This window comes from Emys orbicularis, chromosome 4, assembly GCF_028017835.1.
Source record: "Emys orbicularis isolate rEmyOrb1 chromosome 4, rEmyOrb1.hap1, whole genome shotgun sequence".
In the NCBI taxonomy this organism is placed as follows: domain Eukaryota; kingdom Metazoa; phylum Chordata; order Testudines; family Emydidae; genus Emys; species Emys orbicularis.
The window spans coordinates 42,841,731-42,913,444 of record NC_088686.1 but is presented as its reverse complement, the minus strand read 5'-3'; the positions used below and the strand labels follow the sequence as shown (position 1 = coordinate 42,913,444).

Below are 71,714 nucleotides of genomic sequence, written 5' to 3'. Positions count from 1 at the left end.
CCATGATCCTTGCACAGCTAACACCCTACCCTACCCAACCCCTCTTCCACACAGCTAGCTAACAAAATCTCATGGTCCAACAAAGTGTAACCAGGCCCCTCAGGAGCCCCAGCAGCCACTTTTACATGCATTTTTTCTGAAATTATAAAATTTTATTTTTCAAGTAAGATGTTTAAGAAAATAAGAATTAAAACACTGAAACCTCTCCAATGCATTATTCAAAACAATCCAGTTAAAGTTATTTCAAGCTTCTCACCCTCCTTCCCCCAGAAAACCTGGCTAAGACAGTCTCAGCCCCAGAAGGGGAGTTTAAGGGTGGAGAACTCTTCTGCTAACATTCTTCTCATAACTCATTGATAAACACTGAGCACCAACAGTCAGGTCATGCTGAGGAATCAGACCTGCAGGGTCCAGCACAAAAAAACCCGCAAAAGAACTAGCAACAAGCCACTGCTGACTGGTGAATATATCAAAAACACACATGACAATAAGGCTACAATGGGATCCAAGAACTGAAGCTTTGGCTCCAAACCACAGACAGAAGAGCAGCTCCTATCAGCTCACCTCCCTTTATAGGGTAGACTCCAGAACAGGGCAATAATATGCACACACACAACAACATGTTTGGCCAGGAGGACATCTGATCTGTCTTGAGCCTTGACTACTATATTTTGCAGACCAGTGAAGTGTCTACTAAAAGGAGGAGGAAGCAGCTATTCCTCCACTTCCTCTGGCACCCTTCTCTCTTTAGCATTGTTCTGGGAGAAACTATGACCACAGCCCCTCAGCACTCTCACATTCTTATCAGTCCAGAGCTGTCCACTGTTTCTCTTGCATGAAACTCTTAGGAAGGGCCTTGGCAAATCCTTCTCTATCACATATAGGTGCCAAGGGAGGTACTAGGAACTGTTCTGAGATGGTCAGGAAGGCAGAGAGGGAGCCTTTCCAAGGATCTCAGATTTCTGCTGTGGCAATTCCAGGGCTTTCTATGATGGTTCTGAAGAACCAGGACCTCCATATCACACTGATCCTTGTGTCAGACCTTATTGGTACATTGGTCTCATAACGATAGAAAGCTCCCTACAGAAAGTTATTGAAACTTCAAACTCTCACTCTGTTGATGTGTGTGCTGGGTGCAGACCTGGGTGAACCAGATAGAAACTCTCTTTAGGTATCCCTAGGTAAAGGCTACCTCAATTCCATTTCCGAGCAATCATCAAGCCCAGTCCTGTCTTAAGTTACAGTTGGCACAAGGGATGCTTGGGTGAATCCAAGGGGAATGCATTCCCTACACTGTTGCTGGGAAATTAAAAAAAAAAAATCACCATTTTGGTGTGGTAGATGATGATGATTGGGAGCACCGCCTGCTGTTTGGCAGCAAGAAGCCAATTAAAAAAAAGCCCACACGAGTCTCAAAACTGCACCTGCTCTTTCCCAGATCACTGAGGAGCGGCACACAGAGACAAGTAAATAAGCGGAAATCATGTTGATTCCTGCAGTGTAAGAACATCACAGCTAGAATGTCTGCCAGATGTAGCAGGACCAAATAGGTAAGGAAGTTAAGTGCCCGGGTCCCTTTAAGAGCTAGTGCAGCCAGAGAACAACTGGGCATCAGCCAGTAATGGAGTCCCATGGAGTAGCAATGCAGGGAAGGGCTCAATCTCCCTGGCCCCCTCATGCTCCTGTTACATGGGGGGTGCAGGGGAAATGGAAAGGAAGTTTCCTGTGAGCCAATTGAGGCTCTGAATGCACAATTTCTCTATTCTGCATTCAGTCCAGCTCGACCCACACAATCCCCATCTCTCAGGCACTGGAGACCTCCAAGCCAAAGCTAGCCAGCAGACAGAGGTGATCAGATGAGCAAAAGGGATTAGGTAAGCCATTTGCCAACCACAGGACATCTTCGGAGAGCAGGGAGAGGCGGCCAAGCAGCTTCAGGGCTCCATCTCGATACAGCCTGCGACCTGGCAAGGGAACGGGAAGGACATGTCAGATGGAGACTGGAACTTCGTGCTCAAAACTCTTGCACAGACACAAGGCAGCTAGAATATGCTGCAGTCAGGGAAGCAAGGGTGTGTCCGCACAGACAGCCTATACAAAACAACATGTCCCTCTTCATGCCTGGATACTATAGCAACAAGCACCCTAGACTGCTACTGATATATGGATTCATGCTCTGGCACACACAGGAGCTGCAAACACACACTGCAGTCATCATGCAGCTGCTCACAGGGAAGCTCTTGCTAGTTGCACTCAAATTCCCCAAGGTGAATTTGGGCCTCTACTTGAATAGACTTGTGTACCATTGGCTATGAAACTGGTGTGCCTTAACCATGTCAGCCCAAAGAGCCACTGGCTCGGGGGAAACAAAATTTGACTTGTGAAGACTCTTCGCACTCTATTCCCATCCCCAAAGAGCCCACGCTGAGCTGATCTGGGCCTCAGAGGGAGTGGGAGCTGATGCAGTTACTTGCAGAACCTCATCAACTCAACTCCTTCTTCAAACAGTGTGACGCTTGCAGGGGGTATCACTGGGAGGCGAAGTGAGGTGCCTCCTACAGATGGACTATGCTGCCTTGAAGGATACAAACTACCAGGCCAGAGGAGCCCAGATCTCAATGCCAACTGCCTGGTGGGGCTGTTCCAGGGCATATGCTAGGTGAACTCAAGGCAAAGTGTTGGGCAACAAGAAAGTAACATTCCATTCTACTTTGATTTTGCCTTAAAAACTATGGCCAGGACAGGCAGAACTATTGTATCTCTTCAATAGCATGAAATAGAGATTGTCACCCCAGCTGGGGAGGACAGCATTTCCCCACAGTACATCACTCAGCCCCTACTGGCCACAGATCCCTGGAAATTGCATGCTGCCACACCCAGCGGCCCACTCCTGCCATGGTGGAGACACATTGCCCACCATTTTGCTGTACCACACAGCTCCCTCCTAGCACAGTGGGGATAAGCTCTCAGGAGGCCCCATGTTGCCACACTCACCCCCTTCGTTCCCATTCTCAATGGGCTCTGCCGAGTAGAAGATATAATCAACTGTAGCTCCAAGGCCCATGGGCATGGTTGTGACCTCAGGGCGACCTCTCTGGGGCAAGAAGTGGCTATAGGCAGAGGTCAGATTAAGGTCATGCCGGATAACACCTGGAGACCTGCAGAGAAGAAACAGCTCCCCCATTCCCTCACATGGGAGAGGGGATGCAAAGCTCAGTGCTGGAATCTAAGCAAACTAAGCCACCTTCCTGATGCAGCTGTTTATAGACTATTTCTACACGTATTTTTCAATATATTTTAATGCTCATATAAGTGAGGGACTATTAATACCAATTCTACTAAGACACTGAGTGGACAGGGGCTCTCTCACCACCAACATACAGTTCTGCCAACGCACTGCATTCCTGACCTGCAGCACCAACCCTAGTGCAGCCTGGTATGGATCTGGCCAGCTGTAGACAGATTTTTCTAATTCTTTCCCATCCCTGCTGTGTTCTTTTTCTAGCCTGGGAGAAGGGACCATGGAATTATTTAAACCTTGACATTAATTTAGCTTCCTGTGTCCATTTTCCAAGCACCCCACCATGGCCACTCCAAGGAGGGGTGCCACTAGTTTTACGGGGTCCAGCTGAAGTCTCCCTCCCTCCAGGTTACCTTGGGAAGAAGAACTCTGGATCAGGATCATTCACCATGGTGAGATGCTTGGGCCAATGTGCAGGACGGTCTAAAAAGAAGCAGAGAGATTCCAATTTGACATGCCACTGGGCCTGGAGCAGTTTGTTCATTTTGAGTTTGAAACTTCCTCCCAGGAAGGTCTCTTATTCCAGCCCCAAGAATTCCTCTTTATCCTAAACATGGCCGCCTGGATAGGCACCCTTAGGAGTGATAGTACATGCTGGGAAGTCAGGGCAAGGTTCCAAAGCTGAATGCAAACTGTCCTGGAGGCCTAGGTACAGCGGTGCTGAAAGAGTAACAAGGTGATACCAGGCCAAAAACAAAGCCTAACCCCTCCCTCCCCCAAAAAAGTCAGTGGGCCGATCCCGGCAACAAATTAGTATAACCAACTTATCCAGGTCAATCAGCTCCTGTGCCTAGAGCTTTGGACATTACCACTGCCCAGAGGCTGATCCCTGTGGCCCTGTACTACAACCTTTGCTGTTAGAGAAACACAGACAGTCAGCACTGGGATCATGAAATGGGTTGCCAGCCCAGAGGAGGTGGGGAATGAGGAGAACAGAACCAAACACATCAAAAGGCCCAGAGATGAGGAGAGGTTCTGCTTCTCTAGTAGCAGATCTAATGCCAGCTTGTGGTCACCCACTGATGCCAACCCACATTAGCACAGAGGCAGCTCAGGTGCCACCATGGATTTCTTCCAGTGGAGCTGGAAGCGCAGAAGGAATGGAAAAATACCTGCCCCTCTCCAAAACAAAGGGAGGACAGAAAATAGACTGACCCCTCTCTTCCATTCCTCCACACAGGGGGTAAAACACATAAATCAGCAAATCAAGACTTGCTATACAAGGAGCAGGTCCGTAGCTGAGAGCTGCTGCTGAGCCCTTATGGAATCCACTTGTGCCCACGGGAGTATGATACAATGGTGGGCTCCCACCTTCCCCAATCCTTGCCTTTTCTGGGACTCATCCAGCCAATAACAAGCCAAGACTGGTCTCCACTTGTTGGCTTCAAGTCTTGCCAAAGGCAGCTCACGCCTGCAGAAAAGATGTTGAAGTAGGGAGAACTTGCTCCAGTACCTGGTTTAACATCTGTCACACCCTTCCACAGAATCAGATGTGCAGGTCGTTCACAGGCAGCATCACAGAAACGGAACTGAAGCAGGAAGTCCCGGCTGTACTTGCGTCTGTCTGCAGAGCAGAGCCAGTTCAAAGGAAGGAAATAACAAAGAAGTCAGCTCTCTCTTTAGGTTTCCATGCCAAAAATACTACCAGAGTACATGAATGATGGGTACAATATAAGAACCTGAATATAGAATAGACATGGTGATAGAAGAGGAAGAGACAATCTAGACTGCAGCCCAGCTACTCTAATACCTATTGCTGATGCACCCATCACTCTGGTCAGGGCCGGCTCCAGCATTTCTGCCGCCCCAAGCAAAAAAACAAAAAAACAAAAAAAAGCCGCGATCGGCAGCGGCAGTTCAGCGGCAGGTCCTTCGCTCCTAGAGGGAGTGAGGGGCCTGCCGCCCCCGAATTGCCGCAGGTGCCGCCCCTCTCCCTTGACCGCCCCAAGCACCTGCTTAAGCTGGTGCCTGGAGCCGGCCCTGACTCTGGTATCTGGGGGTTCCACAAATTAAGAGCTTCCCCTTCCCAAAAAATGGTCTACAGTGGCAAGATACCAGTCAATTTCTAAGCAAGGCATTTGGGGTGTTTATGACACAGGGAAACCCCTGCTTGAAGGGGGGAAAAGAGATATGGGTTCAGCCTGATTTCTAGGGAGTTCATATCCACTGAGCTTCCACCAAGAACACCCTGGCCTGGGCTTCATATGCTGAAGCATCTCTGGAAAGCAGAGTGAGAGCCTAAGTGGGCTCTACACCACACAGCGCTTTGAAGAAAAAGACAAGGCCCTTCAAGCTTACCCCAAATATGACTATGATATGTGAAGTACTGTGGGACATTCAGCTTCCAGCAAGTGCAGGAAGATGGCAGAAACCCAGGCTGAGATGAGTTGTGGGGCATACAAGTGATACAGTTCAAATCAGGTACTCTGAGAGGAGAGAATCCTTGTCAAGGAGAGTGCCTGGTGCAGCACATTCCCCAGTTCTGCCCTGGAGGTTGTGCCAATGTCCTGCCAAGAGTGGAGACTGCAGATCAATGAGAGGGAGCAAGACCCACACAATAATCATCTTTGTTGAGCCCACGTACACACCACAGCTCACCTGATTTCTTTGGCTGGCAAAGAGAGACATATTGACAGTTTCCCGTTATACCCAGACTGCTGTGCCAGAGTGGGGTTTGCAGCTTCCGCTGGTGCAGCTGCTGGGAGAAGTCTTCCTGTCCAGAAACCTGCATAAAGGCAGCATGGTAGAGGTGAGGGGAACAAAGCACCAGGAGGAAATGGTTAAAGCGAGGCCAGCAACATGCACAGGCACAACACACTCAGAGAGAATACACAGCACCCACACAGAGCCAAGCCCCAGCACAACCACTTGCACAGAATAAGTATCATGTAAATCTGTGGTGCAGCTACTAGCTGGGGAACATGTAGTAAAAAGGAGGGGGGGGGAGAAAGAGGGAAAAAAAATCTGTTTGAAATATTTTGTTCAAACCATTTTGAAAGCCAGTGCTTGAGAGCAAGCTTGGTATGTGTGTTTGGGTGCACAGCCACAGAGAGTATGTGTAAAGGAGCAGTGCTTGCATGGGCATATATTTCAGGAACAGAACTAGCTTTAGGCCCAACATTTAGATAATATTTCCATGAATATGGATTTGCACCTCCCCCTACAGTTACTATCACCCAAGTACAACAGCGATGGATGAGTGAAGGAGAATGACGAACTGACCAGTCCAGTTTCACCATCTGAGCTAACAACACAAACAAGCAACATCAGTGGTGAAAAAGAAACAAGATTTTAAAAATTCTCTCTGCTTCGGTAACCTCCACTGTTGTTAGGAACACAGAACATGATTTACTGTATGTCTATGAATTTGATGCTGAGTGGGGCTCATTCTTTATATGAGGAAGTAGCCTTATAATAGTGATCAGAGACACAACTACATAAATACTCTACTCCCTGCAATACAAAGAGCTGCTCCATGCCATTCCCTATCTACACCTACCTTCCAGGCTGGCATCCCATGGTAGGAGAGCTGACCATTCCGGATGAACTTGTACAATGGAGAATCAGGCACAGCGTTCAGGTCTCCACACAAGATGACAGGACAGTAGATGCCATCAACAGTTTTCGCAACCTTGTCAACCTCTGCTAGGAGCAAGGCCATCTGTGCAAGTTTGATATCTCCTCGGCGGGGATTATACAGCACATGAGTGTTAGCCACACACAGGGGGCTTGTTGCTTTCTGACCTACACCCTCTGGGAGTAGAGGTTGCAGCAGCAGCACCAGACCCACATTGTCTCTGTTTAGGATGTCCAGGCCAGGCCGGAAGTATTCTACAGGGCTGGCACTGATCAGCTGGAACCTGCTGTGCTTGTAGCAAACTGCGCAGCCATCTGTCTTTTTTCCTGTTCTCCGTTTGTATAAGCACACAAAGCCTGAAAAGAAACCACCACCCATCAGGAGGGCCCAAATGACCAGAAGCCTCGGCTCCTCTGTAGTGAGATGTAGAAAAGCATAGGAAATCTGTTTTGCAGGGTTTAAATAGCACAACCTCCCACTACTCCCCTGGGTAGACTGTTCTGTAGTCCAGCAGACCTCACTGGCAGGAAGATTTTCCTAATACCCAGTTTGAATTTTCCTCTTGCTCATTTTCAGCCCATACTTCTAGTTATGCCCTCAGGGATGCTCTAATCAATCTCTCTTCCTCTGGCTCATGCCCTTGTAGGCAGTACTGTCCTGTTAGCCATCATGTACCATCAAGTGTCTTTTGTTTTCTCTATATAAACCAGGCCCCTGATGAGTTTTGTTGCTTTCATCTGCCAATCTGGGGAAGAATCAGTCACAACAGGAACAAGACAACAATTGAAGAGGTGCAGATAGCTTCAGAAATGTGGCCATCAAAACCTGGGCTGGGGACTACTTCTGTAAACAGAAGTATAGCTCTGGAGATATCAACATGGAGTTTTCTCAGCAAGTCTCAACCTAACCTATAGAAAAGAGAGGGACATACCCATCATCCTGAATGTTGGCTCCAGCTGTTCCCAGTAGTGATTCTCCTGCACTTCCTGGAGACACAGAACCTGCAAGGAAGGCAGAGATCTAGCTCACTCCACCATTGTTTGGCTTTTTTGGGGGGGAGGGAGGGAGGGGAGAGGAGTTGTGACAGTGAGGGAAGAGAGGGAAAAACAGTTTCCCACACTTAACCCCTTCACCGAGAAATGCTATCTAAGCAACTTTTCCTCCAGCTAGAGCACTGGCTCTCAACCTTTCCAGACTACTGTACCCCTTTCAGGAGTCTGATTTGTCTTGCGTACCCCAAGTTTCACGTCACATAAAAACTACTTGCTTACAAAATCAGTCATAAAAAATGCAAGTGTCACAGCACACTATTACTAAAAAATTGCTGACTTTCTCATTTTTACCATATAATTATAAAATAAATCAACTGGAATATAAATATTGTACTTACATTTCAGTGTATAGCATACAGAGCACTATAAACAAATCATTGTCTACGAAATTTTAGTTTGTACTGACTTTGCTAGTGCTTTTTATGTAGCCTGTTGTAAAACTAGGCAAATATCTAGATGAGTTAATGTACCCCCGGAAGTCCTCTGCCACCCCCAGGGGTACACTACCCTTGGTTAAGAACCACTGAGATAGAGCATGCTCTACGACTTCTGAAGCGCATACTTCTCCTTCAGTTACCCAGTGGGAAAGCAAGAGTGAAATAAAATTCACTTCTCGTCCTTAGTGGTGAGCACACTTCTTCCTCAGCATGCTAAGCTAGCCTAAGGAATACAGAAGCAAGCAAGGAACAGGAAGTCCACCCCCATGTAGGCCTCATCTCTGGGCTTGTTCCAGATTGCCCTATAGGCTCTGACTCCTCCCCACAGACTGCAGCAGGCTGTCCTAGTCCTACTTCTATTAGGAAAAGTTGAGCCCCTACAATCAAAGAATAGATCCTAGTAAGGTTATAGGAGCCAGTGGGCACATACCCAAGGACCCTAATAACCCCAGAGGCACTGGCTTCACACCCCAAAAACTCTGGTGATAGCTGACATGAAAGAGCCTGGGTAGTACTCACATCAGGGTCCCAGTGCTGGATCTCCTGCAAGAGGTTTGGGAGACGATAGCTCCAGTCCAGGATATCTGGTTGGCAATGCAGGTAGAGATCAGGGCTCTGCTCCACCAGGTCCTGGGCCAGAATGTTGTAAGACATGACTCGGAATTCAAACAGAGGCCCATTCTCTGAGCCCAGCTCTGGAACAGCAGGCTGGGTAGAGAGATCCTCCCAGTCCCTCCATAAAATCTCTATATGTAAGAGAGAGGAAGACAGGTCAGGTCAGATATATGCTGGATATCTTTCCCTGTCCTATTTCCTGGAATGCTCCTGCTAGCTGGGACATAGGGATTAGCTGTTCTCTTGTTGCCTAAATCTGGACATCTTGAACTCTAAATGGGCCCTTGGATGATTTTCTTTGATTAACTTGAATAGCTGCCACCAGGGATGGAATGGCAGGGTCCTAGTGGGGAGAAAATGTTTTGGAAAAACTCAACCATTCTTTGGAGGCCATCTCTAGTATGAAGTGGGCACCTATGTTAACTTCACAGGAATTGTGATTAGCAACACTAGTCAACCCAATAATGCCAGAAGCCTTGGCCTTTCCATCAGGAAAGATTACTTTTATCATTTTCATTACCAGATGCAATCATCCTGGCATGGAAAGATGCAGCTTATGCCTAACAAACAGCAAGTGCAGACATACTCAGCTCACCCAGGATTTAGCATCCACATGCAGGGAGATCAGAAAGTTTTGTTACACTACCTCATCCCAATCTAGCACCACACGCTCAGAATCAAACAAGGTCGTATTACTACTGACCGTGGTAAGATCTCTCTGCTGGAAAAGGCTGGAATTGTCCTGTATCATAAAAGGGCCAGGCTGTGGCCTCCACTGGCACTATCTCTGTGTCATGCGCTAAGCTCCAGCCCAGCACAGCAGTATCTTCATCCTCCCTTTCCAGGGCTGAAGGGGTGCAGCCACTAATCTGGTGATCGGTCTGTGTCCTTACAGCTGACCATGCTGCAATGCCCACCATAGCCACACTTTCCTCTTCTGGTAATTTTGCCAGTGTGACTGCAACATGTTCCTTTGGTCCTAGAGACATTAAGGTATGTAGCTCATTGTGTTGCTGATCACTGCACCATGTGACCTCTGAAGCCACATTCAGATTGCTGAGGCTGGTCATCAATAATTCCGAGCCTTCCAGCCAGTCACTAGTCAGTGTGGCTGACACCTTCCCCACTGCTGGAGCAGTCTCACTGCTGTGTAGCCCACCAGCTTCCTCCTCCAGCTGCTGCTGCAGCAGGGCTTCCTCCTCTTCTGGGACTGACCTCCTGCTGGGCACAGAAGAGATGCCCCCTACCTGGGCGGTCGGGCTCTTCGCCAGAAGCACGTTCTTTCGACACGTAAAGAAAGCATCTGTCAAAAATTCAATACAAGACAATGGTTAAAATCCATGGCTCTCTTCACTTATTCGCTCATTTAGGCTAGAGAAATCAGTTACTATTTGGTGCAACAGAACGATTTGAATGCATCAGCAGCACGGAGTAGCTTCTCAAAAAAGGTGTATAGTTATAGTGCTGAGTAATTAAGGCTGCCTCTTGGACCATATTCTGACTTTAGTTATGCCGGTACAATGCCATTGACTTCAGTGAGGTGGTGCTGGTTTAACGGACTGTAAAATTTAGGCTGGTTTTATATTATTATTTATACAGTGCTATAAGTGGTCAGCAGAGCAGCATCTAAGCTATAGTACTGGCCCTTCTTTGGCATCTTCCATACAAACACAAATACATTGAGCCACATGGGGCAGAGACATCAGGAAGAAGTTCTAGCAGCTGACCTTTGGAATAGGTGAATTTTCAGGAAATGAACAAGGGTCCTCAGCTGGCAGCATATTTAGATATCAGGAATTTCCATAATTGCAGACACCCAATATAGAAGACCCATTCCACATTGAATTATCTTTTCAAATGCATATAAGAAAAGGAGTGGAGAGACCAACACAGGAAGCACAAACACGGAAGGAGATGGAAAAGCCCCATTAGGGAAAACACTACCATGAAAGAAACCATGGTCTGAGAATAGGAAGACCATGATATTCACTCAGTGGGTGACTGACACCTGTAATAGGCCAAATACTTCAGTGCACGCTCAACACAAGAACATACTAGTTTCACTAGTATCTCCCCTTTATACACTTCAAGATGATAAAAGCATGTGTGTTTTTGCTAATATCTCTGTGCAATCATGTCCCCATTACTGATTAGCATATTGTGATCTCTGCAAATCATTCATTTTCTTCTCCTGTTCCTTGCTCACTTTGTACACCCTGTAATGGAAGGTCACCCTGGATAACAGCACGCAAGAGTCAGCAATATCACTACAGGCTTTTACTGGCATTTTCTAAGTCAAAATATTTTGTATGTGTGAGAAGCAAAGCACTGACACAAAGAGACATATTCCCCGTATCAGTATATATCAGTATTTCTAATATGCTCAACACTGTCGTATCTAGGCACACCATTAGAATTTCTAGTAATAATAAGAACTAAGTATTATTATAATGAACAAGTGTGTAAGTTTGATTACAGAAAGGTCATTACAGTCACTGCTAAGCACGTCATAATGATCATCATGAATGTTAATTCATGCTGTGAGGATCTGGAAGAGCCCATCTCTCTTAGAATACCTTCTGCAATCCTGTTTAGAAACCGAGTTATATATGTATTACCAGAGATGGATGGTAAAGAGGAGGCATCCATCTCTCCCAGAGTCTGCTTACAAACCAATCATTATCTACCAAGCAATAGCAGAGGGCTAGGGGATTTCTCTTCAAGCTGTGAGGAACCCCACCCAATATTTGTCAGTATTTCAGCAGTATCCCAACCCCACATCCTGCTCCTCTGGCCATACAGGCAGAAATGGAGCTCTCACCATGTAAGCACCATCTAACTGAGATGGTCAGAGGAGTCATTACACAGGGAAGATGGGGCCAGAAAAGATCCCTCCTCCCCACAAATCCCCCAGAAGTGGAGGATAGCCTCAGATGCCATCATGATTGCACACTGGCGCATCAGCATAGCACTGAAGTACTGGCAGCACCCAGAAAGCTACAGAGAGGCTTTACTGTAGATACATAAAGTTCTATCTGTGAACCACCTGGGGATACTTTGGGTGAAAGGTGCTACAGAAATACAGTTTTTTAATCTGATATCGATTCCCCAATCCTAGCTCAGGACTACACTGGGAGCCTTTGCATGATCTGTAGATAGGATAAACCTTGAAATCCCATTTTAAGAGGCAAAAACAGGGGATTGAGGGCTTAATGACCACTTACTCATCAAAAGAACTTGGCAGCCACTTGATTAGTAAGTATCTCAACACAAGACTATTACACAGGTGCTCTCATCTGCCTTGTCTATAAGTGTCCTATAAAATCATAAATGGCTAAAACCTTCCAACCCAAAAGACCACCTTTACCCTACGCCACACTGCTGCAATCATGTTCAGTAGAGGCACTGAAGCCCCCATATTTCACAGGTGTTAGCAGGGCATTTAGAACTTGCTCCCCTCCCACCCTTCTTTTGAAACAGTTTGACTCTTGATCTTTAGAAGAGAGGTGACAATTAAGAGGGCGATGAGTGTGTGTTTTTCATTATTAGTCTATCTTTAACCTGGATATTGCTCATTGGAGATTGAGGAGTGGGAATGGTTAAGAGAAATGAATGGAACTACAAATCAGTTTGTCTATGTATAAATGCTATTCCAAAATAAGGTAGGGTGTGAATTTAGAATGGATTAGGTATTTCAGAGTAACTGCATATGTAGACAAGCGCTTATAAAAATGTATTTTTTAAGTATTCTCAAGGTACTTTGCTTCGGATGCATCCTATTTTATTTTATTTTGATGGGGGAGGATGTATAAAGTGAAAGGAAAAAAATAATTAAAATATAATAATTTTCTAAAGACATTCCCCTTGAAATTGTTTGCTTTAAGTACATTCCCCCAAGAAGAATGTTCTACTGCAGTGGTCCCCCAACTTTTCGCCTCACGCCCCCCCTCTTACCCCTGTCCACACACCACCACTCCTGAGCGGGGAGCGAGGCTGTGGCTCTGGGAGGTGGGGGACACGGACATGTGTAAGGGGGCTGAGGCTGGAGCCACAGCTGTGGGTGGGAGTGGAGCCTCAACCAGCAGCTGTGGCCAAGAGCTGAACCCAAGACGCAGGGCTGGCAGACAGGACCCCAGTCATGGGGCCGGCAGCCGGGAGCAGATTCCCAGACATGGGGTTGAGAGCAGAGCCCCGGGTGCAGGGCTGGCAGCTGATCCCCAGGCATGGGGCCAGCAGCCAGAGCCAGGAGCGGAGCTGAGTGGCACCCTCTCCCCACCCCTTGCGGGAGCTGGCCCAGGCCCCAGCTGCAGCCCCCCAAATGTTCCTCCATGCCCCGTGCTCCACAGATTGGGGACCTCTGCTCTATTGCTAGTAGTCAGCACTAGCCTGGAGGAGCCCATCTCTCCTGTAGATACACTGCTATTTTTTTTAGCAATCAGATTTGGAGTTTCCTGAGATCTGGAGGAGCTGCTCTCCCCTATACACAATGGTCAGAGCTGGGAGGAGGACCTAGAGATGGTCTCACCTGACCACTCCACCAAGCCTCCACTCTCTTTTAAACCCTCCTCTGATTAGCTATATAATTAGATGACTGAGAATCTTTACTCCTTTAAAACAAACAGAGAGAGAAAAAGAGAGAGAGAGAAATTGAGTAACTGTTCAGCCAGCTCTAGAGCACAGCTTCAGATGCCTCTCAGCCCTGCCTCCATCTGCCTAGAGCCCAAGCTCCTCAGGGCAGGGACCTTGTCTTCTGATGTGAAAGCACTTAGATCACTGCTAAGCAGCTCTTAAATTACAGAGGGACTGGAGGGAGGGCTGGGAAGTGGGCCCCTTGCCAGTTTTAGGGGCTACCTCACTTCTATTTAATGCCCCCCTTTAGTCTCACTACTGTTTACATTAAAGCAAGATACCTGACATTCAGGGCCCCCCTACTTCCTCTCCCCCCATAATTTTAGCACTGTTGCTAGGCCTATATAAACAATAACAATCAGGCCTGGAGCTATCCAAAACGGCCTGGGAGAAGTTGGTCTCCTCGGGGTTCCTCGGTCTACCCAGAGTTCCTCGGTGAGAGCTGGGGGAGGTACCCAAGAGGGCCTGGGAGAGCTGGTCTTTCTCGGATACATTGGTGAGAGCTAGGTGTCCCTTGAGAAGGCATGTCATCCCAGGGAGAGAGGAGGCCTGTCATCCCAGGAGCTGAGGTGGGTGAGCCCCGAGGGGGTAGGGGAGGCCTATCACCCCAGGCCCGGGAGCTGAGGGGGGGGTTATCCCCAGGGGGGTAGGGGAGGCCTGTCACCCCAGGCCCGAGACCTGAGGGGGGTCACCCCAGGGGGGTAGGGGAGGCCTGTCACCTGAGGCCCAGGAGCTGAGGTGGATGAGCCCCAGGGGGGTAGGGGAGGCCTATCACCACAGGCCCAGGAGCTGAGGGGGGGGTCACCCCCAGGGAGGTAGAGGAGGCCTGTCACTCCAGGCCCGAGACCTGAGGGAGATCACCCCGGGGGGGTAGGGGAGGCCTGTCACCTGAGGCCCAGGAGCTGAGGGGGATCGCCCTGGGGGGCTGTCACCTCGGGCCCGAGGTGATCTAATTGCTCCACGACCCGCCGGTCAGGGCGGGCTGCAGGAGTGTCCGCAGGACCCGTGCTCCGAGCTGCACCCCTGGGCGCAGGCAGTAGCCTGCCGCAATCCGCACGGCGGGGCCGGGGGCGGCGCCGCACGGGCCGTGGGAGGGGCCCGAGGAGGGGGGCTGTTACCTCGGAGGGCGCGGAGGAGCCGTGCCGCGGGCAGCAGCAGGTAGCAGAGCACGGTGCAGATCATGCCGCCCGGCCCGATCCTCTCCCAGCCTCTGCCCACGCGCCAGCCCGGCTCCGCCTCAACAACAACTTTATTGGGAGCCGCCGGCGGCCCGGCCTGGCCTTGGCCCAGCGCTGCCTCGCGCCCCCCGCATGGACTCAGCCCGCCCATCCTGGGGCTGGAGGGAGAAGGGTCCCGGAGACCGAGCGCGGCGGGGAGCAGAGCTGGGGGGATGAGGCTTGTAAACTTCCCCAGGAGCTCCTGGCCGCCTGCTCTCTCAGCCCCGCAGGCCCCGCGTCCCCACCGTGTGTGTATGAGTCTGCGTTGTGAAGCTGTGCTGTGTGTGATCCCGTTTGGGTATCCGCCCATCTCACACCTAGGGTTACCACTCAAGTTCCTAAACAGAGGATGCTGCACCAGCGGGAGGGGAGGGTACAGTTGGGGGGTGCGGGAGGGGTGTGTGTACTGAGAGGGGCATTTGGGTGGCACTGGAGGGGGTGTGTGTGTACAGGGAGGGTATTTGGGGGGTGCCTATGGCCGCACTTTCAAGGTGGTGGGCAGTGTCGTGCTCCTTATCACAATGGTAGGGCGATTGGCGCAGGCCTGGGATACAGCACCAGCCTTCAGTCAGCACCTCCTTGCAGGCCTATCCCCCTCCCTGTCACTGTCACTCTGGCCCCATCACCCCTTCTAGCTGGGCTCTGAGGCCCCACGGCAGGGCAGTTAGCCCGGTGGAGAGGCCCTTGGTGGCTCTGCTTATTTGGCAGGCCAGGATCTGGCAGCTGAGGATGCAGAGGAGGGACCAATTGGGGCATGGAGATGGCTCTTTCTGAGTGGCAACATCGGATCCACAAGGAAAAATCCCAGACATTTCCTCTTATTTGAAAAATCTGCCTGGACAGAGATCGGTGGACCAAAAAAGAGGCCATGTCTGGGAAAACCTGGACGTATGGTAACCCTAATCATACCTGCTCAGAGTTGTGTGTGGTGTCCCATGGAGGAAATCAGTCAGGAGCAGCATATATTACACTCATCTGGGCTGTATTGTACACTGCCTTAATAGTGCTGGATGTTTATCAAAACTAGGCCTAAACAAGAATTCCATCAATTCCAAATGGGCCCTGAATTCACATACCTAACCACCTTTTCGACTCACATTGGCCAATGCATTACAAAAGATTGTAATATCTGCTGCATCTAATCCATCCTGTAAGGTGTGTGCAGAACAAGACATCAAGACCATGATGATGCACTAAAGAAAATCCTAGAATGCCCCCATATCAAACAGGGACAAGATCATTTTTTTTTAAATCTACTTAAAAGCCTTTGGACATGTATTTTCAAACAAGAGTCATCTCATATCCTTTGAAAGTCAAAACAAGAAAGCAAATAGTCTTACTGAACAATTGCAGATATCAAGTCATTTTTGGCATGAATAGTTATTGATGCTGCCTTCCTAACTTTGCAAGTATAATTGCTTCTCTTCAGGATCTTATAAAATATTATACAAAATCTGTGTGGACAAAAGCACAGTCTGAAGCAGGTGATGTCATCATATGTAGCCTTGAACATATGAGCATGTTGTCCTTCAACCCTTCCTTTAATAGAAGACTGACTGAAGCCCTCTAAACTCAGAGCTATATAGAATCAAACAGACCCAGCTAGTCATGATCACATTGTAGCCCATGAAAGTTGAAGCCTGTCACATATTGAAACCAGATAGTTTCATCTGGAAAGAGAAGAGTTTGAACATTTTACTACATTCATCATTATGACCATGTTAAAAATCTGAAACCAAACTGTCAGATAAAATTGAGTACCAATATGCCCTCTTACTCCAAGTATACTCTTGATGTCTTATACACAAGTAGTAATACACAGAACTGGAAAGACTAAATCTGCTGACTGTATCTCCAAACATCCCTTAAAACCAAACCCATCACCTGCTGATGAGCACATTAATCATATCTCTATCAAAAACAACTCTGAAACCTCTAGCCAAAATGGACATTGCTGACATGTTAACAGAACCTGCACTGACTGCTGCAAGATGGTTCATAAGACAAAATGATTGGTGATCTCTAGAGTATTTTCAAAATAATTTTGTTTCAAAACCACAGAGCAAAATTTACCATGCATTAATCTACCTAAGGTACTTATATGGCCCCCATTACCATCTCAACACCTCACAGTCTTTACTGTATTTATCACAACACTGCTGTGAGGAAGGGACATTACTATTATCCCTATTTTACAGGTGAGGCACAGACAAAGTGACTTGTCTAAGGTCATACAGGAAGTCTGTGACAGAGCAGGTAACTGAACTGAGGTCTCATAAGTCTTAGACTAGCGTCCTAACTACTGGACTATTCCTCTTTGTTCAGCTACAGAAATGGAAGGTGATGTTACTAATAGCCCAGAGGCAGCAGGCTATTGAAACAGCAAATGATAATTACTTGGGCATTTTTAAAACAAAGTCGATCTTTGAGAGAAGAGGTATAGTATCCAAGAACCAACCAACATTGGGACAATCACACTGAAACGTGAGGACTGTTAACTAGTGTCACAAGGAATATTAATTAGTACCACAAGCAAACAAATGTCTGAGCTACCAAAATTGTAATGCCTGCACTAGAAAAAATATTCACAAACAACAAAACATACAATGGGCCTACATTTCAAGGTCAAAACTTCCATTGGCTTACGCAACATTTTACTCTTCTGCACCAAAGTATAACCCTGTTTGAACTCTGACAACTGGAATGGTTGAGAGATTTATGTAAAATATGGGTAAACAAAACTACCAAAGTGTCTAAGATATCCAGTTCTTTGGGGCAGGGACTATATCTATGTAGCACTTAGCAATCTGTGTGTGCTATATACATTGTGAAACCTCTATGAGAAACTATCTTTATTGGGCTACCTCCTGTAGTGGAAGACTGCCCCTAAATGTACTGAGTATAGTTCTCCTCCACCTTTATCAAAAAAGCCTCCTTTGTTAAGAAAATGATTTTTGTCAACCTTTTGAGTGGTCCCCTAACACTGTAAATAAATAAATAAAAAGCACTGATCCAATTCCTTTGACAATTCAATGGAGCCTCAACTTTGGTATCAGTTAAGATTGCTTGGAGAAATAATAAATACCTGGGTTTGGGGCACTTTTAGGTGTTTATATCTTTACAGAGCACGTCTATATACAGTAGGCAAGATGCAATTACTCAAGTTGGAATCTGTTCAGGACATGGGGACTAATAAACCAACTTTTGCAAAAAAGTGCTGAGAGTTCTTTAAAGACTACAAATGGTCATGACTGAATTTCTCATCTGAAAATGTACCGGGCTGGGACATTGATTCACTAGTGACTCTGAGGGGTGAGCACCCCTTACCAGCTTATTAGCACCACTTTCTGAAACACTTACCCAAATGCTGACCGGTTCTGATCCTACTTAGAGGGATCTGATGCACCCAAAGACTGATGTAATATGACTGCAGGATATCCCGTTGTAAGTTTCATCTATCTTGAGTCATAATGTATAGATGAGGTCATGGAATGCTTGAGAAGAAATGAAAGAGGGGCCTTGCAAAAACTTCCCACACGACCCTGGCAGCCCCAGTGACTGGGAAATGTGACCTTCCTGTTCAGAAACAGTATAAATCAAGATTACAAATCGTATAGATGACACCCTTGCTCCTGGAGGTTCTGTGATTGATAATTAGAGTCGGGTGGCTGTGACAGGGGTTTTGTGTGAGGGTGTCAGAGATGACTGTAAACTACTAATTCGCAGAGGAGAAAAAGCAAAGTAACAAGCAGCATTCTCAGTGTGGTGACAAGGACACGCCACCATGGAGCATGAGTTTTCTGACTCTGAGGAGAATGAAGGTGGGATTTTTAGTTAATAAATTGTTTTTAAAATAATCTAAGGAAAACCACCAGAACCCCCACAGGTGTTACCACTGCTATAAGAGGGCTCCATATACATGTAAGACTCCCACTCCCCACCCAAACTGAGCAATTAGGCAGCCATTGGTAAAAATCTGGAGCCTGCTGAAGTAAACCGGGATGTATAGTGCGTATACACTTAGGTAAAAACATAGGAGCTGCCATATTGGAGCAAACCAATGGCCTATCTAGTCTGGGATCTTGCTAACAGCTGTGGTCAAGGTCTGATCTTTCAGAGGCAAATAAAAAGCTCTAGAATAGGTCTGGGGAAGAGCTAGGTCTTAGGAGATACTGAGCACCCTCAACTACCATTGACTTCAATAACTTATGTTCTTATGTAGGGTGCTCAATACCTTGCAGGATTAGGCTCTAGTTATGCAGTGGCTGTCACTGAATGTGACATGGCAGGGATGGGGGGACAAAATACTTTTCTGACCCTCCTGTTGGCCATCATGCTTATACTCTGAAGCATTAAGGTCTGTATCCCTTTGTAGTATTATGACCCAAATTCCTAGCGGAGTATAGTTGCTCATATTTAATTTCTTCAGTAAGACTCACACTTGGATGATTTTTGGCCATAGTATAATGAAGTTTTGGCTTTATAACTTAATTATTGTAAAAATTTTCTTTATTTAAAATGTACAAGTAATTGAGCCATTTTTACTATAAACCAAGATTAAATAGTTACGGAAGTGCCAAGCATTCATACTAACACACATAAACTTTCCATACAGATGTTAAACAAATCTTACTCATAAACAGTATTTGTGACCTTTAAAAGTTCCCTTTGTGTTTGGTCAACATCTTATAATTATATCACTGCTCTACAGCCAAAATGCTTCTGAAATAAATGTAGTCAAACTTTACTAATTCTGGGTCACTGAGAACGAAAATGATGCTTAAAATTGTTGATTGGCTCTAGTTTTCAAGATATGCTATTGGGTCAGTATATACGATCCTTGACTTGGGAATGGCGGAGGATAAGTGAGTTATAAAGGGAAGGGATCTCAATTTAAAGCAGAAATGACTAAAATACATCTTTGACTGGATCTATGAATAAATCTATGACTGGGTTTGGACAGTACTTGCTTTTTAGGCAAAACAATGAATGATGCAATCTGAAGCTGGTATTGCGTCATACATGGTATGAATTGCATCATGTTATTCCTAGAAGGCATGGATGATGCAATCATAACGAAGCTTACATCACTCTGCTGAACAAATTGCCCTATATCAGCGCTAGAAATCATACAGTGTCGTGCTCTCTTATTTGTCAGTGTTTGATTTTGCAGAGAGACACATTTCTGTTTAGCCAAAGTGAGCAGAGATGCCTCGTACCTGTGTGAACAGTGCAGATAACTTCTGCTATGTTTGTGGTGAAGTGACTTTTGCATCACAAAAGAGCAGTATAACCACTATGGTTAAGAAAGCCTATCTCCTTTATTTTGGCTGCAAAATTGGAGATCAGGACAAGAGGTGGGCCCCACACATATGCTGCAACACTTGTGCAACAAATCTTCGCCAGTGGTTGAACAAGAAAAGGAAATCTATGCCTTTTGCAGTGCCAATGATTTGGAGAGAGCCAACAGATCATACCAGCAATTGTTACTTCTGCATGGTGCCTCCAGTTGGGAAAGGTGTGTCAAAGAAGAAAAAGTGGACTGTGCATTATCCAAACATTCCATCAGCTATACGCCCAGTACCCCACGGAGAAGGACTGCCGGTTCCTGATGCACCAGAATCATTCTCACTTGAGTCAGACGAGGAAGAGGAAGAGGATGAAACTTCTGGTCCTGAACCATCAATGTCACAGGACCCACATTTTCTCCCATCCTCCTCCTCTGAACCACACCTCATAACACAAGGTGAACTGAATGACCTTGTCAGGGATTTGGAACTACCCAAGAGTAAGGCAAATCTGTTGGGCTCCAGACTACACCAGTGGAATCTCCTGGCAGGTGATGTTAGGGTTTCCATGTTCCGTGATGGTCAAAAGGATCTTGTCCCATTCTTCTTCATGGAAGGTGATCTTGTAGCCTGCAACAACATCGATGGTGTGATGGCAGCCCTCAACATCGTTCACGATCCAGATGAGTGGAGACTGTTCATTGATTCATCGAAGACGAGTCTTAAAGCTGTTTTACTGCATAATGGCAATGTTTTGCCATCAATTCCAGTTGGTCATGCAGTCCATATGAAGGAAACCTATGACAACATGAAACAACTTCTGAGGTGCATAAACTATGACCAACATCAGTGGCAGCTTTGTGGCGATTTGAAGGTTGTTGCTCTCTTGCTTGGTCTGCAGACTGGATACACAAAGTACTGCTGTTTTCTCTGCGAATGGGATAGTCGTGCAAGAGATTCCCACTACATCAAGAAAGATTGGCCACTCCGACAGTCATTGGAGCCTGGGAGGAAAAGTGTTCAGCATCCACCATTTGTTGAATCAAGGAAGATTTTGTTACCACCCTTACACATCAAGCTGGGTCTGATGAAGAACTTTGTCAAGGCCATTGACAAAACACAAGCAGCTTTCAAGTACCTCCGTGGAAAATTTCCAAGGTTAAGTGAAGCTAAGATAAAGGAAGGTTTCTTTGTTGGTCCTCAGATTCGTGAACTTCTTCGAGATGATGCATTTGACCATGCACTGCGTGGCAAGGAAAAGACGGCATGGAAAGCCTTCCAGTTAGTGGCAATAAATTTTCTCGGAAACAACAAGGCAGACAACTACAGGTTGTTGGTGGAAAACCTCCTCAAGGCATACAAAAGCCTTGGTTGCAACATGTCACTAAAGATGCATTTTTTGCACTCTCATCTAGATTTTTTTCCACCGAACTGCGGAGCACTGAGCGACGAGCACGGCAAGCGATTTCACCAGGACATTGCAACAATGGAGAAATGCTATCAGGGCAAATGGAGCCCATCAATGCTTGCAGACTATTGCTGGACAGTGACAAGAGATGCTCCATTTAATGAATACAAGAGACAAGCCAAGAAGCGCCGAGTAGACACTGAATAGGACTAAACTATGTACAGAATAGTTTTTTGCTTTTTGTTTCATAATAAATTTTATTTATATAACCCTTTTGCTGATTTTTAAAGTGTTACATAAACAGGACAGGTGAAATATTATCATGTAAAGCAACCATAAACACATGAAAAGACCTAGGTTTACAATTTATGATTAAAACTCTACTATCTACACAATATACATAGACATAAAATGTAAAAACTTAAATATCTTAGAAACAGTAGCCAATCAGTTGTTTTAATTGTCATATTTGAATTCAGCACATCAAAATACATAATAAATAGCACATTTTATCTCTGAAGCAGACGACTTCTCAAAAATTGTAGACCAGTGTTATCTATGTATTTATTCTGTTCAAATTCAAAAAACAGTAACTATCTATTTTAAAATCGACTTGATCCTGCTGTAAGGCTGTCTGTCATTTTTTTCCATTGGAAGTATTTTACATACTTTATTTCCTATACCACTAATGTTGGGGGATCTGTACTTTTCTAAAAGTGAACTATCATGCATCTGGTGCTAGTAGTAATTGTGTTATTCATAGATGCACAGATTCTAAGGCCGGAAAGGTCCACTGTGATAATCTAATCTGACCTCCTTACACAGGCCATAGAAATTCCCAAAATAATTCCTGTTTGAACTAAAGCAGATCTTTTAGAAAAATAGTCAATCTTGCTTTAAAAATTGCCAGTGACAGAGAATTTACCACAACCCTTGGTAAATTGTTCCAGTGTGTAATTACCCTCACTGTTAAAAACGTACACCTTATTTCCAGTCTGAATTTGTCTGGTTTCAATTTCCAGCCATTGGATCTTGTTTGTCTGCTAGATTAAAGAGACCGTTATTAAATATTTGTTCTCCGGGTAGGTACTTGCAGACTGTGACCAAGGCACTCCTTAGCCTTCTCTTTGTTAAGCTAAATAGATTGAGTTGTTGGAGTTTATCACTATATGGCATGTTTTCCAATCCTTTAATCATTCTTGGGCTCTTCTTTGAACCCTCTCCAATTCATCAACATGTTTCTTGAAGTATGGACACCAAAACAGGACTCAATATTCCAGCAGTGCTGGCACCAGAGCTAAATATAGGTGTAAAATAACCTCTCTACTCCTACTCGAGATTCTGGTGTTTATGCACCCAAGGATCAAAGAGTCCGTCCCCAAATCAATAGTCTCCTTTGGACTGTAACATAATAAAATCACTATGGGTTCTGTGGGTAGCCTAACTTAAATTATTTTGAAATTTTTATTTGCAGTTTTTGTGTTCAAAATACTATTATATCAAGACATTCCCACCATAACATGCAGAACAGTCCATATTCCTCCAAATCCTCTCCAGCATTTATGACTTCCTTTTTTATATATTTCCTTTAGCTTAAATGGAGTGAGATATCATTGATAAAGTATTTTGCAATAATTGTCCTTAATGGTTACACAAATAGATGAAGTTTTGACCTTTCTCAGGATATTTTCCCATTGTTACAAAGTTATATCCATTTTTAGATCTTTTCCCATAAAGGTAGTCTTGCTTTCCAGGTCCATCAGTAACAATTTATTGTACCATACAGAGATCTGGCCCTCTAAGGTGGTCTTTCCTGTAATTAGTATCGCTTCGGCTCTCTATGAACTGAGGGGTGAAAACATTTTCTATCCTCTTCTGAGATATGAGCATCTTACATGGGCTTTGCTATAATGCTCTAGTTGCAATAAATCCAATTGTTATATTAATATTCCTCATCAGTTCTTTGATCATATTAATTTACATAGTTTTATCATTACAGAATACCCAGCCACTTTTTCCTGACATACAGTATACATTGGATTTGATAACTCTGGTTAAAATTCTGGATGGGTGTAAGCAGGGAGGGGAAGAGGCTACTTCTTATCTGTGTCAGATTCCATATCCAAAGTGATGTTATATATTGTTTCCCTGTTGTGTATGTCTAAATTTTTGGAGTACAAAAATCAATGCACTATATTTATATTTAAAATCCTGTTTGAGTTCCATCCAGTGTACTAGGCTTATAGTGATTTTAACTGAGCCGCCCAATATTTTAGTAAATTTGGTACTACCAATCCCCCTTGCAGATCTGCTCTATAAAGAGTTGTCTCATTTAAAGTTAGGAGTTTACTGTCCCACAAAAAGTTAATAATTTTTGTTTGAATTGCCTCTAGAGTTATTTTTTGTATCCCTACTGGTAGGGCCTGAAATAGCAAATGAAGTTTTAGTAACAAATTCATTTTTACTGCTGCTTTATGGCCAAGCTAAGACAAATGTAATTCTTCTTCGAGTGATTGCTCCTATGTATTCCACAGTAGGTGTGCATGCTCGCCACGTGCACCGGTGCCGGAAATTTTTCCCTTAGCAGTACCCGTACTGGGGGAGCACCCCGGCGACCCCTAGGGTGGCACCTGTATATCGCGCTATAAGGGGAGCCACGGGCTCCCCCCGCCCTCAGTTCCTTCTTGCCTCCAGTGACGGTAGTCGGAAGTTTGTGCTCCAGCTCTGCTGCAGCCCTTTTTTCTCAACCTTAGTGGCGATACGATTGGCGTGCGTGGCTTTCCTCATGCACCTCCGCGGCAGGGTGGTCAGGGTCCTCCTCAAGGACAACACCGCCGCCATGTACTATATCAACAGGCAAGGCGGGACCCACTCCCTAGCCCTCTGCCGGGAAGCCCTGACCCTATGGGAGTTCTGTATAGCCCACGATATCTCCCTGAGGGCGGCTCACCTCCCGGGTTTCCGCAATACGCAAGCGGACCGCCTCAGCAGGGTCTTCTCCCCCCAGTACGAGTGGTCGCTCCACTCGGAGGTCGCTCACCAGCTCTTCCGAGAGTGGGGAGCTCCCCAGATCGACCTGTTTGCAACCCGCCAGAACCAGCGTTCCTCCAGAGCTGGTCAGGCCAGCTCCTCTATGCCTTTCCCCCATTCCCCCTCATCACCATGGTCCTTCAGAAGGTGAAAGCGGACAAGGCGAGAGTCAGTCTCATAGTCCCGGCGTGGGCTGGCCAGCACTGGTACGGGCCCCTCCTATGCCTCTTGGCGCCCCCCCCCCCCCCCCCGAGGGCACTGCCACTCCGCCCGGACCTCCTCTCCCAGGACGGGGGGCGCCTCCTCCATCCCAATCTGACCGCGCTCCACCTGGCAGCGTGGCTGCTCCGTGGCGGAATGAGGAGAACAGGTGTTCGGAGCAGGTAGAGCGAGTCCTCCTGGAAAGCAGAAAGCCGTCCACACATCGGACGTACGTGGCGAAGTGGTCCAGGTTCGCCAGGTGGGCGAGTGAGCGGGGAGTCTCCCTCTCCACCGCACCTCTCCAGTTTGTCCTGGACTACCTTTTATCCCTTAGGGCCCAGGGTCTGGCACCTGCCTCAGTTAAGGTGCACCTTGCGGCCATATCGGCCTTTCACCCGCCGGTGCAGGGGCACTCGGTCTTCTCCCACTCAATGACCTCTCATTTCCTGAAGGGCCTTGACCGTTCATTCCCGTATGCTAGGCCCCCCGTGCTGCAATGGGACCTCAACCTGGTCTTGTCCCATCTCACGGGGCCCCCCTTCGAACCCCTGGCCACGTGTTCCTGGTCGCACCTCTCGTGGAAGGTGGCCTTCCTCGTGGCAATCACGTCGGCCCGACGTGTCTCGGAATTCAGGGCCTTAACCTCAGAACCCCCCTATACAGTTTTCCATAGGGATAAAGTCCAGCTCTGCCCACACCCGGCATTCCTCCCGAAGGTGGTCTCCGCCTTCCATATGGAGCAGAGCATCTTTCTCCCCGTGCTCTGTCCTAAGCCCCACTCCTCTAACGAGGAACAAGCAAAGTCTGGCAAAAGTGCCTGGGTCTTAGGTGGGAAGGTCGGGACTGGAAGCTAACTGAGTGGAGTGAGTGAGATGCGGTCACCTGCCCCAGCTGGCAGTCATCCTCTTACATACATCTGTGGCTGGACAGCTAAACTGTGGATTCCATGTCAAGCTTTAATATTGAATGAGAAGGGGACAAAATTACAGGTCAATAACCAGTCAGTAAAGGAAAGTAAGAAGTCAGAAGAAATGGCAGCAAAGGGGTAACAGTGAAAAAAGAGAAAGATAAATATACTACTTTTCCCTCCACTTGTCAGCCAGGATTGGGTGTGGTGACATTACTCTTCTGGGCTCTTGTATCATTTTATTCCCCCCATAGGGTAGTTTTTCAATCTCTCTTTTGCCCTAATTGTAAAATAAATTATGAATTGGGGGTGAGAGAGGCTGTATCACATCCACTGGGATCTGATTACAAGTCTTGCTCCTGAGTGACAGCTCAATCCTGGTGTACAGTGTCATTCAAACCATTTCTCCTCTGCCTCACTTGAAGTACACAACAAAGCCCTCTCAGACTGATAGCAAAGGCAGCATGCAGGCTGAGAGAAAGCCACCCGGGAAGGAAAAGTTTAAAGTAACTGGCATAGTTTTGGCTTGAGGGTTAACAGAAGGTCTGGGAGACAGGGGGTGGGAGGATCTGATTGCCAGTGACTGGTGGTTTCAGAAATCAGGGAGAGGGAAGAAGCAGGTCACCAGAACCAGTAAACGACTAGTGTGAGAAAACAAATAGCCCTCCATAAACTTGGGCTTCTGGCTTATTGGAGAATTTGCTCTAAAAGATGGGAGTCCATTGGGAGTCCAGGCACCTCCAACTGCTCAAGTGAGAACATCCATACACCAGTGACAGCTTCCAAGTAAGTATAGTGCAGTGGAGGGATGCACATAGATTTGGGGCTGGGGAAGAAAGTACCTGAAACATTTTTAAGGGGGCCCTGGGATTCAGTGAAGGGAGAAAAAGGTTCTCTCTGCAGTGTCCTGTGGGGTGTTGCGTATGCTTTAAGTTTGCATTCACAGAATGAAGCAGATCAGTTTCATTCCAGACCAGAATGAGGAGATGTCTGAGGGCAGCCTGTCTGTGGAATCCCTGTTGCTTGCTGACCAATCCAACAGCCCAGCAGAGGAAAAGATGAGAGCAGATAGCTCTGACACAGACCTAGAGATTGAAGGTGAGCATTTGCTGGCCACACTTCCAACTAAACCCTTTCCTTCACAGTCAGTGCAGCACCTTTTAACAAGAAGTGGAGTCCCTGAGCAGGGACCAAGGACACTGCCCTATTAGGAATCCCAGCACCCTTCCCGTTTTCCAGCAGTATGGGTAGGAAAAGGGAGGACTTCTCACCAAGGGCTCTGTCTCTAGATCATGCTGGTGGAGCCCCTCTTATATTTAGTATCATTCTCTAGCTAGTGGGTTTAGCCCTGTAGCTAGTAAATGGCTGGTTAATCAAACTCTGCTCACATTTTTATATATGGCAAAGGTGTCTGGAGCCTAGGATCGGCACTTTGTTAATGTACTATAAATTGAAAGGAGAAAGAAAGAAAATGAAAACCCAGAAGAATCTAAGAAAAGGAGATGTTTGGGAGAGTCCTCAAATATAACTGGCAAAAGTACTTTAACTAGAGTGGAGTTTGTGCTGAGGTTAAACCATTGCATAAATATAGCAATATGGAGAATACAACCTCTAAATACTAGGTTTGATGAAGAAAGTCCAAATGACAGGTTTTTACGGAAATGCAGCCATCAGCTGTCCTGGTCTGTTCTACTGCAGCTGTGTCAGCAACTTCCAGTGGCCAAGATGATGAGAACGCACAGTTTCTTTCTGCCATTTGTAAGCCAATGTGCTGCGGGTTGACCAGTCTCCTCTGGCACCATCTGCCATAGGCTTCACTTATGATAAATAAAATAAGGCTTCCTTGCCTCATGTCAGAAGTGCTTGTTTAGACCTGGAATGATTTAGTCACATTCCAGGTTTCTGGAGTTAGACATTAGAAACCAAAGCATGTTTCTGACAGTCAAACATAGAAGGAGTGGGTTCAGGATAAGTTGTCCCAGAAACAGATGTCCTTAAGAGCAGAGATCTTATTCTTATCCTGTGGAATTCCATTTGCCCTCAGCTTAGCTCAACAAGGCAAAATTAGACATAGGCCAGCCACAAAAAACCCAGCCCATGAATCTGGCGTGGCCTGTTGACTGAAAGGTTGAATTTGACTCATGAATCTGAAAACATGCGGAGTGAGGGTCTCATGAGCACAAAAAGCACAAGTGGCTTCTTGGCTCCCTGCAAGCCTGGCGACTCTTGGGCTGTCCCAGTCTACCCCATCATCACAGTTGAGGGGGAGAGAACTTCTCACATGATCCTAATCTTTCCTTCCATCAAATTGCAAGGCCAGCCCTGGGCAAAAGGGAGAAATGCACAGAGATTCTTACTAGCTTGACTCTTCTGGGGGGTTGCTAGGCTCATGTCTTCCAGCCCTTCCTCATGAGGTAACCTATGGACCCCAGCAAGGAATCAACCAGTTCCCTCTGCAGGTGAAGAAATAGCTGCAGTGAGGGGGGGGAAAGAGAGACGGGACACTGAGTACACTGCTCACAAACCCCCTTTGTTTCTATAGATACCGAGAGGTCCTTTGCAACCATGAAGGGTGCAGAGCTATATCTAGAAGCTTGCAAACTGGTGGGGGTGGTGCCTGTCTCTTACTTCCTTCGGAACATGGAGGAGCCTTACATGAACCTGAACCATCATGGTCTAGGACCCCAAGGTGCCAAAGCCATTGCCATCGCACTTGTGGTGAGTACCTGATCAAGGATGGAAGTAGTGGTGTCAACTCAAAGCCAACAGGCATACCGGGCCTCTCCAAATTTTGGAGGCTATTATTTAGTGTGTGTGGGGAGGGGTGGGTAAATCTACGTTATCCTTGTAGGAGCCCTGAGAAACCCCACCATTTCTAACCCTCTACACAGAACATAAGAACCACCATACTGGGTCAGACCAATGGTCTAATAGATTGGTGAGGCATGATTTCCCTTTACAAAAGCCATGTTGACTCTTCCCCAACAAATCGTGTTCATCTGCGTGTCTGATCATTCTGTTCTTTACTATAGTTTCAACCAGTTTTCCTGGTACAGAAGTTAGGCTTATTGGCCTGTAATTGCCAGGATCGCCTCTGGAGCCTTTTTTTAAAAATTAGTGTGCCATTAGCTATCCTCCAGTCATCTGGTACAGAATCCAATTTAAATGATAGGTTACATATCACAGTTAGTAGTTCTGCAATTTCATATTTGAGTTCCTTCAGAACTCTTTGGTGAATACCATCTGGCCCTGGTGACTTATTAATTTATCAAAGCTGTTGCAGCCACTAACCTTCCAACCATAAAAAGGAACCTCTTTGCTGACTGTAGAAGGGTCCTACAAGCCCCCACAGGGCCTGATTTTCCAGCACTCCTATCCCTTACAGGCCCAGGGAGTAAGACAGCAAGATTGATACCCCAACCCTGGTTCTCTGCTAACCACTGGGCAGGCCCAGGGAACCTAAGATTGGGAATTGAACCTGGTTCTCCCATAATAGCAGTGCAGAGCATGAGTCACTTGGAAGCTACACCACTTAACCAAGTCTCTTTCATGTCCCAGCACCCTCAGCCCCAGCTCTGCCCTTTTTCACTGACCACAGTTATGTTAGGCACAGTTCCTGCAGTGCCTTATATGGGAGATATACAGGGACTGTGTAAATTACACCAAGGACATTGCCCATTTCACTAACATTCCAGCAATTCTCTGTCTCTCTCTGTCTTGTTTGGGCTGTTTTAGTCCAACACAACCATCACTCATCTGGAGCTGGAAGATAACTGGATCCTGGCTGAAGGAGTCATGTGTCTGGTACAGATGCTGCGAGAGAACTGCTACATTCAAGAGCTGGTATTCAATTTTCCTCCTAGTTCTAACACACTGGAACATGGCAATATAGGAGACATACAAGCTCCCACCATTAGTCATCTCATCCAGTATCCTTCCTTACTGGGTCAGACCATTGATCTCTCAGTTCTCGTATCCCCACCTTGTGCTGTACCAAATCATATGCTGCATTTTTAATATAAAACAATTGTATCTGCCTCAGATTTTCTGCACAAAATATCTGAGGAAATTTTGAATTTTCTGAGTTTCAAGAAAATCAGTTAATTAGTTTCCAAGTTCTAATTGCCTCCTCACAAAAAAATTCACATTCTGAATGTCATAATTTTTGTGCCCCTCTAGTTTAAAAAGTATGAGCCGCAGAAAAGCAAAATAGTGAGAGCATGATGGGCTCACCAGCGCTATGGAATTATTTAGTTAATTTACAGAAACACACAAAATGATTACCTTCTTTCTCATAAATAAATCCTTCTACAGTATGGTTAGCCAATGGAGAAAATGTTCTGTATCGGAGACTTTCATGCTCCAACAGGGTATGTGGAAGCCCTTCTGAACAGACTAAGAGAGGAATACGAAATTACTTTTTTATATATGATCTGAGTAACGTTTCCAGTATCCAAAATTGAGGGCATATGGAATGGATTTTGTAAGGTCTTGGGCTTTGTGTTGCGTCAAAGAAGATCTTTGACAAAGTAACTGCTGGTTCATTGAAGACCAAGACCTCAGTGAAGTTGTTGGCTCTGGAGTTTTGCTCCTATTACGAAGGAGCTGAGGTTGCACATACAAGTATCAAAAAAGAAGGAAACCTTTGGTTTTAATTACTGTCTAGGAGTGACCCTGCCTGACTAGTGCCTCTGTCCTGCTGGTCTTGGATTCTCTTGGCCTTTCTTGCACATTCAGCCACAAACAACAATAAAAGCAGCTCCATTCTGGGGAGGGGGGTTTCCTTTCATATGCTTGATATTTCCCTTTCAGAACATCTCCAATAACCACATTGGCACAGAAGGAGCGGAAGCCATCTCCAGGATGTTCCTGGATAATATTTCTAGTCTCCGGGCTGTTCAGCTCTCAGGTGGGTCCATATATTATAAGAAGGTGGCGGAGTAGGAGATTGATATGATAATATTTTCACTTCTATAGCTCTTCTCATCCTGAAAGCACGTTATAGACTATGGGCCAGATTCTGCTTTCATGTATATGTACTCTGGTGTAAATCCAGAGTAACTGCATTGAAGTCTAGATTTATACTTATATTCATACCAAAATAAGGATCTGGCCCTGTATACATAGAGCACCTCTGAACTACAGCCACCTCTGAGCAATTTCGGTATGGCCCTCAGCTAGGCAATGTCTGAGTGCTCTGTGGGTCCTAAGACAACACTAGTAAGAAAGTCAAAAGAAGAGAAAGTGTGGAGGTAACCTCTTCCAACCCTATTTGTTCTTCATTATTATGGGATGCCATTCCAGCCAGCCCAGGAAGTTCTCCCAGACACAATGCAATGTCACAAAGGAGACCTTTGGGCTCTGTTAACACATGCTTCTCCTCTGCAGGAAACAACTTTAGGGAGGAAACTGCACAGTACTTCGCCGAGGCACTAGTGGTAAGTAACTTGCCAAGCAGGGAGGAGGTGGAGGGGAGAGTGGGCCTGGCAGGAAGCAGGTTTCTGCACAGAACCATTCACAGTCCTATATGTATTAAGGGTAAGGCTGCAAAACTTTCACGGAGGTCACGGAAGTCACAGATTCCGTGACATTCCAGGACCTCCATGACTTCTGCAGCAGCCGGTGCGGCTGACCCCAGGGCCGCCCGAGCAGCTGGGGCAGCCCTGGCGTCAGCTGCACTGGCCACTGCTCAGGTGGCCCCAGGCAGCTGGTCCCGGGTGCTGCCCTGGAGCAGCTCTCCAGGAGCAGCAGCAGCGCCCTGGGCCACCCCCCCCCCCAACATCAGTGGCAGCAGGGCCCCGGGCAGCGGTGGAGCCCTGGGCCACCCCAACCCCAGCAGCAGCGTTGGCGGAGCCCTGGGCCACTCCACCCCCAGCAGCAGCAGCAGTGGGGCCCCAAGCTGCCCCCCGCAGCAACAGCATTGGCAGGGCCCCAGGCCATCCCACCCCAGCAGCAGCGGGGCCCTGGACGCCACACCCACACCCCCGGAGCAGCAGCATCCCCCGGAACATCCCCCGCAGCATCCGCAGGAGCGCCTACCCTCCCTAGCACCTAAGATTTAGTTAGGCGTATTTTTAGTAAAAATCATGGACAGGACACAGGCCATGACTTTTTGGTTATTGCCCATGACCTGTCCATGACTTTTACTAAAAATAGCTGTCATAAAATTGTAGCCTTAATTAAGGGCTCTCCCCATTTTAAAGCCCTTACTTACTTGGTTTGATTCCCACCAACTAGTGCCCACATGATTTCCTGACATAAGTCTGGTGAATGCTTGTCACTCGCTTTAGAAAGGAGACAGGCTAGGAGGACATGGAGAAGTGTGTACCAGGTTATTGTGTTCTCAGGATAACTCTTGGGGTCTGGCTAGGAGACAGACGAACCCTCTGGAGTGCGTAACAGGAGTACAGAAGAGGATTTGGGGGATGCAAAGCTTTCAAGAAACATAAGTGGTCTGATTTTAAATCACTTTGAAAGTCACAAGTAAAAAGAAGCTTAGTGCCTTTCTCAGTTTAGTCTCTATCACAAAAACCATTACACAATTTGGCAGCACTGGACATTTCTGCCCAGGATCTGAATTTGTAACACAAAGTGCTATAGGTCAGGATTGGAATGAGGCGCATTGGTAGAGGAGGAATATGGGGACCGAACTGGAATAGCAGGGTGTGCTGCAGAACAGGACTGGGTCCATAAACAGAGTGTGAGAGTGAAGTTTGAACAGCATTTGTTATTACTGTGCCTAGCTGCTTTGACTCCTCTGTTTCATGAGGAAAAAATACAATGTTAAAAGACTGACAAACCTGCTTTGTTCTGGGAATCATAATCCTCTATCTCCGTGCTGACAAACTGCTGTGCACTTGAATAGCTGAGAGCCTATATTTCATTCTCTTCTGGGGTCTTAGGATGGCAGCTGACTGCAGCTGGATGGAAGATCTGATTCTCTCTGCATCATTTCTATCCATAGGGCAATTACCGAGTGAAGGAGCTGGACCTCAGCCACAATGAGTTCTCTGAGAAGGGAGGAGAGCATCTGGGACAGATGTTGGGTAACTCCACTCATTACTTCCACAGAGCCAGCTGGGCAATCAGTACAGGCATCCTTTCCCTTAGAGACCTCTGGGGGCCAGCCCTGATGCAGAAGTGAATCCACCACTTTTCTTACATTTTACCGCAAGAAGGTTGTGGGGCCTGATGGCTACTATAAAGGACTGAGAGCTAACCCTCCTGGCTTGGCCACTGATTCACCCTTAACTCCATATCGCTTTGGGTGACTCTCTCAACTTCCTTGGGGCTGAGACTTCTCAATCTGCCAAAATCCAAATCTCGGGTGCTAATAGTGTCACAGGGAAAGACCTTTACAAATCTCTCTCTTTCTCTTAGCATTTCTGCCTGTCTATCACAGTGGCCCCTTGGCAGCAAATGTATGCTTTTTAACCACACAGTGCTCCCTTAAACTATACTGAAATCCTTTCTTTGGTCCAAATAACACTTTCATTTTCCTGATTCAGTGTTTCCACCATCATGGATTTACTATTAAGATCAGCCCGGGTCTTTAGAAGACCGATAAATTCAATCCTGTGATGAGTGAGAAGGGACTGTGTTTGTGCCTCATTTAATCCAGTGGGAAAATGGGGTCGAAAGATAAACAGGGGCCCTCACAGAGCAAGCAGAAGCTGTGTCTGAGCCCAGCTCTCCCATGGAAATAAATGTCCTTCCTTCTAGCTCCACTGAGGCACAAAATGAAAAGATCTTTGAAAAACCATTTTTAATAGATTTTTTTTAAGTTGGACAAACCTGCCAGCTGCTGGGATCCAAACATGGAGAATCATCATAAAATCAGACAAGAACTTGTTGGCAGCCAGCCTCTCACCCTAATCAGAGGTCATTTCCCAACACTGTAGCAGGACTCCTCTCTCACTAATGGATTCACACACAGCACTAATGGATTCACACACATCCTACCCTGAGTAAAATTGCCACCATGTACCATGCTTTGCAGCTGGACTGGCACAGGCACACATACAGCTGTGTATATCTGACACAAAGGGTTGAATTTCTATTTGCTTGCTAATCAGCTGCAGGCAGAGTGCGTCTTGCTTTTTTGTGTGTAGGAGGGAGAATCCCACCCATCTGTTACAGAAAGTGAGCGTCCACTAGTATTAACAATCTCCCTTCCCTCACCCATCCAGTGTAATATGTTCTTTGCATAAGCCAGAGAAACTGTGTTCTTCTGCCTCCTCGAGCTGAAAATTACACCTCCAGCTCGAAGTGGAGACGTACCCTGCATCACCAACATATTCTCTGCTCTTCAGATTCTCTGGTGAGCACGGAGACTCTGGCTAGAGTTAAAACAGAGGCGGGTTTCACCTGCTGCAAGTCAGTTCATGTTGTTGATGGATCTGTAGCAACCCTTTTTTCTTGGTCTCTTAGCAATTGTTTGGTGGAGGAATCCGGGCTCTGGAACTTAAGCTGCTCTTCAGTGGCATCTCTGCTTTTCTGATCAGGTTGATAGCCCTCAGAATGTTGCTGGGTCCGCCCTGCTCCAAAAAGCATCTGGAGCATAGGCAATTTCACGCTCTCCCCTTGTACAGAGCACCGTTGGGCCTCACAGGACCAGCTACCAACTCAGAGAGCTCCACTGCACACTGTCACAGCTCAGGGCAACTGCACCTGTATTTCCCCTCAGCGGTCCAACAAGGGCACCCTCTCCCAGGCCTCCAGCTCCCCAACTGTTGTCTTTCCTGTATCTCACTCCGTTCTGACTGAGCTACTACCAGGTAGAAACATGCTGCCCAAGCACACACGCTTGCTTTCTCTTCGGAGATGGTTAACGGTGTGACTGCCCACAGCTATAAGTTACCATACAGTTCTTTCTGAGCAAACCTATTTGATTCTTAAGGTCAAAGCATTACAGAGAAAACATTAAAAACAATAGAAGAACCTACATGCATGCCAATCATTTTATCAGAGATCACCCCAACCCTTACATGGCCTCTGGCAGGAGCAATCCTTCAATCTCCACCAGGGTTTTTTTTTTGTGGTTTCAAATTCATCACAGCTTCAGCTCAGAACAAGCACACTCACAACATGTTTAGTCCACCCTTTATACAGTTCAGGGGTCTTTGATCGGGAATTTCCAGGAGCAGGTAATTAGTAGACAATGGGTTTTCCTCCCTGGACAGGGCTCAAAAGGATGGATTCCAAGTAGGTCATTTGCATTCCCCTTAATCCCCGGTACTTCCTAGGAAATCCACTCTACATGTATTATTCCAAAAGGCCCTTTGAAGTTTCTAATCCCTTCCATAGAGGGCATTAGTCAGTCTCCTTAGAGAAGTTACAGACAATTCCCCACTAACACATACACAACTGCATATTTAATACAATGGACCACAAAGGTATTGAATCTAATTTAATAAGGTTTAACTTAAATGAATAAAGTTCATTCATGACATTGCAGGAAATTGTCAGTCTGTCACACACACCTTACAAGAGGAGTATTTGGTGCTCAGGCCACTATCAGATTCCCACTGGAGGAAGGGGCAGTGGTCCCTGGTATCACTATCATGTATCAGTGACGGGGGTGTTATTAGTGGGGATGGCAGCAGTAGTGTCGAGTGTGGAATCAATACGGAGGGTAGCAACAGCAGGTTGTTTCTCTAATATAGGATGTGTTATTATTCCTTTAAGATCCCTAATAGTGTCTGTAGCCTGTTTCTGCAGTCTGTGTCTAGTGTCTTGGGAGGTGGAGAAGTGGAGCGTCTTTTGTATGAATATATTTGCATGTATTTGTACATGTATCTGTATGCAGCTCTGTGTGTAGTAACTGCAAGTGTATGTGGGTGTGGTTGAGTGAGAGAGAGACTGTGTGAGTCTGTCTGTGAGCATGCTTACCACGTGTGTCTAGCTATATTATTTCTCTATATGTGTTCATGTGTAGCATGTATTGTATGGTGTGTGCCTGGGATTACCTCATGTCTCCCCACTCCTTCAATAACATGAATCTCTAGTGCCTTTTAAAATGCATTTCTGTTCATTCTCCTTCTTCAGCTAACATCTCTTTTCCTCTTCCTCAGCCAACAATGAAGCACTGGAGTTTCTGAACCTGAGCTGGAACCACTTGCGGATGAAGGGGGCTGTGGCATTGGGTGCTGGTCTCAGAGTAAGCCTCCCTCCTGAACAGTGATACGCCTGACCCTGATTGTTAGCTGAGCTTGGAAGGTTGGCATGTCCTGGCTGAAGCACTGATCTGCCCTTGTTCTGCTAATGGTTCTTTTATATCATCACTAGCCATTCAACTTCCTGTGTTTGCCAATAACCTATGCCCCTCTAATTTTACAGAGGGGTCAACTTTAGGCAACACTGAAAACCAAGCAACAGAGAAACAACAGATACTCCCATCCATACCCTCCTCTGACAAAGGGGTCTTCTATGACACATACTCCCAGTGACCCCTCATCTAGGCTTCTCACCTGTCAAGCTTTAGTTTACTTTAGATTAATCTGCTTCAGAGATCCCTCATTGGGCAGAGGCACAGATTCCCCTCCCTACCCACTCTCTCAAACATCACACATCCCTGAGCCAAAGTCTGTCTGATGATGACGTAATGGCTAACATGATTCATGAAAAGGGAAATAAAAACAACCCAGGATACTACAGACCAGTTAGTTTAACTTATGTGCAAGGGAAGATAATGGAGCAAGTAATTAAGGAAATCATCTGCAAACACTTGGAAGGTGGTAAGGTGATAGGGAATAGCCAGCATGGATTTGTAAAGAACAAATCATGTCAAACCAATCTGATAGCTTTCTTTGATAGTTTAACAAGTCTTGTGGATAAGGGAGAAGCGGTGGATGTGGTATAAATAGACTTTAGTAAGGCATTCGATATGGTCTTGCATGATATTCTTATCAATAAACTAGGCAAATACCACTTAGATGGGGCTACTATAAGGTGGGTGCATAACTGGCTGAATAACCGTACTCAGAGAGTAGTTATTAATGGTTCCCAATCCTGCTGGAAAGGTATAACAAGTGGGGTTCCGCAGGGGTCTGTTTTGGGACCGGCTCTGTTCAATATCTTCATCAACGACTTAGATATTGGCATAGAAAGTACGCTTATTAAGTTTGCGGATGATACTAAATTGGGAGGGATTGCAACTGCTTTGGAGGATAGGGTCATAATTCAAAATGATCTGGACAAATTGGAGAAATAGTCTGAGGCAAACAGGATGAAGTTTAACAAAGACAAATGCAAAGTGCTCCACTTAGGAAGGAACAATCAGTTTCACAGATACAGAATGGGAAGAGACTGTCTAGGAAGGAGTACAGCAGAAAGGGATCTAGGGGTTATAGTGGACCACAAGCTAAATATGAGTCAACAGTGTGATGCTGTTGCAAAAAAAGCAAACATGATTCTGGGATGCATTAACAGGTGTGTTGTGAGCAAGACACAAGAAGTCATTCTTCCGCTCTACTCTGCTCTGGTTAGGCCTCAGCTGGAGTATTGTGTCCAGTTCTGGGCACCGCATTTCAAGAAAGATGTGGAGAAATTGGAGAGGGTCCAGAGAAGAGCAACAAGAATGATTAAAGGTCTTGAGAACATGACCTATGAAGGAAGGCTGAAAGAATTGGGTTAGTTTAGTTTGGAAAAGAGAAGACTGAGGCTAGGTCTACACTACAGCGGGGGGGTCGACCTAAGATACGCAACTTCAGCTACGTGAATAGCGTAGTTGAAGTGGCGTATTTTAGGTCGACTTACCTGGCTGTGAGGACGGCGGCAAGTCGACCGCTGCCGCGCCGCCGTCGACTCTGCTACCGCCTCTTGCCGCGGTGGATTTCCGGAGTCGACGGTAGAGCCATCAGGGATCGATTTTATCACGTCTTCACTAGACGCGGTAAGTCGATCCCCGATAGACCGATTGCTACCCGCCGATCCGGCGGGTAGTGAAGACGTGCCCTGAGAGGGTACATGATAGCAGTTTTCAGGTATCTAAAAGGGTGTCATAAGGAGGAGGGAGAAAACTTGTTCACCTTAGCCTCTAAGGATAGAACAAGAAGCAATGGGCTTAAACTGCAGCAAGGGAGGTTTAGGTTGGACATTAGGAAAAAGTTCCTAACTGTCAGGGTGGTTAAACACTGGAATAAATTGCCTAGGGAGGTTGTGGAGTCTCCATCTCTGGAGATATTTAAGAGTAGGTTAGATAAATGTCTATCAGGGATGGTCTAGACAGTATTTGGTCCTGCCATGAGGGCAGGAGACTGGACTTGATGACCTCTCAAGGTCCCTTCCAGTCCTAGAATCTATGAATCTATGAATCTATTCAGGCACAGCACCTCCCTCTCCAATGTACTGCTTCATGGGTGCTGCTTGGCCTTTTCATAATCACCTATTTTCAGAATAGCATGTAAAGGACTACGCACTCTAGCATAAAGGGCACCCCTGAGAGAAAGCCTTTAGTGGGGAGTCTCCGCTGGTAATAATAGGGCAGTGCTGAGAGGAAGCTCACATCACTGAAGTCTGGGCAGGATTTGGTAGCTCACACAAATGTAGTCCTAGAGGGCACTGACCGTCAGTGCTGGGAGGAAGTTCACACCAGTGGGCTGTGGGCTGGCCCTGGTTAGCTCACACAGGTGCAGTTCCACTCAGCACTGCTGGGAAGAATTTTGCATCACTGTGCTCAGGGCTGGCACTGGTAGGTCACATCTGTGAGGAAACTCACACTGCTGGAGCCCCAGCTGGCATTTGCTAGGTTCTGCTGTGAGGCCACTGACATAAGTGGAATTCTATCTGGCAAAGACAACAGTGAAGAAGCAGGCAGAGTTCTTAAGTCCCCAGTTGGTTCCCTGCCTCAGTCATGAAAGGGGGCTTCACAGGAGGAATAGATTGATGCATCAGCTGGATTTGCAATGGCTGTGATGCCAGTGGTGATTTCTCTTCTCTCTCTGGAGGTCAATGGAACGCTGAAGATACTTGACCTCTCATGGAATGGCTTTGGGAATGAAGGGGCTCTGGCCCTTGGAGAAGCTCTCAAACTCAACAACATTCTGGTTCAACTGGACATCAGCAGCAACCATATCAACAATGAAGGGGCTGGGAAGCTGGCCAAGGGGCTAGAGGTCAATGGAAATCTCAAAATCCTGAAGGTAAAGACAAAGCCTGAATTGGGCTAGGAGTAAGGGAAGGGAGTGGAAAACCCTGAGCCAAGGGGCGAGGAAAACTCTGATATGAGCTGCCTAAGCTGAAATGGAAAGCAATTGGTTTTGTGCTAAGCAAGAGACAGGCAAAGGAGGAGAAGAAGGAGGTGACCAGAATCTATTCCTGTAGTTGGCTTTGCAGAGTTTAATGGGAAGGTGACAAGATGGACAGATAATGAAGATAAACTTGTTGAAAGGGCACAGTTGGGCCATGACCCTCCTAAAGTCTAAACTGAGGGGGAAAGAGATACACCCACACTCATTACCAGGAAGTGAAATTCTCCTACTAATTTTTTTCCATTTGTCTTCCACCACAGCTGTCTCATAATCCCCTAACTGTAGAGGGTGCCATTGCGCTTGTCACATCCATCAGGAAGAATCCAAAATCCAAGATGGAAGAGATCAACATCTCAGTAAGATGGTGTTAGGGTTGGTAGAGTCCCAAAATATATACATTAGAACCTTTTGGAGCCACCTGAATTCTAGTGCTAAACTCTTTCAGAACTCTTTGAGGTTTGTCTTCTGGGTTACCTGTATCAGTTCAGCTCCAGCCACTAATGACAAAAAGTTACTATTTAACAGCTCTTCAATGGCATGAGTGGAAGTTGTGAGGTCTCAATCTAGTTCCTGGTAGATCGTTATCCATATCACCATCACAGTTAGCAGTAATTGGCCATCTTGACTGCAATCTCAGAAAAGAAGACAAAGCATGAGTTCGCCTTGGAGGCTAAACTCCCTTCTCATGCTACAATATGACCTTCCTGGGCAGTATAGTAGAGCAGTGGTTCTCAAACTAGGGCCGCCGCTTGTTCAGGGAAAGCCCCTGGCGGTTTGTTTACCTGACGCGCCCGCAGGTTCCGCCAATCACAGCTCCCAGTGGCCGCGGTTCGCTGCTCCAGGCCAATGGGGTCTGCGGGAAGCGGCGGCCAGTACGTCCCTCGGCCCGCGCCGCTTCCCGATCATAAATGTTTCCTTATCACTTGAAGAACTAAGCCTTTAGAATGTCTATAAGAGAAATCATTTTCAATATGAATTTTTTCTAGAATCCTTTGCGTGGGATTGAAACCAAGAGGTTCTTTTCTTTGCAGAGGAAAGGGGTGAAAAGGGCCATTTTTCTGATTTCTTAGTTTATCTCTGGATAACACATCCTAAGCATTAATCCTCCTTACATTCTTTTACACAGTCTACCACTTACAAATTGCAAGTAAAGACTCAGATCAAATATTCTATACAAAACATGAATCACAATAACTAATACTAAAACATATGATAAAAGAAAATAGTATGAAATACTAAAGCAAAATAGAAGGTATCAAGATGAATTTCAGAGTCTTGGTAACTTCACTTGGGGTAATAAACATGGTATTATTTTCCTTGAGCTTTGGAAGCCTGTCACACTGACAGAAAGCAGAGGCCTCCAGGAATCTCCTTACCTAGCTTGATGTTTTATATAATCAAATAAGCAACTAACAAGCATTTGAGCAATCATATTCTCCAAGCATCATGTGTATGAACATCATTTTAAGTGTCTCTTAAAAATTTCAGTAAAGGCAAAGACAAGTTTGTAATAACCTAATATAATAAAAATCAATTCTAATGATTTAATTAATAACTATTTTTGCATCAATATTGAGGTTTACCCCCTACAGGTAGCTATAAAACCTTAAGATAGAATATTGTATTAGTGCTGTCCTTGCTATAACTGCTCTGGGGATAGTTGACTTAAGTTTGATTTTCAGAAATGCTGAGCCCCCACTACTCCATCAAAATCAATGAGCGCTGCAACTGCTCAGCATCTCTGAAAACCAAACTCTTAGTCTCCAGATACTGCCAATATGTAACCTTTAACCAACACTACATACTTAGAGCCCTGCAAAACTGCAGGTATCCGCTTTATATCCATGGACCATTTCTGCGGATAGCAGCATGGATGTGGATACAAATTTTGTATCCACACAGGACTTTGACGGTAAGAGCCGGGCGGGCAGCTGTGAGGAACCATGGCACGGATCCTTCACCTGCCCTGGGCGGGTGCCTGGGGGGCAGGGACACTGGGTGGGGGGCTGCTTGGGCCTCTGCCATGGCTCTCCACAGCTGCCCGCCCGGCTCTTATCGTGGCCGGGCTGCAGCTCCGAGCCGCCCCTCTCCCCGCCGGAGCCAGGTCGGGGAGAGTCACACTGGCATCTGTGGGGAGCCTGGGTCCCTCCACCTGCCCTGGGCAGAGGGCTGGGACACTGGGTGGGGGGATGCTTGGGTCCCCCGCCCAGGGCAGGTGGAGGGTCTGCCGCAGTTCCCCAAAGCTGCCAGTGTGGCTCTCCCCGGCCCGGCTCCAGCCGGGGAGGGAGGGTGGCTCAGAGCTGCAGCCCAGCCACAGTAAGAGCATGCAGCTGTGGGGAGCCGCAGCAGACCCTCCACCTGCCCTGGGTGGGGGGCCCAAGCAGCCCCTGGGCAGCTCCACAGCATGGAGCCCAGCCGGGGAGTTGTGGGGAGCCGTGGTGGACCCTCCACCTGCTCGTGGTGCGGGTGACGGGCTGAGAGCAGTCCCCAGCCATGTCCCCATCCCCAAGGTTCCCCGCCCAGCTGAGGGCAGGTGGAGGGTCCCTGACTCCATGCGGGCTCCCCACAGCTGCCCACATGGCTCTCCCCAACTGGGCTCTGGCGGGGGGGGGATGCCTTGGAGCCTCAGCCAGGCCCCCACTGTAGAGCCCTGCAAACCCGCAGATATCTGTGGATGTGGATATCTGCAGATAATTTTTATGGATAGCGGATCGGATTCGGATACACATTTGTGTATCCGCGCAGGGCTATATACATAATGAAACAGAGTTTTACGAAAAGCACTGAAAATTCTAGGTGTCAGGTGAAACTCAACCCCCTCCCAGATTCCCCTGTCCCTGTAGGGTGGACTGTAAAGAGACATTATTGGAGAAACTAACCCCTTTGACTTTAGATCACAGTTTTAATTTTTTTTTTTCTGCAGAAAGCCAAGCAATAATGAGCAGGTCATATGTTGAGCAAGTGGGGAGGGGACCATCTCCCAGTAATCTTCTGATGACCGACTATTTGAGCAAGATGGCAGATGTGTTTCAGCTTGATAGGCATTTGTCTTGTGTCAAACTGAAGTAAATTTTGTGTATCACAAGTGGTGATAAGTGATGAGGATAAAGAAAGGGAACATATGCTCAGAGGCTGAAGCACTGAAGAGTCTTGGGCCCCCAGTGGGATCCACTAAAGTGAAGCGTGGGGAGGAAAGAAGGTCTGAGGCATGGGGAGCATAGTTAATATTGAGATAAGATGGGGTTCATTAATATAGGCGGTTTCTTGCTTTCATTAAACCCTCAGGCAGGCTGGACAATATGGCTGGGATGTCTGTGCTGAGTGTGGTGTCCTCTTTCCCCTACATTAGAATGTGCTTGTGAATGGAAGCTTCCTCAAGCTGCTGAACGTGGTGTGTCAGGTGCACCCTGAATTAGATGTCATCTATGGTGGGGTTCGAGGCTTCATCTCCAAGAAGCCTGAACAGCGTCCAGACCCCATGACGCTGATTCAGGTGAGCAGTCCAGATTGGCTCCATAGTCTCTCCACACAAATAAGCAATGGCCACGTTAACACCACCCTATACCGAAAACCCACCGACCGCTACGCCTACCTTCATGCCTCCAGCTTCCACCCCGGACACACCACACGATCCATCGTCTACAGCCAAGCGCTGAGGTACAACCGCATCTGCTCCAACCCCTCAGACAGAGACCAACACCTACAAGATCTTCACCAAGCATTCGCAAAACTACGATACCCACACAAGGAAATAAAGAAATCAACAGAGCCAGACGTGTACCCAGAAGCCTCCTGCTACAAGACAGGCCCAAAAAAGAAACCAACAGAACTCCACTGGCCATCACCTATAGTCCTCAGCTTAAACCTCTCCAACGCATCATCAGTGATCTACAACCCATCCTGGACAATGATCCCTCACTTTCACAGACCTTGGGAGGCAGGCCAGTCCTCGCCCACAGACAACCTGCCAACCTTAAGCATATTCTCACCAGCAACCACGCACCGCACCATAACAACTCTAACTCAGGAACCAACCCATGCAACAAACCTCGATGCCAACTCTGCCCACATATCTACACCAGCAACACCATCACAGGACCTAACCAGATCAGCTACAACAACACTGGCTTATTCACCTGCATGCCCACCAATGTTATATATGCCATCATGTGCCAGCAATGCCCCTCTGCTATGTACATTGGCCAAACTGGACAGTCACTACGCAAGAGGATAAATGGACACAAGTCAGATATCAGGAATGGCAATATACAAAAACCTGTAGGAGAACACTTCAACCTTCCTGGCCATACAATAGCAGATGTAAAGGTAGCCATCTTACAGCAAAAAAACTTCAGGACCAGACTCCAAAGAGAAACTGCTGAGCTCCAGTTCATTTGCAAATTTGACACCATCAGATCAGGATTAAACAAAGACTGTGAATGGCTATGCAACTACAGAAGCAGTTTCTCCTCCCTTGGTGTTCACACCTCAACTGCTAGCAGAGCACCTCACCCTCCCTGATTGAACTAACCTCGTTATCTCCATCCTGATTTATACCTGCCTCTGGAGATTTCCATTACTTGCGTCTGATGAAGTGGGCATTCACCCACGAAAGCTTATGCTCCAATACTTCTGTTAGTCTTAAAGGTGCCACAGGACCCTCTGTTGCTCTCCACACCTAGTGCACAAACTCTGGGCTACTTCAGGGAGGGATGAGCTTTCTTCTCAGCAGAAAATTCAGCCAGTTAGGACCCTCCAGAAGAGGCCGCGCAGTCTCCTCTTGTATTGTGGAATGGAGCATTCCATAGTCACACATTTAATTCCATGTAGAATTACTTAGCAAATCTTTCTGTTTTTTAGGGGAAACACATGGCTGGGGATTTTATGGCTCATAGGGGTCTGACATCTGAATAAGATAAAAACTTTTTTTTAACATCTAGTCTGATGGTTTGAATCTCATTCAGGTCAGTAGTGACTAAAAATCATTAGTAATAATAATTCTGTGACTTTGTATGACATCTTCAATCCAAGGATTTCAAAGCACTTTACAAAAATGGGTCAGTATTATCTCTGTTTTACAGATGAGGAAACTGAGGCACAAGGAAGTTAAATGGCTTGCCTACTTTCACACAGCAAGTCAGTGGCAGAGTTGAGAATAATAATCCAGCTCTTCTGATTCCCAGTCCTATTCTATAATCACCTGACAGTACTGCTCCCTTGTCCAACTGATGGGTGTCAGATAAGCTGTCTGAAACATGCCGGGGGATCTCAGTTCAGATCATCACAAAACCCCCACTACCCCAGTTGAACTTAATAGGACCCCTTTTGGAGCCTTCAAGATTAAGCTATATAAATACAAGATATTATATTATTTATTAACACATATTGCCAGAAACTTTATATAACTGGCTATTTTCAAAGGCCTGTAATTTCTACAAGTGACAGCAGGTGGCGATGTCCCCCTTGCTGGGACAGGAGAGTCATACAATCAGACCTGTTTCAGAGTAGCAGCTGTGTTAGTCTGCATCCACAAAAAGAAGGTGATCTGGATAAAAAAAGTTTTCACGACCAGGCTGCTACTACTAACCTGGCTGCATTCCTTAGTGGCTAAGCAGAATATTAGCCAGTTAGCCTCTGCAACACTGTATATGTGGCTTTGAATAAGTGTGCTGGGATCTAGACAAGGTATTAGGAGCCCTAGTGTACAACCTGGGTGCACTTGGAACAGCTGGTTGCACTGAAGATGGGAGAGGTGGTGAGAGCCACAGAGAACTGTTCACTGTGCATACAGATCTTGGTGACCAACACAGACTGGGATGAGAGTGAATAGCAAAGACGACATGTGTTTGCAGTAGAATATGGTATCAAAAATAGACAAAGCTGTTTTGGGTTGCATGTGCAAAAGCACCGCAGCTTACAGCAAGAAAATGCTAGTTCCTCGCTGCATGGAATCAGGAATAAAAAAAAATTATTAAAGCTAATGTTAAAATTATCTAATACATGGGTTAAAGAAAGAGTTTATATACATCTGGGTATAATGCTTAAATTATCCAAAAGTAGAAAGTTTGGTTTAAAAAGTCATAAAATACAGATGGTACATAATCTGCAATATCCCAAATTAAGGCTGATAAATTTAATAATACAGTTTAAATATTAGCATCCAAATATTCAGGTACATCACTCATAAAAAGTTATACTAAAAGTAGCTTGTGGAAAGCAAATATAGTAATGAGTGTAGACTGTCCCTCAGTAATTGAGAATATAGGATGGGTTGTCCCTCAGTAAATACAATCCATCAGAGAAGTACTTCAGTTACTTTCCTGACTTCACTGCTCAATGGCACTCTAGCTCATTTCTCCTAGAATATTGCATTCAGGTCTGGACCCCTTGGGACCAGTAAGACATTGTCAGACTGTAGGGAGTTCAGAGAAGGGCAATAAAAATGATCAGGCACCTGGAGGAAGGGATTGACTTAGGAGGGTAGATCCAAAGAACTAAATATTTATCATTTGATCAAACAATGACTTGTGGGGTGGGGACTTGAGAATCATATATAAATATTTGAAGGATAAAGAACAAGGAGACAGAAGAATTATTTAGGGTTGTTCCAATGGAGTCTAAGTAGGAAGAACGGGATGAACCCGAGTAAAGGAAAATTTAGCCTGAAAATCAGAACAAAGGGCTCCATTAGATGCTCAGATACCACAATAATGAGCACAGTATAAATACCTAGAGAGACACCAGACTGCAGAATAGTCTCCCTAGGGAAGTTTTATCTTTGTTTCTCTGCTTCTGCTAGAATTACTTGGATGAGCGCAAGTTGAGACTCTGGGATTTCTTTAGAAACATGGACAAAAACGGAAGTATGAAGATCCCTGTGGCAGAATTCCGGAAAGCCATGATGCAGGTGTGCTTCAGAAACATTTTTTCTCATAATTTTCTCAGGGCAGGGTATTGTTATGAGGAAGCTCACACTGCTGATGCCCCCAGATGGTGCTGGTTGAGTCCTGCTGAGAGGAAGCTCACACCACTAGGCTAACTCCACATGTGCCATGAGAAACACCCCTGAATGAGGCCCAAAGGAAATGCCACGAGACCTAATATCTGATGTGGATGGCAAAATAGCCATGGATCCATTCTGGACAGGGCCGGCTCCAGGCACCAGCTTACCAAGCAGGTGCTTGGGGCGGCCACTTCAGAGAGGGGCGGCACGTCCAGCTGTTCAGCGGCAATTCGGCGGACGGCCCCTCACTCCCGCTCGGAGCGAAGGACCTCCCGCCGAATTGCCGCCGCAGATCGCGATTGCGGCTTTTTGTTTTGTTTTGTTTTGTTTGGCTGCTTGGGGCGGCCAAAACCCTGGAGCCGGCCCTGATTCTGGAATAACATTAACCATGTAAAATCCCAGTATTCCAACTCCCACCTATCCTGGTTCCTCCAGGGTCTTAAAAGAAACATAGATGATGAAAGGAGACTAATTGTGTGAAATATGTCTATTGGATTTTATGGAGGATCTCTGCTCAGTGCTATGGGAAAAAGCCAAGCCACTCCAGTCCCTGCCAACACATCTTGAGAAAAAATTCCCTCCTTGGCTCTAACTATGGTGCCTGTGAGAAAGCGTCCACAGTTCAATGTTTGATCCTATTTACACCTGACAAACAAGGGGTGCAAAAAACAACTGCATTTTTTCTTGAATCCTCGGTAAGTGGATTCTGCCACCTGGTGAAATTCTTCCCTCCCTTTCTAATTGCTCCAGGCTATTCACCTAGTTATTAAATAGTGAACGCTTCCCATGCTGGTAAAAAGAGTTCTGTGTGCAAAGAAGCCAGGCTGTCTGGCACCACTTGTATTTCAGCCACTGGGAGCCACAAAAGGGGAGATAATCACAAGTCTCCTTTCTCCCTTCTCCAACCAGCAATCAAGAATTCCACTAGATCGAGCCCAGATTGGAGAACTGGTGCACAAATTGGACTGGCACCGGACAGGAATGGTGGATTACAGGTGAGTGAAGCATCTCCTGCACTTGCTTTCTCTCTCATTTTCTTCTTTTCTTTATTTGTCTCAGTTCTGATTGACACTGAATAAACCTATACTAGTTCGCTCTGGAGGGGAGGACACAGCTGGGGCACATGGCGTTGGTCATTCAGGGATCCATCTCACATGATACAGACTGCATTTTTGAGTAGCCTAGAGGTGAGATTACCAGCTGTATGCGTAGCAACCCTTTTGATCCAGGCCAGAAGTTCTATATTTTTCTGCACTCTTCTCATATACCACAAAATCCCTCATGTTTCCCAAACCTGCTGTGAAATGGCATGAATCTCACAGCGGAATGGCATTTTCACTGCTGCACATGTTGTTGTGTGACAGTTATGGACTCTCCAGGTATCATCTCAGCATCACCCTCCACTCTGAAACCCAGGAGAAGATTCCAGAAAGGCAGCAAATCTCTGCTTTCAGACCCTCTATTCCATCCTGAGACCTCCATTTCTTTGCTTCCTTCTATGATCCTTCTTCTTAGGGGTCCCGGTCTTCCGCACAAACCTACTTTCAAACCTCAGTGCCTTCCATAATTTTGAATAAATATCAGCCTATAGCAGTAGTGTGGAAGTTCTGAGAGTCTAAGTGGTCAGACACTCCAAGGCTGTTAGGAGCTGCAGGCCAAGCCACTTGTCCTGGGAATGGAAATTGCCCCTAGATTTGTAGTCTCAGATGCGACTGATGATCTCAAAGCTAATTTTGCCTCCATATCCTCACCCTTCAAATACCACCATGGATTTTAAATATTTCATATTGAAGCCTACATTTAAGATCTGAAGCACATGGGTCAGTTTTGCAAATGTTAATCTATTTCTATCCAGGTGGGTCTATTTCATGTGCCATAGTGTTACTGTCACACATGTAGCCAAGAGATGGGACAGGTCTAACTTTGATGTCCAGGTTGCTCCCACCTCAGACAATTTTTTCATGGCCTTCTCAGTGTCTTTCAGGCATCTAGGAGGAGGGAGGAGGTTCATTAAACTGGTTTTAAATCCTGATTTCTCTTATTTCACCTTTTAAATCAGTTATTTAAAAGAGAAGCAGCCAGCACAGAAGCCTAAAGAAGAGGAGGAGGAGGAACCTTAGGAGAGAAGCCAGGAGGCAGGTCAGCTGGTGAAAGGTGGAAGGATAAGTGCTGGAAAGAAGCTAAAACAAAGTGACCCATGGCTTGGAAAAGCAGAGGAATGTGGGACTTCTGATAGTCAAGGCTAGTGAATCTAGAAAATAAAGTTTACATTCCCCTACATGTCTGGGACAGGTTTGTGAAGGTTGTAGTATAGTCCTGTTGACCAAGGAGAGAGAAGATAGCTCCATGAGAGGCCAAGTATCAGCGCAACTTGCTCCACAATCTGGGAGTGCTGCACTTATTTGCAGAGAAGGAGAAGGAGGAGGGCTGTAATGGGGGAGTCCTGTGGAGTTATATGCTACTATTGCCCCCTTTCTGGAGCAGTGTGGTCGAGGTCTAAATGAAGTCCTGTGCAAACACCACCAGACAGATCTTAGCAGCCTTGATATAGGGACCTTGAAGGCAGGAGGAGAATTAAAGAGGGGAGCAGCCACACTTAATGCTGCCAAAAGGATTAAGAGGAATAAGGGTTTAAACAAATATATCCAGGGGGAGAGAAATACTAGAAAGGCAGGAGTGGGATGAAATCCATGACAGACCTAAAATTGCTGGGATACTGAATTGCTTTTTAAAATCTTTAACAAGAAAAATAAAGAGGTCTGACAATTACTAATAAGTAATGGAGAACTTTTAAATATGATAAACAGGTAATACCTTGGAAAATATGAACAGGTACAAATTAGAAGATCCAGATGAAATGTACTTTAGGATGTTTGGAGAATTGCTAAAAATTGACTGTGCTGCTAACAAACTGTGCTGTACTAGAGGATTGGAAAAAAGCTATGGGGGAATCAATTGTCAAAAAAAGAAAGAAGCATGATCCTGGCAATTACTATCTGGTAAGTCTTAACTTCTGCCCCCACCAAAATTCCCATCCAAAAACTCCATTGACTTACAGTTAAGGTTACTCAAGTGTATTTCCTCACAACAATGCAAACTCTTACAAGCAATGAAGCCGGAAACTAAGACAACAGTCACACTCAACACAAGACCGATCTCCAAGCATTAGATCACTATCATCATAATTCTGTTACTTTTCCAGAATTTACCTCTGTGTTCTCAATCTCTCTCTCCTCCAATACATTTTGTCCTTTCTCTTACTGGTATCTTTATCCCGAGCAGATGCTTTTGTCTGACCTGAGAGCTTCTCTGCTGCCATCAACTCTCCCCCAGATCCTAGTTTAAATAATCCCTTCAAATCTTGTTATGTGGAGGCAATGGGTTGAATACTGGGAAGATGAAATATAAGGACACTGGAATTGAAGCTAGGGATTTCTGTGTGTGCACACTGAGTGGGCTGAATAGTGGAGGGATGATGAGGGGAGAGGAAATTAATGTTTAATTAAAAAGAACGTAAGAATGGCCATACTGGATTAGACCAATGGTCCGTCAGCCCAGTATCTTGCCTTCCCACAGCAGCCAATGCCAGGTGCTTCAGAGGGAATGAACAAAACAGGGCAATTATCGAGTGATCCATCTCCTGTTGTCCACTCCCACCTTCTGGCAGTCAGAGGCAAGGGACACCCAGAGCGTTGCATCCCTGACCATCTTGGCTAATACCCATTGGTGGACCTATCCTCCATGAATTTATCTAATTCTTTTTAAAACCCAGTTAGTTTTGGCCTTCACAACATCCCCTGACAATGAGTACTACAAGTTGATGGTGCGTTGTGTGAAAAAGTACTTCCTTTTGTTTGTTTTTAGCCTGCTGCCTATTCATTTTGTCGGGTGACCGCTGGTTCTTGTGTTACAACAAGCTTGTAGCTAATGAACTGAAAGCCCCATCTCACCAGATGTCTCTGCTTATATTTGGTATCCCTTTCTCCCTTCCTTTGTTTGTCTTTGATTTGCAAGATCATATGCTCTTCAGGACAGGGACTGAGACTTCCTCTGTATTTGGAAAGCACCAGCCACATGGTGGATGCTACTACAAACTAAATAATTAATAATATTAGAGAGACACTTGAGGGAAATCAGAAATAAGCATGATTAGGGGCTGGAGGAGTTGATTTATGAAGAAAGATTAAAAGCTAAATAGGTAGTTTGGCTAATATATGACTAAGGTAGACATGATGACAGTCTACAAGTAACTGTGGGGTGCAAACGCTGAGAGAGAGGAATTATGTAGGGTTCTCCAAGGGGGTATAACTTAGAGTTGTGGGATAAAGGTAAAGAAACACCATTATGTTGTTAGAGGTGAATGTTTATAGCCACTATCCAGGGAGGTCACTATTACATAGTGGGCATATAACAAGGAACTAAGAGTTTGGTAAACAGAAAATAAAGATAATCTTGCATTCACCCCAACCATGGTGTCCTGGGCTTCTGTAATTTCTACAACCACCACCATGCCGCCTACTAAACTTTTTAAAGAGAGTTAGATGTAGTGCTTGAAACTACATCAGCCCCTGACAGCCCTTACTACTGTTTGTAGTTTTACAACATTTTTTCTATTTCCTCTGTTGCTATGTGAAAGATCCACTCAAATGACAAGGCAAACTGACTAACTAAGGATCCAATCCTTCAAGCAGTTACTGCCAGGCCTAGTTCAAGATAGCATGAGTAGGACCACTGAAATCAGCGGACCTGATCCTCTGTTGCCCTACACTTTTATTATTATTCATCATCATCATCATAGTGCCAGAAAGTCCCAGTCATGAACCAGGACCCCACTGTGTTAGGTGCTGTACAAACACAGAACAAAAAGACAGTCCCTAACCCAAAGAGTTTACAATCTATGTAGTAATTTACACCAATACAAACTGAATGCAAAGTTGGGGAGGTGTTAGAATGAGAGCATGGTGATTTACTAGTATGTTACACCCACTTCACGTTCAGTTTGCACAGGTGTAAATTATTACATAGATACAGGGCAGCAGAGAACCAGACCCTATGGTACTACTCAGCAGTAATCACTAGGCCTGGCAGTAAATGCCTGCAGGCTCAGGCCCTGATTGACTATACAGGGAATCAGTGAAATTGACTGTACCCATAGTGCAGTCAAATGCACAAAATACACAATCTGAAATCACAGAGAAATTATTTATTTTACTCTTTCATTTCTAGGAATTTTACGGGTCACTTATAAATAAAACTAGTTTAAACCAGGGATCAGCACCATCATGTTGCGCGACGGACACTTGACAAAATTACCGGACTTAGTGACGGACATTGGCGGGGGTTATGTCATTCAGTCATTCAACCCGTAAAATAACGCACATAATTTTCCACACTGAAAAAAAACAGTAACCTAGCTAGCTAGCTAATAATAATAATAATTAATAATAAATTAATTGAGATTTTTAGCTGAAAGGTGCTGTACAAGTGCAAAGTATTATTATTTAAAATAAGCAATTACTCTTCTCTAGCCTGTGACTTCAAGATCTGTTTCAAGGCATCAAGAGCCTGGATGTGTACAATGTATAATTCGTTACATAAATTATTTTATTACTGGATTAATTGCCTAGTTACTTGGCTTTCTTTCTGCAATGACACAATAGTGATGAATTGTTTGTTAGAAATACATATACTTCGTGGCAGAGGAAGGGGACAGCTAGAAAAATACAATTGCTAGCTTTTAAGATTTAATATTCTGTGTTCAAAAGATGTTAGCAGTTTATCTAAAATTGCCAATATCAAAAGACTCTGAGTTCAAAAGAAGCTACCCTGTTTAGTACAGTGCAGGCTTCTGAAAGCTTACCTAGAACAGGGTTCTGATTGCAGATGAAGTGGTGAGCTGTATTAGAAAAGAAAAAAGCCTTAATGGAGATGTGGTGTGTGGCACCCTAGCCATACAATAATACAAATAATAAATAATAATAATCCCGGAAACCAGCCTGCTAATGATTTTACTCATGTTGAATTAAATGGAACTACACAAATGAGTAAAATTACTCATGAGTAAATGTTGGCAAGATTGGGCCCAAAGATTTTCTAGTGAAAATCTGCATTCCTGAGTTTTTGGGTGGGAACCATGAAACCAATGAAAGTTAACATGACTGGTGAAACTTTGGAGCCCAGCATCAGAAATTGCAAACCAATTTCCACTTGGTTTTTAAGGCTGGACAAGGAAAAGAATTTCACTGTTGAATGTTAACCGTTAACCAAAATAAAATTGAATGTGTATAGTCTAAAGTTGCCCTTGGGTTATTGAATCATTATTTACAACTGAGCAGAAATTGGTTTCCATTGAGTTCACTTAGGACCTGATCCAAAGTCCACTAAAATCAATGGGTAACCTTCCATAAATTTCAAGGGGCTTTGGGTCAGGCTCTAAGTGCTGAAGACAATTCTTAGTGCTATAGCATCTGCCAGCAGCAAACTTAGACATACCAGACTCTTTACAGGTGATGTGCTTCCGTTTCCTTATTTTAACAATGCAATGACATTCTAACTTATTTTCTGGTTTAAAAATCAATTAAAACATTTTTTAAAATGCATATTTAGCATTAATCCCATCCAAACCCCACTATCCAACTGAGCTTCATGAAGAAATGTGTGACTAAATCTGCACAATCCTCATGCTACATTCACCTCGGGCAGCTCCCCGTTCCTGCTGTTGCTGGTGGAGGTGCAGCCAGGCAGCTCTGCAGGCATGTTGCCTCCGTCTGCAGGTGCCGCCTCCCACACCCAGCTCCCGTGGCCACGGTTCCCGGCCAATTGGCTGGGAGCCGCAGAGTCAGTGCTCGGGGAGGGGGGACGGAGGCAGCGTGCAGAGCCACCTGGCTACGCCTCCGCCAGCAACAGCAGGTACAGGGAGCCGCTTGTGGGGAGCCGCCCGAGGTGAGCGCCCCCCACGGACCTCAAAATTTTTACCATGGACACTTGTGTCCATTTACGGACACGTTGCCGACCCCTGGTTAAAACTGTTTCAGAAGGAGGTGTGGTTTTTATTTCTATTTTTTAAAATGATGATGTTTCTTCTAAAAAGGAAACTATATGGTGCAGGAAACATTTCCTAAGGGTGAGATTTCAGATTATGGCGTAGTCTCCTTGCCAAGAGAAGGCCCAGGTCCATCACTTGGGTTATTTAGAACTAGGTCTGAATTAAGCTCTAGAACAGAATAGTCTTCAGGGAAGAATCTGGCTCTGCCCGCACTAGGATAGACTAGATGGGACATGATAGATCATTTACATATCTAACTTTTCTGAGCAAAGATGATCCTCAGGACTATGATGGGGCAATATTTGTGGGCCGACTGAACTACAGGAAGTGGGAAGGGGGTTTACCACAATTTCTGCTAGTTTCTTGCATTTGTGGCCCTCCCCTGCCCACCGGGGGGATGGAGTCTTTAGGACAGTTTTACCAGCTTTCATTTTCTTATGGCTTCTCTGCATTAAATTAAATTTTGAGCTCCACATTACAAGTTTATCCAATGCACGAAAACTTCCACAGAAAATTGTCTGGGTGCAAAGTGTGTCCAGTAGGAGCAGGTTGAAATCACTGCCCATGCTCTGATATCATTACACTGCTTATCCAGAGCGACTTTCACTTACAGTTAGCTACCTGCTACAGAGACTATCCATACTAGAGCTGTGTGGATAACTAACTGATTTGTCAGTCTGGTGAGTAAACCAGAAAAAAAAATCATTTTGTAGTGACCCAAAACATTTTTTTGTAAACAAAATAATTTTTTAAAAATTCAGTTTGAACCCCAAATAAAAGGTTTTATTTTCAAGTGTTTTTTTTAACTTTTAACAAATTTTTAATAAAATTCTAAACAAAACATTGTTTCAAATCAAAAAGTAAAAACATTTTTGGACTTTTGGGGGATTCTTTTTTAACTGAAACAAGTCAGCCAGTTCAATACAAATTCACAAAATGTTTTGGTTAATCAGAGTCTGCCTTTGGTGAAAAAAAGTTTCATCTGAAAAATGTCGCCCAGCTCCAGTCCAGACAGAATCCCACAGCTCTTGCCTGTGCCTCCACACTGCACTGCACAGAGAGCATAGGCTGCAGTACACTGACCCTCTCAGATGTCTGGGGGCAGTAGCCTCTGCAAGATCTTGACAGTGTATGATTCAAAGGAAGCCAAAGCATGAGAACACGAATCCAAGATAGTGTTTTGGGCTCATCAGTATCTAGAGCAGGGGTAGGCAACCTATGGCACGTGTGCCGAAGGCAGCACGCGAGCTGATTTTCAGTGGCACTCACACTGCCTGGGTCCTGGCCAGCGGTCCAGGGGGCTCTGCATTTTAATTTAATTTTAAATGAAGCTTCTTAAACATTTTTAAAACCTTATTTACTTTACATACAACAATAGTTTAGTTATATATTATAGACTTATTGAAAGAGACCTTCTAAAAACGTTAAACTGTATTACTGGCACGCGAAACCTTAAATTAGAGTGAATAAATGAAGACTCGGCACACCACTTCTGAAAGGTTGCCGACCCCTGATCTAGAGCCGCCTGCCTTTGCCAGAAAAGAGAATGGACCCAGGCAATAGGGAGCAGCAAGTTGCCCTTAACTGTAGGGCTCTGCATCCTGAGGGAGCAGGTGGATGTCTGCAACCACAGTAACCTTCTGTTTACTTTCCATTTTCTCTGTCCCCCCCTCTTCACTATCTCTTGCTGCATAGGAGCCTGGTGGACACACAGAAGCAGATGGTACAAGACCAGCGGTGGCAGCTAAAGAGGGAAGAGTCACGGCAGAAGAAGGAGAAGCACAAGAGTGAGCGAGTGCTGCAGACTTTCAAGAGTGCCGTGGAAATGGTCACATCACGCAGTTCCCTGGTGATGTGTTCTGGCCAGAAGCCACTGGCACTGCCCAAGTCTGACCCTGCCCACTTCTCAACCACTTCTCTCAGCTCATGGTGCCAACCAGCCATCACCGGGGAATCCACAAGCAGCCAGAACTCTGCTGAGCCAGCATTCAATGAGCAAAAGAGCCCCTCCAACCATCAGCTGTCCCAGAGTGAACCACATTCAGCCTCATGGGGCATGTCAACCTCTGACCTGGAAGTGAAATTTTACTCCCAGCCCAACCTCAGCATCTCAGAAGCCCAAACCCACTCCCAGTACAGCATAGCAACCTCCGACCTGGAAACATACTCCAAGGCCCAGTCTAGTGACAATGCCACTTCTTACAGGGTGATGCCACGGGAGACCAGAAGTTCTGCTCACGAGTCCCACTACTTGGCCAGGAACTGCCATGCTGCCTCATCACCACAGAAGCATGGGCACAGTGCTAAGTCATCCAAATGACAAGACTGAGGTGATGGGAAATGACCAGCCCAACAAGGGATCAGGGAAGTGGTGATGGGGGTCTCAGAGGGTGATAGTACATAGGGATGTGTGTGGTTTATTTCCAGGTAACAAACCCATCCACTTTCTTCTATCCTCTTTTCACTGCAGTTCATCTGTGCTGTGCTACAGAAATGCCCTACCTAGCCAAATGCAAGCTACTAAAATTCACACCTCTCACATACACTCAGGTGAGGGGAAATAATACCCAGCAGCATAAGGGACAGTGGGACTCCACATTCTAGCTCACAGTCACCTGGAAGCTGAAGTGATGACAAAACAAAGGTGAACCTGGTGTTCAGGCCGTCAGATACCACCACAGTGATGAACACAGTGTAAATGCTTTGATGAACAAGTTAGATGGAATAGGTAAGCATGCTTCACTATCTCAAGTGCTGGGTCAGCTGTTGGTACCCTGGGTTTGCTCCCCTAGTTAGGGTGTTGTACCTGACAGTGCCTTGGGTTACAGTGCTCCCTGGGTTAGAGTGCTGGATGGGTAGGAGTGTCCTGGGTGTGCTCCCCTTGAATGCTAGGTGATTTCAAGTGGATATGATTGTTGGTTGGGATGTGGGTGCCCTGCATGTGCTCATTTAGTGGGAATGAGGAGGTGCTCTCCTTGCTCCCCGATTAAGGAGAGGGATTCTTCACTCCTACTAGATGTATCAATGAGTAATGGGATGCAGTCAAGAAAAAGAAAATTTAAGTTACATAGCAGTACAAACTTCCTAACCGTGAAATGTATTAGTGGTTCTCAACCTTGGGACTGAGACCCAGGCTGGGGCCCAAAGATGCGTTCATTGTGAGGGGAGTCACAAAACTATGCAAAATTTAAACTGGCATTAGAAAACTGGTCTGTAGCCCTTGTGGTTGCAAAGAACATCAGAACGGCCATACTGGGTCAGACCAATGGTTCATCTAGCCCAGGATCATGTCTTCTGGCAGTGGCTTGTGCCAGATGCTTCAGAGGGAATAAACAGAACAGGGCAATTATTGAATGATCCATCCCCTGTTGTCCAGTCCCAGCTTCTGGCAGTTAGAGGCTTGTTGTTGTTGTTCATCCTTAGAATTCGAAGATGACCATGACATAACTGGTTGGTTTGGTTTCTGTGAACACATGAGTGGCTGATCAGGCCAATTTGAGCTTTGAACTGCCTGTGGCAAATTAAACAATAGATGCTGCTATAGGTTGCTTGATTAAGAGCAGACATGCTGCTGTTGTGAGATTTATGCTGCTGGTGCTTCTGCTCTACCTCAGCAGTTCTCCTCTGCTCATAGACTGTAGCTCCAGTATGGATGAGGCTTTGCCAAGTAGCACCATCATGAGCGAGATCTTCCCAAAACTCTGGATCAGTGTTGAACCGCCCCAAGGATAACTTGAGGGAGTCCTTGAAACATTTCTTTTGGCCTCCCTGAGAGCACTTTCCCTCCTTTAGCTCACCATAAAAGATCTTCTTTGGCAGTTGCTCATCTGACATTCTGGTGACATGGCCTGCCCATCTCATCTGTGATTTCATCAACAGAGTATGGATGCTTGGAATGTCTGCCCATATGAGAACCTCAGTATCTGGGACCTTGTCTTGCCATCTTATCCTCATCAGTTTCCTCAGACAGCCCACGTGAAAATGATTCAACTTCATAGCATTGTGGCTGTACACCGTACAGGTTTCTCATGCATACATCAAAGTTGGCAATACAATGTCTTTGTAGACCTTCAGATTTGTTTGTTGACTAATGCCTCTATGCTCTCACACATGTGTACGTAGTCTGCCAAAGGCCACGCTTGCTTTGGCAATTTTGGCTTTGGTTTCATCATCGATGTGAACTGCACATGAGAGTGTACTGCTGAGGCAGATGAACTTGTCCACTGCCTGGAGGGTTTGGCCATTCACTGTGATAGTAGACTGTACATAAGGCTTTCCTGGTGCAGGCTGGTACATCACTTCTGTCTTGATGTTGATTATGAGACCAAAGTTGTCACAAGCTGAAGAGAAATGGTCCATACTCTGCTGCATGTCAGACTCAGATTTGGCATTCAGGGAACAGTCATCAGCAAACAGAAGATCACGAACAGTGACTTCCTGTACTTTCGTCTTCACCTGTAGTCTCCTCAAATTGAAGAGCTTGCCTTCAGTCCGGTATCTGATGCCAATTCCAGTGTCACAGTCACAAAAACCATCCGTAAGCATGGAAGAGAACATCATATTGAAGAGAGTTGGGGCCAACACACAGCCCCGCTTGACTCCATTGGTGACTGGGAATGGTTCAGATGACTCACCGTCGTCCACAATGTGAGCGAGAATGCCACCATGGAATTGCCGAACCATTGTGATGAATTTCTCTGGGCAACCGAATTTTGCCATGATCTTCCAAAGGCCCTACTGACTGACTGTATCAAATGCTTTGGCAGGTCAATGAAAGTCATGTACAGGTTGGAGTTCTGTTCCTGGCATTTCTCCTGAAGATGACAAGCTGCAAACCCCATTTCTATAGTCCCGAGTCCTTTTCTGAAGCCACGCTGACTCTCAGGCAGGAGCCTTTGTTCAATGTGTTGCATAAGGTGATTCAGCAGAATTCTGTCAAGAATTTTGCCGGCTACTGACAACAGGGAGATGCCCCAATAGTTGTTGTAGGATTGTCTGTTGCCTTTCCACTTGTACAAGTGGACGATGGATGCATCCTTGTACTCCTGGGATATAGTTCCTTGAGTCCACATTGATTGGAAAAATTCAGTCAGCTTCAGAGCCATGTGTGAGCCTCTGGCCTTGTAGACTTCAGCTGGTATAGCATTTGCTCCAGGTGCTTTGCCATTTGACAGCAGGTCAATCACTTTCACAGTTTCAATCAGCATTGGGGGATCAGCAAGAGATATGTTGATATCGATCTGGGGCAGTCCATCATTTGCCTTCTCACTAATAGATGACTGTTGACTGAGGATGTGGTTAAAGTGTTCTGCCCACCTTTGCAGTATCTTTTCTTTATCAGTGAGCAGTGTGGTGCCATCAGCACTCAGTATTGGAGATGTTCCTGATGACCGTGGCCTGTAGGTTGTCCTCAGAGCATCATAGAAGTTCTTCATGTCATTCCTGTCTGGGTAGGACTGAATTTCATCTGCCTTGTTGCTTAGCCATGAGTTTTCCATCTTTCTAAGTTTACATTGGACAGGCCTTTTGATGTTGTTGAAGGCTGGCTTCTTAGATGTTGAAGTGCTGTCTTCTAAACAGGCTTTATGGAACTGATGTTTCTCTTTCAATAGTTCCCCTATGTCAGTATCGTTTTCATCAAACTAATCTTGATGTTTACATGTGATGGAACAGAGGGTATTGGATGAAGCTGAGTATACAGAGTCTCTAAAAGATGCCCAATTTTCCTTAACGTTATTAGAGTTTGCATCAGTTGTTACAAGTTGGTTGTGCAGTTCTTCAGGAAAAGCTTGTTTCACATTCTCCTGTTTCAGTTTGCAGTAGTCCTTTCTCCCTCCCAGCCCCCTCTGTGTGTGTGTACATATGTATTTATATATACACATAAACACATAATGGGCCCAATTGTCCTCTTACTTAAACCTGTTTTACTCCTCTGTAAATGCACTGAATTTAATGGAGTTTCTCCTGATTTACATCAGTGTAGATGAGAGGAGAATCAGGCCCAATGTATATAAAATGTGGGTACGCAACAAATAAAAGCATAGAAGGACTAGATGTGATTTCCGTGTTCAAAATGCACCAGTCTGAGTACTCTCTTAACACATGTACAAACGTGTCTGTTTCTCCTTTTACCCAATGAAATTTCAACCATTAGTATTGGAATTTACAAAGAAGGAAAGTTAAACAAGTTGGGCCTCAGAGCTCCCTGGCTTCCAAAGACTTCAGTGAGTGTCCTGGGGCAGCAGCATTTGCAGGATCAAGACCTTTTTAGAAAAATTTCACTAGAGGCCTAATAAGAGCACTCAGAATAGTAGGCACAAATGAGACCAGTGAAGAAGGAGAATCGTGATGACGGATCAAGACAAATGAGGCACTGGCTTGATTGCAGTACATGATGCTTACATGAAATATCAGGAAAAATGATTATCATGATTTTATTACTGAATCTGTTATGAGATTTGGCTTGTATGGTCATTATGTTTTGATAAATAACAAGTAGTATCTGAATGTTATTTTTATTTTCTTGCAAGTGCAAAAATTTTAACAGATTTACAAAAATTAAAAAACAACCAACTTGAAAATAAAGACCTAATGTTTTCCATACAAATTAATACCTAAATCCTGCTTTCTGCAAGGACTCTATGTTGTATAGGACCAGAGTGAGAGGCTTTGAGCAATGAGGTAGTTAAAGGGGAAGCATTTACAATTGGCATGTATGTGACTAAAGTGAAGCTTATTGATTTGTAGAGAAAATCCCTGACTTTAGTCTATGTCTGTCTATCCTTCTTTAGGGATTGGATTTTATGGAGGATCTCTGCTCAGTGCTATGGGAAAAAGCCAAGCCACTCCAGTCCCTGCCAACAAAAGTTGTGTTGTTTTAACTATAGCTGTATAGTTAAAGCAGTAGAACACCCCCACCCCATCCCCTGGGAAGGGAAATAAGCTCTACGGGTATGAGGCACCTTTATACCTTCATACCAGTATAACTGTATCCACATCAGGGATGTCCTGGCATAGCTATTTTGATAAAAAATAATCCCACCCCTGTCTGAAACAGACCAGTTCAAAATCTGTCTGTCAATCAGGCCTGAAACTGTGAGCGTTCTGGGGCAGGAATCATCTATTCTTGTATGGATGGAAAGCAAGTAGGACATCATGGGTGCTACATTAAACTAATAATAATAATAGCCAGAATGGAAGACCTAAACTTCAGGCCCCTGCCTCCTGATGCCTTGAGACACACAGACTTGTTACTGGAACTGAGCAATCCTGTTTTGCAGGTATTTTTACGACATACAGAGGGACAGTTTCCTGTCTTGGCCACTAGGTGTCACATCAGTATCAAAAGTCTGAAGACACCATGGGCTGTCTCATGCCTGGCCATCCATTGGGAGAGATGAGTTGATGTCAGTAGCAATTGCCCTAATACTAGCACCAAGAACTTTGTGCATGTAGCTTGGGTTCTTTTTGGAGATTAGACCCTTCTCAGACAATCTTCTGCCCAAGGCTTGTCCTCCGATCCCCTTGTGGATCTCCTTTGCTCTCTCCTTCCTGAAAAGCATTGCCACAGTGACTCTCCCATCCTCTAAGGAGAACTAGCAGTGGCACCAACACTTTTCTAGGGGCTTGTCTACACTGGCAATTTACAGCGCTGCAACTTTCTTGCTCAGGGGTGTGAAAAAACACCCCCCTGAGCGCAGCAAGTTTCAGCGCTGCAAAGTGCCAGTGTAGATAGTGCACCAGCTCTGGGAGCTGTGCTCCCAGTGCTGGTAGCTACGCCTCTCGTGGAGGTGGTTTTTTTAGAGCACTGGGAGAGCTCTCTCCCAGTGCTCTTCCGTGACCACACAAGCCATGTTAAAGCGCTGCCACAGCAGCACTTTAGCGTTGCCAGTGTAGACTAGCCCGAGGTGTCAGCTAGAGGGCCCAGTCATCACGTGGCTGATCTTGCTACCATAAGTGTGAAAGACCAAGCTTGGCTTGCAAGGTGGCCTGAAATGGGGGAGCAGTGACCGGCCTATTCAAAGTCCTCCTTTCTATCAGTTCCTTTTCACAGAGCCACCTCAGCAGTGCAAACAGCATTACTGAAAGGTTTGCAGCATTAAACTGGTGCAGGAACACAAAGCGAAGGTAGGAAAGGTAAATGGTAGAATAGGAAGCAGTGTGAATATAAGCTGAAGAAACGTGGCTGTGTGTCCATCACTATCCACACGAGAATGCCAATGGCCATAAAATAAGACCTCAGAATGCAACAAAAACATTTTTTTAATGAAATGGACAATTTGGGAAAAACAATAAGAAAGAAACAGCTGTGTCAGAGAAACTGTGTGTAAAAGAGAGCTAGAGGGGGCATATATGTGATAGACAATACCTGTACAGAATGTGAATGAGTGTATATGTGAGAGTAAGAGGCAAGTATGTGAGTGAATGAATGTGTAAACAGTGAGGCCCTAGCTGCAGGAAGAGAAATGTAAAGAGAAGTTCAGACAAAGCACAAATTTGGAAAAGTTCTGGCCTATTGAAACCACAATTTTCTGACTTCTCTCTAAGCTGTGGTAGAAATAGCTCATACCTGTGGTGTCTGAGAATGTATCGCTAAATAAATGGGTGCTACAGAAGAAAGTTTTGAATTTTTGAAGAAATAAGTTCAGTAATTCAAAAGTCGTATCAGGTGAGCTAGTCCATACTCTGATCAGTTCCCTTACAGGAATTACCATAGACCGGGGTGGGCAAACTTTTTGGCCCGAGGGCCACATCAGGGAATTGAATTGTATGGCGGGCCATGAATGCTAACGAAATTGGTGGTTTGGGTGTGGGAGGGGGTGAGGACTCCGGCTGTGGGTGCGGGCTCTGGGGTGGGGTCAGAAATGAGGAGTTCAGGGTGCAGGAGGTGGCTGCAGGCTGAGGCAGGGGGTTGGGGCATGGGAGGGGTCAGGGGTGCAGGCTCCGGGCAGTGCTTACTTCAAGCAGCTCCCGGAAGCAGCGGCATGTCCCGCCTCCAGCTCCTATGAGAAGGTGCAGCCAGGCAGCTCTGCGCAGTGCCCCTTCTGCAGGCGCTGCCCCTGCAGCTCCCATAGGCCGGTTCCCAGCCTATGGGAGCTGCAGGGGCAGCGCTTGGGGCAGGGACAGTGTGTGGAGCCTCCTGGCTGCACGTACACATAGGAGCCGGAGGGGGGACATGTGGCTGCTTCTGGGAGCCACGTGGAGCCACGGCACGCACGGAGCGTGGCAAGCCCCTGACCCCACTCCCTGGCTCGAGCACCAGAGCGGGGCAAGCTCCAGGCCCCTCTCCCTGGCAGGAGTTCTAGGGCCAGATTAAGATGTCTGAGGGGCTGGATGCAGCCCCCGGGCCGTAGTTTGCCCACCCCTGCCATAAACCCTTTAATCACCACAAAGGCTATGTTGTTATGGTGGTGCCATTGGGTCAACATAGTGAAGGCTGTGTTCTGTTTTGCATATAAAATGGAAGTTCAACCTATTTGTTTATATAAAAAATGCAGTGTATCTGCCAAAATTTTCAGCACATCTGAGGAAAGCTTGAATTTTCTGAGGCGTTTGAAGAAAATCATTTAATTGGTTTCTCAGTTCTAATTGTTGGCCAAAAAAGTTCACATTTTGAGTGTCATGATTTTTGGGACCTTCTATTTTAAAAACAACAAACTGTAGAAAGACAAAAATATGTGTGTACATTGTGAGAGTTTGGTGGGCTCTCTGGAGTTGTGTAATTTTTTTGGCAAATTAACAATAACAAAACATATGATAAGCATTCTTTCTCACGACAGAATTTTTATGTGTGTTATTACCCAATAGGAACAAGATTTACGACAATCGGGATTCTCTACAAAGATCGAAGACCCAGAGCTCCATGAAACTGTTTAGCTGGTTCAGACTCTTCAGTTTGTGAACTGTTTCACACAGGTCCTAGTTTTGACTCATTCCACAAATGTAGAATCTTAGGCTAGGTCTACACTACCCGCCTGAATCGGCGGGTAGAAATCGATCTCTCGGGGATCAAATTATCGCGTCTCGTCGGGACGCGACAATCGATCCCCGAATCAACGCGCTTACTCCACCAGCGGAGGTAGGAGTAAGCGCCGTCGATGGGGAGCCGCGGAGGTCGATTTTGCCGCCGTCCTCACAGCGGGGTAAGTCGGCTCTGATATGCCGAATTCAGCTACGCTATTCGCGTAGCTGAATTTGCGTATCTTAAATCGACCCCCCCCCCCCCCCCCGTAGTGAAGACCTGCCCTTAGAAATGTAGGGCTAGAAGGGACCACAAGAGGTCATCTAGTCCAGGCCCCTCTGCTAAGAGGGACCAAGTACATCTAGACCAGGGGTCGGCAACGTTTGGCACGCGGCTCGCCAGGGTAAGCACCCTGGCGGGCCGGGCCAGTTTTATTTACCTGCTGACACGGCAGGTTTGGCCGATCGCGGCTCCCACTGGCTCATTGCTCGCCCATGCCGCTTCCCGCCGCCCCCATTGGCCCGGGACGGCGAACCGCGGCCAGTGGGAGCCGCGATCGGCCGAACCTGCCGCGTCAGCAGGTAAATAAAACTGGCCCGGCCCGCCAGGGTGCTTACCCTGGCGAGCCACGTGCCAAACGTTGCCGACCCCTGATCTAGACCATCCCTGATAGGTGTTTGTCTAACCTTTCTTAAAAACCTCCAATGATGGGGATTCCACAGCCTCCCTTGGAAGCCTGTTCCAGTGCTTAACTATTCTTATAGTTAGAAAGCTTTTCATATCTAACTTAAATCTCCCTTGCTAAGATTAAGCCCATCACTTCTTGTTTGACCTTCAGTGGACATGGAAAACAATTCATCACCATCCTCTTTATAATAGCTCTTATCATATTTGAAGACAGTTATCAGGACCCCACTTAATCTTCTTTTCTCAAGATTAAACATGCCCAGTTTTTTTAAACCTTTCCTCATATATCAGGTTTTCTAAACCTTTAACCATTTTTGTTGCTCTTCTATGAACCTTCTCCAATTTGTTCACACCTTTCCTGAAGTGTGGAGCCCAGACTTGGACCCAGTAGTCCAGCTAAGGCCTTACCAGTGCCAAGTAGAGCAGGATAATTACCTTCCATGTCTAACATATGAAACCCTTGTTAACACACCTTAGAATTAGGTTAGACTTTTTTTATAACTGCCTTATATTGTTGCCTCTTATTCAATTTGTGATTCACTATAACCCCCAGATCCTTTTCTGCAGTACTACTGCCTCACCAGTTATTTCCCCATTTTGTAGTTGTGCATTTGATTTGTAGTATTTTCTGCTTGTCTTTATTGAATTTCATATAGTTGATTTTAGACCAATTCTCCAATTTGTCAAGGTTGTTTTGAATTCCAATCCTGTCCTCCAAAGTGTTTGCAATCCCACCCAACTTGGTGTCATCCACAGATTTTTATCAGCATACTCTCCAAAGTGTTATTCAAGACATTAATGAAAATATTGAATAGTACTAGACCCAGGACAGACCTGTGAGACCTCCCTAGATTCAGCCTTCCAGCTTGACAGTGAACCATTGATATCTACTCTTTGAGTACAGTCTTTCAACCGGTTGTGCACCCACCTTACAGTAAATTCATTCAGACCACATTTCCCTAGTTTGCTTATGAGAATATCATGTGAGACTGTGTCAAAAGCCTTACCAAAATCCAGATATATCATGTCTACAGCTTTCCCTCTATCCACTAGACCAGTAACCCTGTCAAAGAAGGAAATTAGGTTGGTTGGCATGATTTGTTCATGACAAATCCATGCTGGGTGTTCCTTATAATCCTATTATCCTTGAGGTGCTTACAAACTGATTGTTTAATCATTTGTTCCAGTGTCTTTCCAGAAACTGAAATTAGGCTGACTGGTCTATAATTCCCTGGGTCCTCTTTGTTCCCCCTTTTAAAGATAGGTACAATGTTTGCTCTTCTCCAGTCCTCTGGGACCTCAGCTGTCCTCCATGAGTTCTAATGGTTCTAAGATTGCTTCAGCTAGTTCTTTATGTACCCTAGGATGAATTTCATATGTCCCTGCCAACTTGAATATATCTAACTTATTTTCTTTCCCTATTTTGACTTGTGTTCTCCCTTGTTGTTAGCATTTTATTAAGTGTCTGGTCACAATCAACCTTTTTATGAAGACTGAAGCAAAACACACATTAAACACCTCAGCAGTCTTGATATCATCCATTATTAGTTCTCCTTCCCCGCTAAGTAGAGGACCTACATTTTCCTTCATCTTTCTCTTGATCCTAATGTATTTATAGAACCTTTTTTATTGCCTTCTATGTCCCTTGCTAAACATAACTGATTTTGTGCCTTAGCCATTCTGATTTTGTCCATACATGTGCGTGTAGTCTTTTGTACTCCTCCTTAGCAATCTTTCCATGTTTTCACTTTTTATAGGATTTCTCTTTGATTTCCAGTTCATTAAAGAGTTCCCGATGGAACCATATTGGCATCTTACTGTTTTTCCTTCATATCAGGATAGCTTGCTGTTGCGCCTTTAATATTGTCTCTCTGAGAAACTGCAAGCTCTCCTGAACTCCTTTTTCCCTTAGATTTTGTTTCCATGGGACCTTACCTACCAGTTCTCTGAGTTTGTTAAAGTCTGTTTTTTGAAGTTCATTGTCCTTATTCTGCTGCTTTCACTCCTTCCTCTCCTTAGAATCATGAAATCTATCATTTCGTGCTCACTTTCACAAAAATTGCCTTCCACCTTCAGATTGGCTATCAATTCCTCCTTGTTGGTCAGAATCAAGTCTAAAATGGCTCCTCCCCCCGGTTATTTCCTCCATCTTCTGAACCAAAGTTGTCTCCAATACATTCCAAGAATTTATTGGACATTTTATGTTTTGATGTATTACTATTCCAACAGATGTTTGAGTAGTTAAAGTCCCGCATTACTACCAGGTCTTGTGTTTTGTATATTTGTATTATTTGTTCTAGAAATGCCTCATCCATCTCCTCCTCCTGATTTGGTGGTCTGTAGTAGACCCCTACCATGACATCACCCCTGTTTTTCTCCCCTTTTATCTTCACCCAGAGACTTTCAGTTGGTCTGCCTCCCACGTCCTTCTGGACCTCAGAGTATATATTCTTGATGCACAATGTAACACCTCCTCCCTTTTTTCTCTGCCTGTCTTGCCTGAACAAAGTATACACCTCTATACCAATATTCTAGTCATGAGATTTATCCCATGAAGTCTCTGTGATGTCAATTAAGTCATAATTTAGCTTATGTACTAATACTTCCAGTTCTTCCTCTTTATTCCCCATACTTCTTACATACGTAATGCAGATCTAAGATGCTGAGCTAATTCTCCCCACCACACACTTTTAGGCCACTTGTTGCGCCTAATGACCCTATTGTAATTTTCCATTTCCCCTCACCAACCCTCTGTTAAGGTCACCTTTTTTATATCTGTCTGTTGGGTTTTATTACCTGTCCCCTTTGAATGTAGTTTAAAGTTTACACCTAGTATATTATGTGTCTGTGTGTCTATCTCTTTGTCTTTCTCTAGGAGTGTGCAGGAGGATACTGTTCAACCCTGAGCTTCACATAGCAGCTCTGGATGGGATTGGTTGGCTGTTCTTCCATTTACAGCCGGCAGAGGGCACTCTACTCTTAGAAGTACATCCCTGGCACATTCCAGGGAAAACTCCTACACAAATACACACACGCACACGCAACAAAAAGGCCCAACTCAAAACAAACTCTACTGAGAAAAGGTTTTTTTAAACCACTTAAAGTCCAGTCAGGCAACAGTTTTGTGAGCCAAAGAGGGCGCGTGAGGCCCAGGGCTGCCAGTGAAACAGAGCAGAGGCTGGATGGCTAAGCTTGAACTTTGCAGGGCTGTTTCTTTGCAGAGGGACCACCCCTGTGCTCCCATGGATCACTGGGCGGTCTAGTCCCAATGTCACATTGTTTTGCTGCGCAGTGGAAAAGCCACAACGCAAGCTTCTCTCTAGGGGGTGGAGACAGACACAGGCGGAGTCAGATCTCACGTACTTGAACCTTTAACTTCCTTTTCCGTAATTTGGAACATACTCGTTCCTCTTCCAGAACCCATTTTTTTAATTCCTTCCTTCAGGCTGTAGAAATAGGTTTTAAAAAAAAAAGGCCTGCTGCTTATTGGAGGCTCCAAAACAAAACAAGGAAATGTGAGTGTGCAGCCCTCCCCGTCCACCTCCGACACAACTGCTTGGGGGGGAACCAGATTTCCCTTCCCTCAGTGTTGTGGCTGCTGCAGTCACAGGTTTTGAACACAGTTGGTTTTGCCAGAAACAAGATAAAAAATAATGTCTCATCTACAAAAGGAAAGCACCTCTTTTTGCTTTGTAGCATTTTGGTGCTGTTCAGAGGGGAAGGAACCAAAAGCAGCTCCAGGAGGCACTTACAGAACTTGGGGCACCCACTTCAGTGCTGGGAAATAAAACAGCTTGTTTGCCCTTACACATCTTCTGGCCTCTTCTCTTGAATAAATGCTCCTCCTCCCTTGTCTCGCCCATCCATTTTCAACCCCCTTCAACTCCCCCCATGTCCCCTATATTTCCGGAGGAACTGAGGCCAATATAACTTTCTCTTGTTTACCTCTATCAGTATAACCACAGACATCAATTCTGGGATTAATCTTAGTTAACTGCTGATGTAGAATCTGTAGGGGGAGTGCCTCCTTGTTTATGGTGGGCCCTACAAATACGGTGGATGGATATATAGATTAAAATTGGTGATGCAATGGGTTCAGAAAAAAAGAGAAAACAACACTATCAGCTTAGAATCCTGAAAATCTTCTTAGCAGATTCAGACCACTATGGAGCTGGACTTCCTAATAGTAATGGCCTCTCTTACTACCCCATTGTCTCTGTTCTATCATCTGGGCTATAATGGGCATTGCTGCAACTCTTCCCTGAGCATAATTTGGAAAAGGGCAGTGCAAGGGGAAAGGCATTGTGTTTGCATTTCAATGGAAATAAAAGTTACCAATTAAGTTGTTGGGGGTGTTTGTGGGGGGAAATCCTAGCTGCTCGTTCCCCAGAACTGCCTTTGTCATGTTTGGGGGGGGGGGAATACCACATGAACTTGTAGCCAGTCAGGCTCTTAAGAGGAGCTCCCAAGGGAGCAGTGTCAGAAGGAGACCTTAGCCCTTCTCCCTATAGATCCCTCCAAATCAGAAAAACATGTCTGGGAGGGGGAGAGCTCCAATTTTGGTGGCCATTGTCATGGGTCTTGATGACATGTGCTAATGTAGCATCATATACGTGTTTGTGAGTATGTATGTGTGTATGCATATCTGTGTGTGTGTATGTCTTTGTGTCTCAAGGAAGCTGTGAAGTGTCCAAGACGGGAGTTAAGTGCATGTGTGTATTACTGGAGGCAGTTGCATTAATGTGTTACTAGGGGGTGATATCCATGTGTACCGGGGAGGGAGCTGTGTGTGTTCCTAAAGACAGCTATGGATTGGAGGGGACAGGGTATGGAGCTGTGCAGGAGAAACATCCCTTGTGTGCCACACCCTTCCCATTCTCTTTCCCCCCCCAAAAAACAAAACAAAACAAAACAAAACAAAACCCACCCATCCACCCACCTACACACACATTGTGGAGAGCCAGGATGGGAAGTGGAATTGACAGGGCCATTCTATTTCCTCTGGTGTCTGGCTAGAGGAAGGAGAGCCAGGGCAAGATCTCCCGTTTTCCCTGGCAGGGAGACAGACAGAGGTGGTGAGTTTGCCTTCTTTCTCTCTTTGCCTCCTTAGAGGGATAGAGGAGCAGAACAAGGGAGAGATCTTCTTGTGAAAAGGAGGCAGTGGATAGGGGAATCCCAGCTAGGAGACACCTCTTCTTCACCTTGTGGTGATACTGCTCCACCTACTCAGACAAAGCCCCCAAAACTCCCCATCCAGGCACCAGCTCCTCATGCTGCTCCACCGTCACAGCCCCCTGCCAGAAGAGTCCTCATTTCACCAAACAGAGAGAAGGGGGAACTCTGAAGGAGCAGCACCCGCACAAGTCAGAGACAGGGAGTTGGGTCTGTCTCTCTGCTTTCAGCAGATGGAGAGCTTTGCTCCCCACACGCACACCTGCTTTAATCCATCCCCCAACCACCAGCTAAATCACCAAAATAAAATTGTTTTTTCTCTTCTGACTCAAGAGTTTCTGGAGAAAGGGCGAATCCAGACCTGGGTTTCTTGTTGCTATTGCTCAGAAACAAATTAAGCCTGCTTAGGGAATTTTCATTCTATTGCAGAACACAGAGACAAGTTATAAAAGTTACATAGAAAACCAGGTGTGTCAGCAGTCACTGGTGCTACTTGTGTGGAGGGTGTGAGAGGGCAGGGCCAGAGCACTGGGGATCCTTATAGCAGCCCTTAAGATGGCATTAAGCCTCCTTTGCCCTCAGCTTTGGCTCCTATGCTGAACGGAGTTTGGCTGGATCCAAAGAGCTGAGCCAATATCTATAGGTAGATTGTTTTTATTATATAAATATCAGCTACCCATAGCTGCCCCTCCACTTAGCCACATAGGTTGGTTATTTCCTTGTAGAAGTGAGTCTTGGGAAAGAACTTGAAGGAGGAGAGGGTAGTGGGTTTATGGATCAGTTCAGGGAAAGCATGGAGACAGCATCGGAGAAGGTATAGAAGAAGAAAACAGGTGGTCAAAGGTGGCTTAATTGGCAGAACAGATGGGGTGGAGGGCAATGTCATAAGAGACAACAGCATATAAGTAGTGAGGGGCAGAGCTCTAAATGACCTTGAAGTGAGGATAAGAAGCTTGAACTTAATGTGATGGGGAAGACAGACAGTGGAGGGATTTAAAGATGAGGGTAACAAGGTCAGAATAATGGGCAAGGGTGGTGATCTTACTAGTTGCACTTTGAATGTACTGGAGGGATAAGAGGCAGGTGTTGAAAAGGTGGAGGTTGAAGTAGTCAGGATAGTAGATGATGACAGCAATAAGAAGGAGGTCATCACCATGAGCAGGTTGGCATGTAGTCATATCCCACCATAATGTGCAGTTTCCAGCTTCCTGAAGCCCAGAGAAAGAGTATTCTGTAGAGGAAGGATCCTCCCTCAACTCTGTACAATAGAGAAGAAGGATGTCTTGTGGTTAAGATAAAGCAATAGAAGTCAGGAACTCCTAATTTCTTTCACACTGACTTGCTGTGTGTCTTTGGGCAAGCCTCACTCTCTGATATTCAGTTTCCCCCTTAGTAAAATGGAGTGAATGACACTGACGTAAGTTGTGAGAGGGAACTTATGAATGTACAGTGCTTTGAGATCCTCAAAGGAAAGGGGCTAGGAAAGGGCAAAGGACGGATATGACATTTTGAAAAGGCTTTTGTCTGTGCAAAAGAAGGGACCTGATGAGGAATCTCACTCTAATTCTATTGCCAGCATATTCCAGCAGTCCTCAGATCTTTCTTAATACCAGTCATGGGGCCAGGAGAAAACAAGACAAGTCCATGGTTCAGTTTACTCTGACAGGACTGGGCTCTGCTTGAAAATCCTAGGAAACCTCCTGAGTCAGCAGCTCACTCGGAATAGCCTGGATTCCCAGACACAGTAACTTGATTCCACTCCTGGCTCAGGGCAGCCGCTAGCTGAAAGGCAAAATAAAACCCCCTCTTGGCCCATTAATGAGGCCTATTCTGAGTTCAGGAGAAACTAGTCTGACTGATGAACTCCCTTGGCTCAGGGGCTCTGGGCTGGGGCTGCTGGGAGAGTTATTCTTTCTTTATTCAGCAGATGGAATTATGTTAATGGAGAGCATATGGGAGGGGAGGGAGTGCTGTGGAGATGGCTGGAATACAGCCAGACTGCATCAAAACCCCAAGAAACCTACCCTCCATCCAGGCAATACAGAAGCAGGCCATGGAGAGACAGATGAGAAGTCCAGCTGTGATATGGGGGAGTTGGGAAACCGCATCTCAGCCGTCCCCCTGTCTGCTACCTCCCCCTACAAACACAACATAGGAGTCAGTTTTATCATAGACTCATAAAGTCAAAGAATTTAGATTGTAAGTTCTTCTGAGCAGCGAATGTGCTTTAGCTAGGGGCCCGATCCTGGGAGTCTTGCCGTGGAATTCAATGCAAGCAGTGGGAGGCCCCTGTCTGCAAAGTGCTTTGTAATTTATGGTGCTATATAAAGGATTAACTACGACTATCATAAAAGTTAGAGATGGAAAAGCCCCATTAACTTCTCCAGTCCATCTTCCAGGGCCAACACAGGATTCTTGCCTATCGTATATTTCCTAGTCAAGTGTGAAAAGGAGCTCCCATTTTGTTATTTCTTGCTGTAATTTAAACATGAGCCCCTGGCATGATTAATGTATTCCTTATTATACAATTGCTTTGATATGGAAAGCAGGGGTGGACAAAGTGCATCATATGAGACCCTCAACTGCCTTCACCTTAAAAATGGAGGAGTGGCTTGTGAAGAATCTACAAATCCCAGCATGCAGTATTTCAACTCGAGCTGAGAGGCTTTGCATTAAAGATGAGAGCAACTGGAATCGATCCCAGTTATAAAAATTGGGCGTTGCTTCTCAGCTCCTGCCAAATTGCTCATGCAGCCCCAAACTAGGCAGAGTTTGAGCACCCCTTAATGCTCTGTCTGGCATCATTCACCAGTGATGAATTAACTAAACGGTATGTCTTCACTGCAAAGTGAGCGCAGAGGATCAGCAGTTGGGTCTGAATGCCCATGTTAGCCGAGCTTGGGTTTGTGTAGCCCCACAGCAAAGCCACACTGA

General features: G+C 45.7%; 2 protein-coding genes across 2 annotated transcripts; one reads left to right on the top strand and one right to left on the bottom strand.

The window, feature by feature from the left end:
- Positions 1 to 1,803: 1,803 nt before the first annotated feature.
- ANGEL1 (angel homolog 1) lies at positions 1,804 to 14,940 on the bottom strand. Its single transcript, XM_065403963.1, has 10 exons — positions 14,730 to 14,940; positions 9,686 to 10,285; positions 8,887 to 9,113; positions 7,810 to 7,879; positions 6,801 to 7,234; positions 5,900 to 6,026; positions 4,755 to 4,865; positions 3,655 to 3,724; positions 2,995 to 3,158; positions 1,804 to 1,964 (listed from the first exon to the last, which is right to left on the bottom strand). Exons 1-10 carry the CDS (start codon positions 14,938 to 14,940, stop codon positions 1,804 to 1,806), a joined length of 2,175 nt encoding a protein of 724 aa, XP_065260035.1.
- An 11,669-nt stretch (positions 14,941 to 26,609) lies between these two features.
- Positions 26,610 to 55,280, top strand: LRRC74A (leucine rich repeat containing 74A). The gene is made up of 13 exons (XM_065404347.1): positions 26,610 to 26,760; positions 28,205 to 28,380; positions 29,398 to 29,505; positions 30,475 to 30,571; positions 31,051 to 31,100; positions 32,627 to 32,708; positions 35,736 to 35,821; positions 38,610 to 38,804; positions 39,173 to 39,268; positions 42,262 to 42,405; positions 45,712 to 45,819; positions 46,825 to 46,910; positions 54,656 to 55,280. The coding sequence occupies exons 1-13, from the start codon at positions 26,610 to 26,612 to the stop codon at positions 55,278 to 55,280; spliced, it is 2,004 nt and encodes a 667-aa protein (XP_065260419.1).
- The last annotated feature ends 16,434 nt before the right edge of the window (positions 55,281 to 71,714 follow it).

Bases quoted from the DNA above. Each gene is read 5' to 3' on its own strand.
- LRRC74A (XM_065404347.1), top strand. From the start codon at position 26,610: ATGAAGCAGATCAGTTTCATTCCAGACCAGAATGAGGAGATGTCTGAG. The intron at 39,269-42,261 runs GTAAGATGGTGT...CCCCTACATTAG, and splicing joins TGGAAGAGATCAACATCTCA to AATGTGCTTGTGAATGGAAG. The intron at 46,911-54,655 runs GTGAGTGAAGCA...CTTGCTGCATAG, and splicing joins ACAGGAATGGTGGATTACAG to GAGCCTGGTGGACACACAGA.
- ANGEL1 (XM_065403963.1), bottom strand. From the start codon at position 14,940: ATGGGCGGGCTGAGTCCATGCGGGGGGCGCGAGGCAGCGCTGGGCCAA. The intron at 9,114-9,685 runs GTCAGTAGTAAT...TCTTACATATAG, and splicing joins AGCAGAGAGATCTTACCACG to AGATTTTATGGAGGGACTGG. The intron at 3,159-3,654 runs GTAACCTGGAGG...TCTTCTCTGCAG, and splicing joins CCAGAGTTCTTCTTCCCAAG to GTCTCCAGGTGTTATCCGGC.